At 40.9% G+C, this 71,941-nt stretch overlaps 6 protein-coding genes across 7 annotated transcripts in view; 1 reads left to right on the top strand and 5 right to left on the bottom strand.

Moving 5' to 3' along the window:
• The window catches only part of slc13a3 (solute carrier family 13 member 3), a 13,530-nt gene extending 3,453 nt beyond the window's left edge, over positions 1-10,077 (bottom strand). The window contains exons 1-9 of the mRNA XM_014136207.3: positions 9,902-10,077; positions 9,025-9,290; positions 8,665-8,828; positions 4,909-4,969; positions 4,618-4,797; positions 4,122-4,247; positions 3,831-3,923; positions 3,434-3,538; positions 3,213-3,310 (exon numbers count right to left, since the gene is read on the bottom strand). Coding sequence (XP_013991682.1) covers positions 3,213-3,310; positions 3,434-3,538; positions 3,831-3,923; positions 4,122-4,247; positions 4,618-4,797; positions 4,909-4,969; positions 8,665-8,828; positions 9,025-9,290; positions 9,902-10,018 — 1,210 coding nt within the window. The 5' untranslated portion in view covers positions 10,019-10,077. The remainder of the gene's footprint in view (positions 1-3,212; positions 3,311-3,433; positions 3,539-3,830; positions 3,924-4,121; positions 4,248-4,617; positions 4,798-4,908; positions 4,970-8,664; positions 8,829-9,024; positions 9,291-9,901) is intronic.
• A 9,061-nt stretch (positions 10,078-19,138) lies between these two features.
• Positions 19,139-20,756, top strand: mc3r (melanocortin 3 receptor). Its single transcript, XM_045693229.2, is given in 2 exon segments — positions 19,139-19,930; positions 19,933-20,756. Coding segments are annotated over 2 exon segments (939 nt in total). The 5' UTR covers positions 19,139-19,452; the 3' UTR covers positions 20,394-20,756.
• Positions 20,757-26,108: 5,352 nt separating this feature from the next.
• Positions 26,109-31,805, bottom strand: LOC106567195 (uncharacterized). 2 transcript variants are annotated; one of them, XM_014136209.3, is made up of 6 exons: positions 31,562-31,805; positions 31,161-31,285; positions 29,749-29,956; positions 29,336-29,499; positions 28,496-28,545; positions 26,109-28,134 (listed from the first exon to the last, which is right to left on the bottom strand). In XM_014136209.3, the coding sequence occupies exons 1-6, from the start codon at positions 31,596-31,598 to the stop codon at positions 28,080-28,082; spliced, it is 639 nt and encodes a 212-aa protein (XP_013991684.1). In that variant the 5' UTR covers positions 31,599-31,805; the 3' UTR covers positions 26,109-28,079. The 2 variants fall into 2 exon arrangements, with proteins under 2 accessions (XP_013991684.1, XP_013991683.1); XM_014136208.3 differs by having other exon boundaries at positions 31,161-31,288; positions 31,562-31,799.
• Positions 31,806-40,669: 8,864 nt separating this feature from the next.
• On the bottom strand, positions 40,670-42,637 carry tcf15 (transcription factor 15). The gene is made up of 2 exons (XM_014136211.3): positions 41,913-42,637; positions 40,670-41,019 (listed from the first exon to the last, which is right to left on the bottom strand). Exons 1-2 carry the CDS (start codon positions 42,399-42,401, stop codon positions 40,954-40,956), a joined length of 555 nt encoding a protein of 184 aa, XP_013991686.1. The 5' UTR covers positions 42,402-42,637; the 3' UTR covers positions 40,670-40,953.
• A 9,549-nt stretch (positions 42,638-52,186) lies between these two features.
• On the bottom strand, positions 52,187-54,426 carry srxn1 (sulfiredoxin 1 homolog (S. cerevisiae)). The gene is made up of 2 exons (XM_014136210.3): positions 54,037-54,426; positions 52,187-53,313 (listed from the first exon to the last, which is right to left on the bottom strand). Exons 1-2 carry the CDS (start codon positions 54,421-54,423, stop codon positions 53,104-53,106), a joined length of 597 nt encoding a protein of 198 aa, XP_013991685.3. The 5' UTR covers positions 54,424-54,426; the 3' UTR covers positions 52,187-53,103.
• A 15,205-nt stretch (positions 54,427-69,631) lies between these two features.
• scrt2 (scratch family zinc finger 2) overlaps positions 69,632-71,941 on the bottom strand; it is a 7,218-nt gene continuing 4,908 nt past the window's right edge. The window contains exon 2 of the mRNA XM_014136212.3: positions 69,632-71,941. This exon is cut by the window's right edge and continues 261 nt beyond it. Coding sequence (XP_013991687.3) covers positions 71,385-71,941 — 557 coding nt within the window. The 3' untranslated portion in view covers positions 69,632-71,384.

Raw genomic sequence — 71,941 nt, 5'->3', positions numbered from 1 at the left:
AAGAAAAAAATTAAGAAATAAAAGTAACAAATAATTAAAGAGCAGCAGTAAAATAACAGCAGCGAGGCTATATACAGGGGGTACCGGTACAGAGTCAATGTGCGGGGGCACCGGTTAGTTGAGGTAATTGAGGTAATATGTACATGTAGGTAGAGTTATTAAAGTGACTATGTGTAACCGATGTGAAATGGCTAGTTAGTTAGCGGTGGTGCCCGCTAATAGCATTTCAATCAGTGACGTCACTCGCTCTGAGACTTGAAGTAGGGTTTCCCTTTGCGTTGCAAGGGCCGCGGCGTTTGTGGCGCGTTGGGTAACGATGCTTCGTGGGGTGTCAGTTGTTGATGTGTGCAAGGGTCCCTGGTTTGAGCCCAGGTTTGGGCGAAGAGAGGGACGGAACCTACACAGTTACATATGCATAGATAATAACAGAGAGTAGCAGCAGCCTAAAAGAGGGAATGAGGGCAATGCAAATAGTCTGGGTAGCCATTTGATTAGATGTTCAGGAGTCTTATGGCTTGGGGGTAGAAGCTGTTTAGAAGCCTCTTGGACCTAGACTTGGCGCTCCGGTACCGCTTGCCGTGCGGTAGCAGAGAGAACACTCTATGACTAGAGTGGCTGGAGTCTTTGACAATTTTTAGGGCCTTCCTCTGACACAGCCTGGTATAGAGGTCCTGGATGACAGGAAGCTTTGCCCCAGTGATGTGCTGGGCCATACGCACTACCCTTTGCAGTGCCGTGCGGTCAGAGGCCGAGCAGTTGCCATACCAGGCAGTAAAGCAAACCATCAGGATGCTCTTGATGGTGCAGCTGTAGAACCTTTTGAGGATCTGAGGACTCATTTTGGTTACAAAAGAAGGCTGATTGGGGTTTTGTTTCTGTCTCGGGTACCGCTCTGCCGGACATTTTTCATTTGTCAATAAGTTAAATGTTTTGCCCGGCAGAACATAAAGTTATGAATATAACTACTGTTCCCTGAAGGGAGGGAACGAGGTACAACATCACTATGGGGAGTTGCGCTTTTGTTGTACAGAGTGAACTGACTGAAAGGGAACTATTATTTCACAGGCTAATTCTTAACATACCTACTCAAAATAGTTTTTAATAAAGAACATTAAAGAGCTCAATGCCAAACATATACATATTCTAATCTCGCTGGAAAAATATGAGGGTAGAAAATGAAAACACTGGTATTTCTGTTGCATATGAAGTTGTGTGCTATGTTAAAGCAGTGGGTGAACACAGAGCAAAGTACACAGAGCAAACCAACGTGGGGCAACACATTTTTGAGGGATTAATAATAAGGGGCGAAAGTCTTACCTCACAACGGGACTCTGCTCAGACTCACTAATCTACGTCATTAACATTCCTCAGGTTATTTACAGTACGTTACAACAGAGCCAATACAAGTTCTGCTTCAGAAATGGATTAATGAAATTACAAAAAAGGAGGAGTCAATGTTACTGTAATTTATGTCTGGTGAGGCATAACTGAATAATAATGTGACTTTAAAAACCCAGATCTACAGTGCATCTACAGTGCATTCGGAAAGTATTCAGACCCCTTCCCTTTTTCCACATTTTGTTACGTTACGGCCTTATTCTAAAATGGATTAATTAAAATACTCCTCAATCTACACACAATACCCCATAATGACAAAGAGAAAACAGGTTAGTATTAAAAATTAAAAACAGAAATACCTTATTTACATAAGTACTCAGAACCCTTTTGCTATAAGACTTGAAATTGAGCTCAGGTGCATCCTGTTTCCATTGATCATCCTTGAGATGTTTCTACAACTTGATTGGAGTCCACCTGTGGTAAATTGAATTGATTGGACATGATTTGGAAAGGCACACACCTGTTTATATAAGGTCCCACAGTTGACAGTGCATGTCAGAGCAAAAAACAAGCCATGAGGTCTAAGAAATTGTCCAAAGAGCTCCGAGACAGGATTGTGTCAAGGCACAGATCTGGGGAAGGGTACCAAAACATTTCTGCAGCATTGAAGGTCCCCAAGAACCCAGTGGACTCCATCATTCTTAAATGGTAGAAGTTTGGGACCACCAAGAACCAGATGGTCACTCTGACAGAGTTCCAGAGATCCTCTGCGGAGATGGGAGAACCTTCCAGAAGGACATCCATCTCTGCAGCACTCCACCAATCAAGCCATTTGTTCTACTTAATAGTAGAGTGGCCGGACGGAACCAACTCCTCAGTAAAAGGCACATGACAGCTGGGTTGGAGTTTGCCAAAAGGCACCTAAAGGAACTTCATACCATGAGAAACAAGATTCTCTGGTGTAATGAAACTAAGACTGAACTCTTTGGCATGAATGCCAAGCGTCACGTCTGGAGGAAACCTGGCACCATCCCTACGGTGAAGCATGGTGGTGGCAGCATCATGCTGAGAGGATGTTTTTCAGCGGCAGGGACTGGGTGACTAGTCAAGATCAAGGGAAAGATAAACGGAGAAAGGTACAGTGAGATCCTTGATGAAAACCTGCTCCAGAGCTCTCAGTACCTCAGGTTCACCATCCAACTTGACAACAACCCTAAGTACACAGACAAGACAACGTAGGAGTGGCTTCGGGGACAAGTCTCTGAAAGTCCTTGAGTGGCCCAGCCAGAGCCCGGACTTGAACCCGATTGAACATCTCTGGAAAGACCTGAAAATAGCTGTGCAGCGACGCTCCCCATCCAAACTGACAGAGCTTGAGAGGAAACAGAGAAGAATGGGAGAAACTCACCAAATACAGGTGTGCCAAGCTTGTAGCGTCATACCCAAGAAGGCTCAAGGCTGCAATCGCTGCCAAAGGTACTTCAACAAAGTACTGAGTAAAGGGTCTGAATACTTATGTAAATGTAAATATTTCCTTTTTTTATATATACATTTGCAAAAATGGCTAAAAACCTGTTTCTGTTTTGACATGATGGGATATTGTGTGTAGATTAATGAGGGGGAAAAACGATTTAATCAATTTTGGAATAAGACTGTAACCTAACAAAATGTGGAAAAAGGTCAAGGGGTCTGAATAATTTCCGAATGCAATGTATACAGCTGCTTCACTCCATCTAATCTTTTGATTTGAAAATATACAGTTTTCTCTATATCAGTACAGAAAGGCTATATGATTTGAGACGGTGGTATTTTCAATCTACATATTCTAAAAACGTATTTCTCATTATTTGGGACATATCCTTTCTGGTACTGACCTCTAGAATCAAACCACCAGCTAAGAGAGGGCTTTTGGGAAGGGAAGAAGAATAGGATTGACACAATGATCACTCCAGTGGTCGCATCTGACACATACCTGCAGGAGGAAGAGAATCAAAGAAGAGGAAGTCATGAAGCAGCTGGTTTCCTCAAGCCTCCAGTGAATTATACAGACATTTCCTAGTTAACGGGCAGTGGATTGTCAGCTTGTCTCTCTTACCCGTTGTTGAAAAACGTGGACCATCCAGTTACAAATTTAGGATCTCTTGTAAACAGGAGAACGGCAAACAAAATGAAAAAGAATGCGATGGCTCCTTCTGCAAAACTAAAACGGAAGATAGGAAATGATTGTCTAAGGAATTCTACATTACCACCGACATATAGTCCAGAGGGTCTAGAACAGGGGTAGGGTCTAGAACAAGGGTAGTCATCTTTAGTCCTGGAGGGCTGCAGCAGGTTTTTGTTCCATCCCAGCATTAACACACTGATTCAAATAAACAATCTAAAACATGTGAACAATGTGGCCCTCCTGAACTTGAATTAGTCACCCCTGGTGTAGGACATGATTTAAGAATGGAGCATGTTGCCTGTGATTTAGTCTAGAGATATGTCCTTACTTTATGGGGCCTAGTTTTCTGTAGTCTTCATCAATCACAGCCTCAGCCTTCGCCTCTGCTTGTGCTCTTTCGTCCTGTTTCTTCACACACAACCTGAACACAACAAATAGTATGAAAATAATGTGGAAATATCTGACAGGTAGGTGAATGTATTACTCCATACTGCTTCAAAAAGTGTGCAGTAAATAATCCTAGAACTCTACCACAGACTGCCACATGTCGTCATCTATGGTCACATTTTTATATTACACTGATGAGGTGCTGTGCTTAGATCTGATTTCACCATCATACCGTGTATTCAAGCCCCCGTAGAGGAAAGAAATCCATAGCCATCCCAAGATGAGGAAGAACACCATGAGAGGAAATGCGAATGCAAACCAAGAGCCAAAATTGATCAAGTCGCACTCTGGGAAGTAACTAGAACACAAAGAAGCATCTGTCAAAAACGGTACAGCAAACATGAAAAAAGTAGTATTTTATGGTCTAAATGTAACATGTTATTCGTACACAGCTATTTGCCAGTTAAATCCTAACAGGCCTTTAAGAGGGACGTCTGAAGTTCTACAATGTCTGAAACATTCCAGTACCTGTGTCACTTGTCTCATCTTTTTTCATAATGGTTAAAAGTTTGTACGTTGTACAAAACCCTGTACTAGACCTCCTCAGAGAGACATTCTCACCTTACAGATCATTATTGCTCTATCTGATGGGCCTGTGAGGTCTATGAGAGGGTATGTTCAGATGCAGTAGGAGAAAGTGAGATCAGCCAAGTCTTCAACTTGGGTACCTCTTAAGTTGTCCAATGAGGATGAGGTTTGGTGCAGTGCCTGTCAGGGTGGCAGTCCCTCCGATACTGGCAGCGTACGGGATACATATCAGGAAGCCTTTCCACACCTTCATCTGGTACTCTGACTCTATCCTGATCTCCTCTGCAGTACTCCCATCTGAACGCTCCATCCGATCAGGTCTTAAGATATAATTATACCAACATTAGTAAATAGCTACACGATAACCATGAATCCTATTCTAACAACATGAGAGCTTCAATTGTTCAGTTTGTTTATGTTTGCTTTCTTACCCGTCTATAGACAATATCTGTTTTTCAGAGGGCAGTGCATGCAGCTTTACTCGCGCTTGACCTGATGGATGTTGAAGTGAACAGGTTGTGTTAGAGTTATTCTCTCCATTGTTTATTCTGCAGTGACAAATTACTAAATATATATGTTTTTAAGGACGGGCTTAGACGTCATAACAATTCCATATTGAAGACCAATTTGAACGCGATTTAGGGGGTCATCTAAGTGTAAATAAAGGCTAAATAAAAAAATAAAAAAAGGCCTCTACTGAGAATCAACACGTTTCCCATGAACCAATTACTGTGATGCTACAGTATCCATAGCAATAGAATGAATGAGATAAGCTATAACAGATATTTAAACATTTCTTTCTCATCAAAGACTGTGAGTTCCAGTTTTCTTTAGGCCTTTGTCATATTTAATATATGACTTGAAAGGCGGCTAATATGTTTAATCAATTATCATTTGAATATTGACATGTCATGCACCGAAGGCAATGTGATGGAACAGGTAGTTGTAAAAGAGTTCACACCTTCAGTTACCTATTACAGTTTTAGTGTGGAAATATCACTCTTAGCTTTAGAAAGTTGAAGTATAATATGTTTGTTTTTGTAAGCACTACAAACAATTTGCATTATAGTGTCAACAGACCAAATTTGTCCTGGCTTGGCCACTTAATATTTTTGATCTTTTCACTCGATGTACACTACCGGTCAAAAGTTTTAGAACACCTACTCATTCAAGGGTTTTTCTTTATTTTACTATTTTCTACATTGTAGAATAATAGTGAAGACATCAAAACTATGAAATAACACATATGGAATCATGTAGTAACCAAAAAAGTGTTAACCTGTTATGGCTAGGGGGCAGTATTTTCACGGCTGGATAAAAAACGTACCTGATTTAATCTGGTTACCACTCCTACCCAGTAACTAGAATATGCATATACTTATTACATATGGATAGAAAACACCCTAAAGTTTCTAAAACTGTTTGAATGGTGTCTGTGAGTATAACAGAACTCATTTGGCAGGCAAAAACCTGACAAGGTTTCAGGCAGGAAGTGGCCTGTCTGACAAGGTGTCGTTCTTCTTGTCTCTGTTTATTGAAGAGTGAGGATCTTAGCTGTCCCGTGACACTTCCTACGGCTGCCATAGGGTCTCAGAAGGCGGTAAAAAGCTGAATCGTGGCTTTGCAGGCTCTGGCTGAAAAAAAGTAGCGCGTTTGGGTAGTGGCTGGTTACAGTACTGTGAGACTCAGGCTCGTGCCCGCGTCGACCGAAAGCTTTGTTTACTTTCCTCTGTTTAGCTAAAAGGAGATTCCCGGTCGGAATATTATCGCTTTTTTACGAGAAAAATTGTATAAAAATGGATTTTAAACAGCGGTTGACATGCTTCGAAGTACGGTAATGGAATATTTAGATTTTTTTTGTCACGAATTGCGCCATGCGCACGACCCTGATTTACCATTTCAGATAGTGTCTGGGACGCACGAACAAAACGCAGCTATTCGGATATAACGATGGATTATTTTGGACCAAACCAACATTTGTTATTGAAGTAGCAGTCCTGGGAGTGCATTCTGACGAAGACAACAAAAGGTAATCAAACTTTTATAATAGTAAACCTGATATTGGTGAGTGCTAAACTTGCCGGGTGTCTAAATAGCTAGCCCGTGATGCCTGGGCTATGTACTTAGAATATTGCAAAATGTGCTTTCACCAAAAAGCTATTTTAAAATCGGACATATCGAGTGCATAGAGGAGTTCTGTATCTATAATTCTTAAAATAATTGTTATGCTTTTTGTGAACGTTTATCGTGAGTAATTTAGTAAATTCTTAGTGAATTCGCAGGAAGTTTGCGGGGGGTATGCTAGTTCTGAACGTCACATGCTAATGTAAAAAGCTGGTTTTTGATATAAATATGAACTTGATTGAACAAAACATGCATGTATTGTATAACATAATGTCCTAGGGTTGTCATCTGATGAAGATCATCAAAGGTTAGTGCTGCATTTAGCTGTCTTCTGAGTTTTTGTGACATTATATGCTAGCTTGAAAAATGGGTGTCTGATTATTTCTGGCTTGGTACTCTGCTGACATAATGTGGTTAGATAAAGGAGAGATAATAGTGTGGTTAGATAAAGGAGAGTCTTGTCTTTAAAATGCTGTGAAATAGTCATATGTTTGAAAAATTGAAGTTTTTGTATTTTTGAGGAATTTGTAATTCGCGCCACGCCTATCATTGGATATTGGAGCAGGTGTTCCGCTAGCGGAACGTCTAGATGTAAGAGGTTAAACAAATCAAAATATGTTTTATATCTGAGATTCTTCAAAGTAGCCACCCTTTGCCTTGATGACAGCTTTGCAAACTCTTGGCATTCTCTCAACCAGCTTCACCTGGAATGCTTTTCCAACAGTCTTGAATGAGTTCCCACATATGCTGAGCACTTGTTGGCTGCTTTTGCTTCACTCTGCGGTTTGACTCAACCCAAACCATCTCAATTTGTTTGAGGTCGGGTGATTGTGGAGGCCAGGACATCTGATGCAGCACTCCATCACTTTCCTTCTTGGTCAAATAGCCCTTACACAGCCTGGAGGTGTGTTTGATCATTGTCCTGTTGAAAAACAAATGATAGTCCCACTAAGCCCAAACCAGATGGGATGGCGTATCGCTGCAGAATGCTGTGGTAGCCATGCTGGTTAAGTCTGCCTTGAATTCTAAATAAATCACAGACAGTGTCACCAGAAAAAAAAAAAACACACCATAACACCTCCTCCTCCATGCTTTATGGTGGGAAATACACATGCTGAGATCATCCGTTCACCCACACCGTGTCTCACAAAGACACGGCGGTTGGAACCAAAAATCTTCAATTTGGACTTCAGAACAAAGGACAAATTTCCACTGGTCTAATGTCCATTGCTCATGTTTCTTGGCCCAAGGGAGTCTCTTCTTCTTAATGGTGTTCTTTAGTACTGGTTTCTTTGTAGCAATTTGACCATGAAGGCCTGATTCACCCAGTCTCCTCTGAACAGTTGATGTTGAGATGTGTCTGTTACTTGAACTCTGTGAAGCATTTCTTCGGGATGCAATTTCTGAGGCTGGTAACTCCAATGAACATATTCTCTGCAGCAGAGGTAACATTGGGTCTTCCATTCCTATGGCAATCCTAATGAGAGCCAGTTTCATCAAAGTGCTTGATGGGTTTTGCGACTGCACTTGAAGAAACTTTCTTGAAATTTTCCGTATTGACTGACCTTTATGTCTTAAAGTAATGATGTACTGTCGTTTCTCTTTGCTTATTTTAGCTGTTCTTGCCATAATATGGACTTGGTCTTTTACCAAATTGGGCTATCTGTGTCACAACACAACTGATTGGCTCAAACACATTAAGAAGGAAAGAAATTCCACAAATTAACTTTTAACAATGCACACCTGTTAATTGAAATACATTCCAGGTGACTACCTCATGAAGCTGGTTGAGAAAATGCCAAGAGTGTTTAAAGTTGTCATTAAGGCAAAGGGTGTCTATTTGAAGAATCTCAAATATAAAATATATTTTGATTTGTTTAACACTTTTTTGGTTAATAGATAATTCCATATGTGTTATTTCATAGTTTTGATATCTTCACTGTTATTCTACAATGTAGAATAATAGTAAACATAAAGAAAAAACATTAAATGAGTAGGTGTTCTAAAACTTTTGACCGGTAATGTATATGGGACAGTTGGAGAAACCCTACACAGCAACTCACCCTCTGTCTCGTCTTTCACCTTACAGTTTTCCTTCAGAGTGGCCAGGTCTCCAAAGAGACTCTCTAGGATGGCGTTAGCAATGGGAAGCATCATGGCCGTTGTTGCTGTGTTACTGAGCCACATGGACAGGAAGGCGGAGGTGATCATCATTCCCAAAATCAACCTGCACAGAGAGATGTACACATGGGTCAGGAGTAAGTGGAGTGACACATCAATACATTTAATATTTCTGATAATATGATTATGTAGGCTATATTTTGCCATATGCAGGGCATTCATATTAGATAATGGAAAATAATCCCAAAATATAAATTGTGATTAATTTATTACTGTTGTATATGGCGATATAGTCTTCTCACCAGGCTGGTTTGACTCCAACAATCTTAAGAACTTTCAGAGCTATTCTGCGATGCAGACCCCATTCCTCAATAGCTGATGCCATAACAAGACCACTGAGAAAGAGAAAATTGGTATCGAGGAAGTACTGAGGGCAGACTTTTTTGGATGGAAGAATTCCCATGGTTGGAAAGAGGCAAACAGGTAGCATGGCAGTGACAGCTAAGGGAAGAGCCTCTGTGCACCAGAACACAGCCATTAGCAGCACCACGTACAGACATTTCCCCTCCTGCAAAACAGAACAGAAACATGTTGGTGAACACTCAAGAGGAAAAGCCAACTGTACCATTTACAAAGATGATCTATTTAATTCATGTTTGTATCATGCTGTGGAAAGACAAATGTACAAGGAACATACTTTTTTATGTGACTGGATTTGCAGAATTAGGGGAGAATTGTAAATAAAGAAGTCTTTGAAGTTATTAGTAATTGGGTTAGGGCTCAGATTGGGCTATGGTTATGATTAAGAGGGGGGAATGAAGTTAAGTCAAGTTATGGATGTAAGGATTGTGTTTTTAGATATATGATGGAGCAGGGCCATGTCCTATACACTGGAATAACATGATCAACCTAAAACAGATCAAAAGTATAGAATTGTAGGTTTTAATCTAATGGGACACTTCTTAGCATCCTGATTCCAATTTCAGTGAAGTCCAACGTTAAAGGGTGTTCGGGTTTAAAGGCAGGTGTGGATATTAATGATAATATCAATTTTAGGCTTGATATGGTTTAGCAATTTGGTTAAGGTATAACCTAAAAGTTGAATCTACTTATTCTTGTAAATTAGAGGAATAAATGGTTACAGTAAGAATATCTGTGCATCTTCCAATAACCACGTACCTTTTCCGGTAGCCCAAAAAGTAACGGGAGAAGAATAAGTGGAGTGAGGAAAAGAATAAGTTGTTTCTTGACACACCAAAGTTTCTTAGCGAATGTGGATATGGTTTCCATTTCCATGTCGAATATGAGCGTCAAAGCTCGTTATGTGACGCTTTAGTGCAGAACTTGACGCCTCTATCTCTTTTATTACCTTGACTTTGTTGTTTTTGCACTCTTGGAGAAGCTTAACTATTGGCTTACAGTTTAACTCCTAACGCGTTGTTCAAGTTATTATTGCTGTCAGCAAATTGATCCTGTTCTGTGGTTGTCCCATCGGGCAGATGATTTATTTTGTTTTACTGATAACAACCAAAATGCAAAGCATTCCAGCAGTCTGGTTGTCTGGTTCCTCCCTGCAAAACAGATGCCATGTCAACGTTAATCAAAAACTGTCAATCATCATGTGATCTTATAGCCTATAACCCATCCATGGAGGATCCCACAAGTAAAGGGGCCAAACAGGTAAGACATGTGAAACGGTATTTAAGGGGGTAGGGACTTGAACCAGTGACCTTGCTTGAAGTTAAAGGATAAGAGCAACATGCATCTGTGCCATAAATGTCAGTCCCTTTAAGCAGAATTCATACGTTTGGAAAAAAATGAAGACCGACTACATGGAAACTACTATTGTAATCAGTAACACTTGACCAAACACCGTTTACGTAGCCTAGTTGTTTTTTTGTAGATAATTGAAAGATAGGCCTATGTCCTATTGCATTTGCGGGTTAAAGAGGTGACTTCAGTTCATTTGTGATTTCGTTGGCGGCTCCCACAATTGCGCGCACAACAACGTAATATATAAGATGTTATTTTATTAGTCCATGGAGATGGACATTTGTCTTCTGCTTTTTTTTAATCCAAACCCTCCGACACACACACACATAGGCCTACACACTAGTGATGCGCGTTTGACTCATAACCCGCAGTCCTCGGGGTTATACCCGCACGGTGGGTGGTTTATGGTCATGCAACATTATGTGGATGAAGGGTGGGTGGTGTATAGGTTGGTGGGTGGCGTGTAGGTTAAATAAAGATAAGACACTACTTTTAAAAAATCTATGAATGTATAATTATTGTGCAATTTATATATTTAGGCTACAAAGCGGTTTTTATGTTAGGCTATATGGCATTAGTGCGTAAGCCTAAACTTTAGGGCCTAACTGTAGGCGCGCCAAATAGCCCACATGCCAATAGCCAAATACTTTTGTGAACGGGCTGAAAAAGTTAACGTAGATCCACTGAGGCAAAAAGGACAATGTCGGCGTTTAATTCAATAAGAGTAAAGCTGTGAAATGGAGAGTTGAAAATAAAGAGAAGGGAGTGACAGAAAATATATTTTTGGGAAAAGTAAAAGAGGATGATAGCATCGCCAGCTATGTCATGTGTGATGATTGTGAGGCACTATACAAATTCGACAGTCACAAGACGGGGACTTCAAATAGGCATGGTATGTCAAGGGAACTTTTAAGACTCCCGTTCAGATGGGTTAAATGGAAACTGAAATCTGGACACTGACTGTAGATCTATAACCTCTCACATAGCCTTAATATCAACTCCTGCAGAATTAAGCATTTCTTGCAGTAAAATTATATAGGCCTACTAAACGTCGGCAACATTTCGCAACAGGAGAGGAGAAATATGATTGAATTCGTTCAGCATCTTGAGAGAATGCAAATGGCATTTAAATACTGTCTGTAGAGGTGCTGTCTTTATCAGCATCATAAAAGCTGATCGTTTTTCAACCACATAAAATATGCATCCAAGCCGAACTGAAATCTTATCCGAAACATGTTGGGTCATTTACACATCTTTATATTTCTTTACAACCCGGCAAACTAATGACATTTGGACATTCTGCACAGAAATTCGTTCTTGTTTTTTGTTGTTGTTGTTAGTCCAATTGCATGTTCTCCCCGGTCCCTAAACGTTTGTTCTGCAAATGAAGCAGAGATGACAGAGAAAACTTGACCGATGTCAACTAGATTGACGCATTCATTCTATCGATTTATGACATTATTCTGCTGTGCAAGGGTTTATTTAGTCTTCTAGAGAAACTGCTATGTATCTAATTATAGACAATTTGACTAAGAAATAGCCTACCAAAATGTCAGAAATTATGAGCAGAAACATATCTAAATCATGCAAAATAAAATATTGTACCCCCTGTCAAAAAAATTCGTTCCTCCCCTGACTGTAGCCTACAGTGCATTTCTAATATTAGAGGTTAGGGTCGGGTACAGGCCTCAGATGTTGACTTTATCACATTGTAGGGCAAGTACAAATTGGTTATTAGCAATTGGGGGCGGATGCAGATGGGTTATTAGCAATTGCTGGCAGATGCAGATGGGGTGTTAGCAATTGCGGGTGGATGCAGATGGGTTATTAGCAATTGTGGGTACTGTGCCACTACTACACACAAGGTTTAAGAGGCTGCAGCAGAGGTCTCCAAATGTTCCTATAGGCCTAACCATAAATGATATATCTGCAGGGACAATGTGGTTTGATGTGGAGTGGGCCTACTTTTGTTACATCTGCTCCTGCCACGACCTCTACCGCTCATCCTGTGTCTCCTTGACTTGCCGCCACTCCCCCAGTGCTCTCTCCCTCTCTCTGTGTGTGATTGTATGGGCGGAGACAGGTGTGCTGGAGTCAGAGAAGATCCCCACCAGCTGCAACCTGTTCCATAATCAAGACCTCTACAAATACTCAGTCCTGTCACTTCCACACTGCCAGATCGTAATCTCTGCTCAGTCAGTCTACGGCTCTAGCCGTTTGTTACGATTTAGATCCTGTTGTGCCTGTTTTCCTTGCCTCACTCTGACTGTGTCTCCAGTCCCACGTCTCCTCATCCTGCTACTCTGCCCTGGATTCCCCGCTCTACTGCTCCTTTGGATTCCCCTCCGGACCTGCTTACCCTGTCCCACACCTCTCACTCCAGCCTCAGCCTCCGCACCTGGTTTCCTGCAACCCACCCGAGCTTCCCCTGACCTGCACTCCATCTTCCCGCTGTGTTTCAATAAATACCTTGGTTACTTCATTCCAGTCTACTCGTCTGAGTCTGCTCTTGGGTTTCGCTGTTCCACTCCGCATAAAGAATTTAAGCTACTAGCTCTCACAGTCGCATGTCAGAATTAGACATTCCTCCATGTTTCTCAAACATAAAATTGCGAAGTTGTTTCTAACTTCAAATTTCTAAGTGTTTAAGTTTACATTTAGGCATTATCTTTTAAGGTTAGGGTTAAATTCAGGCGTTAACTCCATAATCTTAAGGTTGAGCATTAACTCCTAATGGTTAAGGTTTGGATAGGCTTAAAACAAAAATGTCATTTTTTTTCTATTGCAGGATTTGAACTTGCAACCTTTGGAATCAGATGCTTACTGTTGCCCCTAGTAGCCAGTTTCCATGTCATCTCCTGACATCTTCACACATGGATGGACCTTGAATACTGACTTGTATCACGGGTGAGCTGGCTTGTTTTAAAAACAAAGTCATAATTATGACTAAACCCTGCCTACTTCTAAAATGTATATTCTTAAAATCTGATTTTAAACCTAACACTAACCTTAACCACACTGCTAACCTTATGCCTAACCCTTGCTAAAGCCCATTTTTACGATATAGTCCATTTTTACATTGTAGCTGTGGTAACTTGTTACAACTGACTGCCTGCTTTGGCACTTCTCAAAAGAAGGTAATGGCAGGCTCGCTTCTCTCCCACAGGAATAGCTCCCTCTCTCTTTGACTTTCTAAAGCCATTCATAACTACCCTGGCCTGGCAAGAAACGGTTTCTGCTGGCACCAGTCTGATGGCCTCATAGAGGTCAGAGCCAACCCTCTATTGCTCTTGATCACAGGAATAAGTAGCGCTTTCCACTGTTGAACTATTCTCTGCGATGCAGAGGTGCCATCTAGTGTCAACATGTGTCATACATAAAAACTGAAGAGAAAAAAAAACGGTTTGGTGGGTACACTCTTTTCCATATGTATTTGGATAGTGAAGCTAAATAGTTTTGTTTGGTTCAATAATCCAGCATTTTGGATTTGAGATCAAATGTTTCATATGAGATTACAGTAGTCTACAGAATGTCACATTTTACTTAAAGCAGCAATCAGCAGTAGAAACAATAACAAAGTGGCCTCCCCACCGCTGGTTGGGTGAAAAGCTGAGGGATGGGGCGGGAGAAATTGAATCACTCTCAAATTCATAGACAGAGTTATGATGCAAGGGTTGAACATCCGTGATATCAAAATGATAGTTTTAACCATGTTTTGTTTACATTTTCTTTGTTTACAAACATTGGAGTAAAATACGCTTATATTTTGGGTTCTGATGGGGTATGACAGTTGAACTCAGCTCATGATGCATTTCTAAGTTATATTCATCAAGAATGAAGAATCATGAATTTATAGTTAAAAAAATGGATGTACTGAAGTAACAGCTGATTGTACCTTTAAGGGTATTTTCATACCCGATTTACCGTTTATAAATGAAAGCACTTTATCTATTTAATCCCCCATGTGAAGAAATCATAAGTATTTTTGAAAATGTACTTATAGTGTAGGAAAATAGTCAAAAGTTTAGTATTTGGTCCCATATTCCTTCCACACAATGACTACATCAAGCTTGGGATCTCTAAAAACTAGTTGGATGCATTTGTGGTCTGTTTTGGTTGTGTTTTGGGTTATGTTTTGCCCAATAGTAATAGCTATAGAACAGATTCTTCCAGCTATAGAACATAATCAGAATGACAAGGTGCATGCAGGTTATTGTAAGTGAGGAGATAGTTAGAGACTCAGTCAGCCATAGGCACTGGCAGTGGACTAACCATAACCTCGTCCCCAGGCTGATTGTGTCTGATGAATCAGATTAGACCATGACATAGTCATAGTGGTTAACCCTTAGCAGATAGTGCAACTAAGCAACTCTACTCTAAGATTGAAAAAAGGTACAGTGTCATTACATATTTTACTTTAGATCATATTTTATCACAGATCAATTTGTTCCATTCAGTTATTCCAAATTAAATAGTGAGTATGAAGTACTCATATCAAAAACCTGGGTAGACTTTGGCGATTCCCAAAGGACAGGTTTCCCCCCTCTTTTTTGCTTTTTACCTGCCATCAAATCAAATCAATTAAAATTGTATTAGTCACATGTGCCGAATACAACAGGTGTGCCGAATACAACCTTACAGTGAAATGCTTACTTACGAGCCCCTAACCAACAATGCAGTAAAATAAAAAATAAAGAAAAAATACGAATAAGAAAAACAAATAAAAGTAACAAGTAATTAAAGAGCAGCAGTAAAATAACAATATCGAGACTATATACAGGTGGGTACTGGTACAGAGTCAATGTGCCGGGGCACCGGTTAGTCGAGGTAATTAAGGCGGTGTGTACATGTAGGTAGAGTTATTAAAGTAACTATGTATAGATAATTGTCACGTTGTGTGAAGGATTGGGAGACAGGCGCAGGAATGTGTAATAGGGTTTTTTATTGACCCAAATTACAGCGTGCATGTAAAGGTACAGGGACGAAGACCAAACAAACACGTATACAAAACACAGGGTTGAACCCAAACAAAAGAGCGAGGAGAACCTCAAATAAATACATGGGGCGAGACCCGTAATACATATGCGGGACAGGTAGATGTTCAGGAGTCTTATGGCTTGGGGGTAAAAGCTGTTTAGAAGCCTCTTGGACCTAGACTTGGTAGCTCCGGTACCGCTTGCCGTGCGGTAGCATAGAGAACAGTCTATGACTAGAGTGGCTGGAGTCTTTAACAATTTTTAGGGCCTTCCTCTGACACAGCCTGGTATAGAGGTCCTGGATGGCAGGAAGCTTTGCCCCAGTGATGCACTTGGTTGTACGCACTACCCTTTGTAGTGCCTTGCAGTTCGGAGACCAAGCATTTGCCATGCCAGGCAGTGATGCAACCAGTCAGGATGCTCTCGATGGTGCAGCTGTAGAACCTTTTGAGGATCTGAGGACCCATGCCAAATCTTTTCAGTCTCCTGGGGGGAATAGGTTTTGTCGTGCCCTCTTAACGACTGTCTTGGTGTGCTTGGACCATGTTAGTTTGTTGGTGATGTGGACACCAAGGAACTTGAAGCTCTCAACCTTCTCCACTACAGCCTCGTCGATGAGAATGGGGCGTGCTCGGTCCTCTTTTTCCTGTAGTCCACAATCATCTCCTATGTCTTGATGAAGTTGAGGGAGAGATTGTTGTCCTGGCACCACACGGCCAGGTCTCTGACCTCCTCCCTATAGGCTGTCTCGTCGTTGTCGGTGATCAGGCCTACCACTGTTGTGTCATCGGCAAACTTTATGATGGTGTTGGAGTCGTGCCTGGCCGTGCAGTCATGAGTGAACAGGGAGTACAGGAGGGGACTGAGCACGCAACCCTGAGGGGCCCCTGTGTTGAGGATCAGCGTGGCGGATGTGTTGTTACCTGCAGTTGAAGTTGGAAGTTTACATACACCTTAGCCATACTCCTTCCTGAGCGGTATGACAGCTGCGTGGTCCCATGGTGTTTATCCTCTTGGGGCTAGGGGGCAGTATTTTCACGGCCGGATGAAAAACGTACCCAATTTGAACAGGTTACTACTCTGACCCAGAAACTAGAATATGCATATAATTAGTAGATTTGGATAGAAAACACTCTGAAGTTTCTAAAACTGTTTGAATGGTGTCTGTGAGTATAACAGAACTCATATGGCAGGCAGAAACCTGAGAAAAAGTCAAGCAGGAAGTTGAAAATCTGAGGTTGTAGTTTTTTCAAGTGATTGCCTTGACTGTATACAGTGACTTAGGATTCATTTTGCATTCCTAAAGCTTCCACTAGATGTCAGCAGTCTTTAGAACGGTGTTTGAAGATTCTATGTTGAATTTGATGGGAATTACAGCACAAGGAAGTAGGTGTCCCATTTTAAGGCATGAGTTCAGTCACGCGCAATGACTTGGGAGCGAGCTGAGTTCATATTCACTCCTAAAGAGAACGTATAGGTCCGGTTGGAATTTTATTCAAGATATATGATAAAAGCAACCTAAAGATTGATTCTATACATCGTTTGACATGTTTCTACAAACTGTAGTTTAACTTTTTTGACTTTTGTCTGGACTAAGTAAGCATGCGCGTTGTGGATATGGATAGTGAACCTAACACGCGAACAAAATGGATTATTTGGACATATATATGAACTTTATCGAACATTTATTGTGGAGCTGTTGTTCCTGGGAGTGCCTTCTGATGAAGATAATCAAAGGTAAGTGAATATTTATAATGTCATTTCTTAGTTTTATTGACTCCAAGATGGCGGGTTTCTGTTTGCTTGTTATTGGTGTCTTCTGGGCTGTACTCAGATCATTGCAAATTGTACTTTCGCCGTGAACCTTTTTTGAAATCTGACAAAGCGATTACATTTAGGAGAAGTGTATCTATAATTCTGTGCATAACACTTCTATATTGATCAAACATTTTGATGAGTATTTCTGTAATATGTGTGCTCATTGTGCTGATTCACCGGGGGGTTTGGAGGGAAAACATTTCTCAACATTACGCGCCAATGTAAAATGCTGTTTTTGGATATAAATATGAACTTTATTGAGCAAAACATACATGTATTGTGTAACATAATGTCCTAGGAGTGTCATCTGATGAAGATCGTCAAAGGTTAGTGCATCATTTAGCTGTGTTTTGGGTTTTTGTGATGCATCTAGTGCTTGGAAAATGGCTGTGTGATTATTTTTGTCAATGTACTCTCCTAACATAATCTAATTTTATGCTTTCGCCGTAAAGCCTTTTTGAAATCGGACAATGTGGTTGGATTTATGAGAAGTTTATCTTTAAAATGGTGTAAAATAGTTGATTGTTTGAGAAAATTGAATTATGAGGTTTTAGCTGTTTTGAATTTGGCGCTCTGATTTTCCACTGGCTGTTGTCAAAATCAATCCCGTTAACGGGATAAGAACGGGAAGGGGTCCCCTAGAGGTTAAACTTGCGTACTATTGTTTGTACTATTGAACGTGGTACCTTCAGGCGTTTGGAAATTGCTCCCAAGGATGAACCAGACTTGTGGAGGTCTACAATTTTTTTTCTGAGGTCTTGGCTGATTTCTTTTCATTTCCCCATGATGTCAAGCAAAGAGGCCCTGAGTTTCAAGGTAGGCCTTGAAATATATCCACAGGTAAACCTCCAGTTGACTCAAATTATGTTAATTAGCCTATCAGAAGCTTCTAAAGCCATGACGTAATTTTTGGGAATTTTCCAAGCTGTTTAAAGGCACAGTCAACTTAGTGTATGTAAACTTCTGACCCACTGGAATTGTGATAAAGTAAATTATAAGTGAAATAATCTGTCTGTAAACAATTGTTGGAACAATTACTTGTGTCATGAACAAAGTAGATGTCCTGACTTGCTAAAACTATAGTTTGTTAACAAGAAATGTGTGGAGTGGTTGAAAAACGAGTTTTATGACTCCAGCCTAAGTGTATGTAAACTTCCGACTTCAACTGTACCCTTACCACCTGGGGGCGGCCTGTTAGGAAGTCCAGGATCCAGTTGCAGAAGCAGGTGTTTAGTCCCAGGGTCCTTAGCATATTGATGAGCTTTGAGGGCACTATGGTGTTGAACGCTGAGCTGTAGTCAATGAATAGCATTTTCACATAGGTGTTCCTTTTGTCCAGGTGGGAAAGGGCAGTGTGGAGTGCAATAGAGATTGCATCATCTGTGCATCTGTTAGGGCAGTATGCAAATTGGAGTGGGTCTATGGTTTCTGGAATAATGGTGTTGATGTGAACCATGTCCAGCCTTTCAAAGCACTTCATGGCTACAGACGTGAATGCTACGGGTCTATATTCATGTCACTGAATATTGGCATCTTCAGCTTGCCTACACGTCAACTGTCTTCCCATCTAATTTTTTAAAGATCAGAAAAAAGGAAAATCCAGTTGTGTAATGCTGTGTTGGATGAAATGCAAACAGACGGTTCCTGAGCCAAGAAAAGGTTAGACTCGTTGTTATGCCTATATGTTCGAAATGCAAAAAATGTCTTGAAACACCCTTTTTGCTTTGTGTGTGTGTGTGTGTGTGTGCGTGTGTGTGTGTGTGTGTGTGTGTGTGTGTGTGTGTGTGTGTGTGTGTGTGTGTGTGTGTGTGTGTGTGTGTGTGTGTGTGTGTGTGTGTGTGTGTGTGTGTGTGTGTTTGTGTGTGTGCACTTGAGTGAATGTGTGTGTCTATGTATGTCTGCATGAGCACCCAGGTTCAGGCTGTGTTCATTGAATTGGACCGGGGCGGCTGAAAGGGCTCTCAGGGCTCAGGAGAAACCAGACAACCACAGTTCTCTCTAGCTGTGATCTAAAAGGAGGAGCATCCAGCAGCAGGGCTCCAGAAGAGGTTCTTAGGGGGCAGGTGGCTCTCGCATTACCTTGTATTCCTGCATCACGGCATCTCCCTCTGTGAACTGTTGTCTAAATTACCAGACATCTGCTGCTGCCGGACCTTCGACTCAATGATAATAGGGAGTCTCTGGCCAGGGAAGACCAGCAGGGGAACCGGCACCGGCATTGAGCCTGGTCTGGGTGAGCTGGTCCACATCCAGGCTGAGGTGTTCCTGACACTAGGGATCGTCAGCCTTCTAGAGAACATCTTGGTGATATCGGCGATGGTGAAGAACAAGAACCTCCAGTCACCCATGTACGTCTTCTTGTGTAGTCTTGCTGCTGCTGACATGCTGGTGAGTGTCTCCAACTCACTAGAGACGGTGGTTATCGCTGCACTGAACGGTCGGTTAATAGTGGCGGACGACCACTTTATTCAACTCATGGACAACTTCTTTGACTCCACAATCTGTATCTCCCTGGTGGCCTCCATTTGTAACCTTGCCATTGACTGTTACGTGACCATCTTCTATGCCCTGCGCTACCACAGTATCGTGACAATGTGGCGGGCTCTCCTGGCCATCGGGGGGGGGGATCTGGCTGACGTGTGGTCTGTGGGATAGTCTTCATCGTCTACTCAGAGAGCAAGACAGTCATCGTGTGTCTGATCATCATGTTCTTCACCATGCTGGTGCTCATGGTCACTCTGTACGTTCACATGTTTCTGCTGGCGAGGCTGCACATCAAGCACATCGCTGCTCTGCCTGCGGAGGGCGTGGTGCCCCAGAGGACCTGCATGAAGGGAGCGGTCACCATCACCATTCTTCTGGGTGTGTTCATCTGCTGCTAGACACCTTTCTTCCTCCACCTCATCCTCCTTATCGCCTGTCCCAAGAACCCACTCTGTGTCTGCTACATGTCCCACTTTACTACCTACCTGGTGCTCATCATGTGTAACTCTGTCATAGACCCTGTCATCTACGCCTTCCGCAGCCTCGAGATGCGCAAACATTTCAAGGAGATCCTGTGTTGTTTCAGTGCAACTTGCAGTATTTTCCACTGTAAATACTGAAATGTTGTAGTTTTTCCTCATTTTAAAAATGGCACAGAAATGTGCTGTGTATTTGGACATTGTTTATGGACACTGTGTATTTGGGCATTGTTGTGACATGCAGGTTTGGCTTAGTGGCTTTGTTATTGGGCTGATGTTTTTACTTGTATATAGTGTTTGTGAAAATGTGAGAAGCAAACAGTAAAAAGTGAAGGATTTAACTCCAGTGTTATTTATTTATTTAAATATTGTAGTGACACTGTGTTTATAACCGCTGAGATCGACTCTGCCACACAAACTTTATTTTGTGGCACAGTTGATGCCACGCTGGGGTACGACCCAGAACGTTGGGGGTTTGAATACCACCGCGGACAAGCTCACTCTTCCTGCCTGTTTTATTACGATATACACTACCGGTCCAAAGTTTTAGAACACCTACTCATTCAGTAGTTTTTCTTTATTTGTACTATTTTCTACATTGTAGAATAACTATGAAAACTATGAAATAACACATATGGAATAATGTAGTAACCAAAAAAGTGTTAACCTGTTAGGGCTAGGGGGCAGTATTGACACGGCTGGATAAAAAACGTACCCGATTTAATCTGGTTACTACTCCTGCCCAGTAACTAGAATATGCATATAATTATTGGCTTTGGATAGAAAACACCCTAAAGTTTCTAAAACTGTTTGAATGGTGTCTGTGAGTATAACAGAACTCATATGGCAGGCAAAAACCTGAGAAGATTTCATGCAGGAAGTGGCCTGTCTGACAAGGTGTCGTTCTTCTTGCCTCTGTTTATTGAAGACTGAGGATCTCTGCTATAACATGACACTTCTTACGGCTCCCATAGGCTCTCAGAAGGCGGCAAAAAGCTGAATCGTGGCTTTGCAGGCTCTGGCTGAAAAAAAGTAGCGCGTTTGGGTAGTGGCTGGTTACAGTACTGTGAGACTCAGGCGCGTGCCCGCGTCGACCGAATGCTTTGTTCTTTCCTCTGTTTACCTAAACGCAGATTCCCGGTTGGAATATTAACGCTTTTTTACAAGAAAAATGGCATAAAAATGGATTTTAAACAGTGGTTGACATGCTTCGAAGTACGGTAATGGAATATTTAGAATTTTTTTATCACGAATTGCGCCATGCTCATGACCCTTATTTACACTTCGGATAGTGTCTAGAACGCACAAACAAAACGCCGCTGTTGGAACATAACTATGGATTATTTTGGACCAAACCAACATTTGTTATTGAAGTAGCAGTCCTGGGAGTGCATTCTGACGAAGAACATCAAAGGTAATCAAACCTTTGTAATAGTAAATCTGACTTTGGTCAGGGCTAAACTTGGTGGGTGTCTAAATAGCTAGCCGTGATGGCTGGGCTATCTACTGAGAATATTGCAAAATGTGCTTTCACCGAAAAGCTATTTTAAAATCAGACACCTCGATTGCACAAAGGAGTTCTGTATCTATAATTCTTAAAATAATTGTTATGTTTTTTGTGAAGGTTTATCGGGAGTAATTTAGTAAATTCACCGGAGGTTTGCGGGGGGTATGCTGGTTCTGAACGTCACATGCTAATGTAAAAAGCTGGTTTTTGATATAAATATGAACTTGATTGAACAAAACATGCATGTATTGTATAACATAATGTCCTAGGGTTGTCATCTGATGAAGATCATCAAAGGTTAGTGCTGCATTTAGCTGTCTTCTGGGTTTATGTGACATTATATGCTAGCTTGAAAAATGGGTGTCTGATTATTTCTGGCTGGGTACTCTGCTGACATAATCTAATGTTTTGCTTTCGTTGTAAAGCCTTTTTGAAATCGGACAGTGTGGTTAGATTAACCTCTATGGGCTAGGCGGGACGAATTCGTCCCACCTACGTAACAGCCACTTGAAGCCTGTGGCGCGATTTTCAAAACCTTAAAAATCCTATTACTTCAATTTCTCAAACATATGACTATTTTACAGCTATTTAAAGACAAGACTCTCGTTAATCTAACCACACTGTCCGATTTCAAAAAGGCTTTACAACGAAAGCAAAACATTAGATTATGTCAGCAGAGTACCAAGCCAGAAATAATCAGACACCCATTTTTCAAGCTAGTATATAATGTCACAAAAACCCAGAAGACAGCTAAATGCAACACTAACCTTTGATGATCTTCATCAGATGACAACCCTAGGACATTATGTTATACAATACATGCATGTTTTGTTCAATCAAGTTCATATTTATATCAAAAACCAGCTTTTTACATTAGCATGTGACGTTCAGAACTAGCATACCCCCCGCAAACTTCCGGGGAATTCGCTAACATTTTACTAAATTACTCACGATAAACGTTCACAAAAAGCATAACAATTATTTTAAGAATTATAGATACAGACCTCCTCTATGCACTCGATATGTCCGATTTTAAAATAGCTTTTTGGTGAAAGCACATTTTGCAATATTCTAAGTACATAGCCCAGGCATCACGGGCTAGCTATTTAGACACCCGGCAAGTTTAGCACTCACCATAATCATATTTACTATTATAAAAGTTTGATTACCTTTTGTTGTCTTCGTCAGAATGCACTCCCAGGACTGCTACTTCAATAACAAATGTTGGTTTGGTCCAAAATAATCCATCGTTATATCCGAATAGCGGCGTTTTGTTCGTGCGTTCCAGACACTATCCGAAATGGTAAAGAAGGGTCCGCGCGCATGGCGCAATTCATGACAAAAAAATTCTAAATATTCCATTACCGTACTTCGAAGCATGTCAACCGCTGTTTAAAATCAATTTTTATGCCATTTTTCTCGTAGAAAAGCGATAATATTCCGACCGGGAATCTCCTTTTAGCTAAACAGAGGAAAGAAACAAAGCTTTCGGTCGACGCGGGCACGAGCCTGAGTCTCACAGTACTGTAACCAGCCACTACCCAAACACGCTACTTTTTTTCAGCCAGAGCCTGCAAAGCCACGATTCAGCTTTTTGCCGCCTTCTGAGAACCTATGGCAGCCGTAGGAAGTGTCACGGGACAGCTAAGATCCTCACTCTTCAATAAACAGAGACAAGAAGAACGACACCTTGTCAGACAGGCCACTTCCTGCATGAAATCTTCTCAGGTTTTTGCCTGCCATATGAGTTCTGTTATACTCACAGACACCATTCAAACAGTTTTAGAAACTTTAGGGTGTTTTCTATCCAAAGCCAATAATTATATGCATATTCTAGTTACTGGGCAGGAGTAGTAACCAGATTAAATCGGGTACGTTTTTTATCCAGCCGTGAAAATACTGCCCCCTAGCCATAACAGGTTAAACAAATCAAAATATATTTTATACGTTAGATTCTTCAAAGTAACCACCCTTTGCCTTGATGACAGCTTTGCACACTCTTGGCATTCTCTCAAACAGCTTCATCTGGAATGCTTTTCCAACAGTCTTGAAGAAGTTCCCACATATGCTGAGCACTTGTTGGCTGCTTTTCCTTCACTCTGCGGTGTATCTCATCCCAAACCCTCTCAATTGGGTTGAGGTCGGGTGATTGTGGAGGCCAGGTCATCTGAGGCAGCACTCCATTACTCTCCTTCTTGGTCAAGACACGGCGGTTGAAACCAAAAATCTAAAATTTGGACTCATCAGACCAAAGGACAGATTTCCACCGGTCTAATGTCCATTGCTCGTGTTTCTTGGCCCAAGCAAGTCTCTTATTCTTTGCAGCAATTCGACCATGAAGACCGGATTCACGCAGTCTCCTCTGAACAGTTGATGTTGAAATGTGTCTGTTACTTGAACTCTGTGAAGCATTTATTTGGGCTGCAATTTTTAAGGCTGGTAACTCTACTGAACTTGTCCTCTGCAGCAGAGGTAACTCTGGGTCTTCCATTCCTTTGGCGGTCCTCATGAGAGCCAGTTTCATCATAGCACTTGATGGGTTTTGCGACTGCACTTGAAGAAACTTTCAAAGTTCTTGAAAATGTGCAGATTGACTGACCTTCTTGTCTTAAAGTAAGGATGGACTGTCGTTTCTCTTTGCTTGTTTGAGCTGTTCTTGCCATAATATGGACTTGGTCTTTTACCAAATAGGGCTATCTTATGTATGCCACCCCTACCTTGTCACAACACAACTGATTGGCTCAAACGCATTAAGGAGGAAAGACATTCTACAAATTCCCTTTTAACAAGGCACACATGCTAATTGAAATACATTCCAGATGACTACCTCATGAAGCTGGTTGAGAGAATGCCAAGAGTGTGCAAAGCTGTCATCAAGGCAAAGGGTGGCTACTTTGAAGTATCTCAAATATAAAATATATTTTTATTTGTTTAACACTTTTTTGGTTACTACATTATTCCACATGTGTTATTTCATAGTTTTGATGTCTTCACTATTATTCTACAATGTAGAAAATAGTACAAATAAAGAAAAACCCTTGAATGAGTAGGTGTGTCCAAACTTTTGACTGGTACTGTATATAAAAAATGTTTTAACTATAGGGTGACTTAAATTATCTTTAGATAACTTCAACGGCGTGAGAGGCAGAGAGAAGTACAGTGAGAGGATTTTTCGAAATAGCAGAGGCACGTAAAGATGAAGACAACTAGCTACTTGGACAATTACGATGTGTGGTGGACTTTCTGGTAGCAGCGGCTGCTGGGGCATCACCCAAGTGGGTGCTACACATTGCTAGTGTAGAGGAGTAGCTAGCCAGCTACCTATGGATTCCATAAGGAAAGGCTGAGGACGTCGGGGACAGCGAGGTGTGCTGATGGCTGCGAACCTGTCTCTGACTCTGATATGACTACCGAGCTCCCTGGCTGTGACTGTGACCAAGATGCTCCCTCCTCCCTCCACTGCTCAGTCCCTTCTACCTCCAAAATTGTTTTGATTTTGTTCAATTTGTTGCATCTCATCTTATTTAAAAAATGTAATTGTTTATTGTATGTGTTACTGTAATTCAGCTTTTAGCTGCCATAATACACATGAAATCAAATGAAATAAACCTAGTTAAGCTGCAGCTGGCCCAGATCAGAGTGTTCTTCATTGTTATCAGCGATCTGATATTAATACTATGCATGCCAGTCTCTCTTGGCTAACTGTTGAGGAGAGACTGACTGCATCAATTCTTATTTTTATAAGAAACAATGTGTTGAAAATTCAAAATTGTTTGCATAGTCAACTTACACACAGCTCTGACACACACACTTACCCCACCAGACATGCCACCTGAGGTCTTTTCACAGTCCACAAATCCAGAACAAATTCAAGAAAGCGTACAGTATTATATAGAGCCCTTATTGCATGGAACTCGCTTCCATCTCATATTGCTCAAATAAACAGCAAACCTGGTTTCAAGAAACAGATAAAGCAGCACCTCACGGCCCAACGCCACTCCCCTATTTGACCTAGATAGTTTGTGTGTATGTAATGATATGTTGGCTACATGAGCCATTTTTTTTATTGATGTAGTTTTGTCCTTGAGCTGTTCTTGTCTATTAATGTTCTGTTTTATGTCATGTTTCATGTTTTATGTGGATCCCAGGAAGAGTAGCTGCTGCTTCTGGTCCCCTGTCAGGCTGTATCAAACAGGAGTAATGAGTATGATTGCAATTATTTAAGAAGAAAAAAAAAGGAACCATAAAAGCTCAATGTGTACATGGTACGATTTGCCATGTATGCATGAGTAGTACTATGAACCTGAATTAATGTCCACATGATAAACTACAGTACAACATTTCAAATATATTTTTGTACAGTATTTTTATTTGACAAAAACAACTTTTACACTTTTTTATCCATGTGATATTATTTAAGTTGTTGTGTCACAATTCTGGTTGTATTTTCAAGAATCACCAACAGGTGGAGTTCTGTACTCATGTTTTCAAATTGTCTATTTCAATCGACCCTGAATGAGAAGACACATCTCTGTAAATTTCAAACCGATGCTTACGGGATCCATAAAACATGTTCCTTTGTTCTGATGCTACCAGCGTAATCCTCTGCAGTACATAGGTCAAGTCATTGGGGCGTCTGTGTTAGCCCCTCTGTGATCAGTAGATTCTGTCAAGCCAATGCACCCAGAACAACAGTATCCAAACCAGCTGGATTTCCCCCGCAGGATAAGGCCAATACAGGCTGGAGAACAGTAAGGGAAGAATGACATAGCTCTTTCACTTTCCCTAGTTAAGAAATCCAGAACAGGAACTGAAACAACATTGCATGGGCAGGAGGAGGATTATCGGTGATGAAACAAAGAATCATTTTCAACTTGTATTACTTGCTGTTTTAACAGACATGGTTTCCGTTTAAAAAAAAAGGAAAACATATCGCAGGCAGACATATACGACAGAGGTTTAAATGCAAGGTGTAAGTGTGTTGTGACATAGTGACAAAGTACCCTCATAGAAGCAGAGGAGGTGAGAGATTCTTATGGAGAAATGTCAGAGTCACCTCCCTCACTGTAACTTCTCCATGTTAGGGAGAAAGTGCAATACACTGAACAGGTTAATAGGCCATGGTGTTTCGTGTGCAAACAAAATTGCAAAATGCTAACCCCCCTCCCCCCCTCCATACACACTTCCTGGCAGAAGCATAGATACTTTTATGTGAAAAACCACAGACAGGTCTTTGGAAAGTGTTTTTTTTTCTGTAAGATACAGGGCACAATACAGTTGAATACAGAAAACAACACACCTGAGCCTTATAACATTTGTATATTCTGGCCTACATAGTTAATAACAACACAGTATCATAGGCAGAGAAACCCCCAAAGCCTGACGCTATGTCATCACAGCACCCTGCTGTTTGAACAGCGTGAGTTTACTCGATAGGGCACGACCAGCAGGGGCTAGCGGCAATCCTGGACATGATTCATACCTCATCAGCATCAAACATTTCACAAAGTGGATCTTGGATCTTCACCCATCAACTCCAGTATTGGCAGAATGAAATCAGTACAGTAGTCTATGATAAGTAGGGTGAACAATCAATATAGAATTGCATTTAGTGGATAACTGCTAGGGGTATCATTGCAAGATTTTTGCAACACAAAACAGAACTTGTAATATACTGTATATTTGAAGCAGATTTTTACGTTTCATTGTATTGTCAGGTTTTACTTGACATTATTGTGTCTGTCATACATTTGAAGTTCGTCCAGGTGACCTACAAGCAACTGCCAAAATAAAGGAAACACCAACATAAAAGTGTCTTGATTTTATAGACGGGTTGGATGTTTAGCAACAAAACCGATATGTGCCCAACTATAGGGCAAAACAGACACGGTTACTTAGATTGTTTACAACATTTGAACTATATTTAGTCTCCAAATGTGTATAAATTGATGTGCACAATGAGCACTTGTTGTCTCTCAAATACATTGTTAGCTAGCTAGAGAATTTTGGCCTTTTTCAAATTTGAGCCACCTATGATACCCACATGGTAGTTTCTTGTCATTGTTGCTAGCTATCTGACCATTCAGAATCATAACACCACACTGACTTCTGCCTCATTGATGTGCGTGCATCATTCTCGTGACGTTGTCAGCCAACCCGTCTATAGGGCATTGGTTCGCCACGAGCCGCCAGAACAGCTTCAATGCGCCTTGGCATGGATTCTACATCTGTCTGGAACTCTATTGGAGGGATGCGGCACCATTCTTCCACCAGAAATTTCATAATTAGATGTTTTGTTGATGGTGGTGGAAAACGCTGTCTCAGGCGCCACTCCAGAATCTCCCATAAGTGTTCCATTGGGTTGAGACCTGGTGACTGAGATGGACACACACACACACACACAAACACACACACACCCTTTCAACCCCCTATGCTCCTTTGAGACCCCTCTTTCAAAGTCACAGAGATCTCTTCTTCTAGCCATGGTAGCCAAAATAATGGGCAACTGGGCATTTTTATACGTGATCCTGATTGGATGTTATTTGCTTAATTAACTCAGGAACCACACTTGTGTGGAAGCACCTGCTTCTAATATACTTTGAATCCCTCATTTACTCAAGTGTTTCCTTTATTTTGACATCTACTTGTAGCTAACTCAGATGTTTTCATAGGCCTAACTTGTTTTTGAAATCACTGCACTCAGAACTGTTGACCAAGAAGCAACCATTTTCATTACCACTGCTGTTGTTTTCTCCTGCTATGTCTCCTCTTGATTTTTCGAACAACCTGATGAGAAAAATAAACATTAATATAATGTAAGTGTCTTTGAGGGGAAAATTATGCCCGCATCCAGTATATTTTCCACATTTGGAGAAGAGAAAAGAGGATGCGGGGGCAGCTGTTTAGTGATGGCTCCCGCTTTGAGAGGAAGTGTTACCTCGCAGAGTGAATAATCTTCCATCTATTAAACTTTTACTGCAGTGGGCGAAATCAAGGTCACAAAGAGCATTTTCTTGGTAGTCAAACAAATCTACTTTGAAACAAAAGTATTCACCTTACAGACATGGTTATGGGCTTAAAGAAAGAAGACATCTGGACCATGTCAGATATAGAGTTGAAATGTATTACATTTTGAGTTTACATCCCAATATTACACTTTATGTACATCACAGAAGACTGAAAAATAACAAAACTGTTTGATATAGAAACACCGGATTTCCTGCGTATTGTTTTATTTCTATGTTTATTCACTTTGAAATTGTGAGAAATATGAATAACATTCTAGCCATGAGGCCACTAGGTCATTTGACTGCAGGAAAGGGCAACGTCACCTCACATAGATTGTCAAAACCGCTGCAGTTATGGAGTTTGGATAGTTAAATGTCATGAAAAGAACTCATGAAAACAACATGATTACGGTAAGTACCCTCCACACTCACTAGTTTGTGTCATTGTACCTATGGTAAATCTGAGGAGGTGAAATTTGAGAAAATCCAGTAATGTAGCCTATCAATTACATATTCTGCTACCATGACACCACATAGGGTTAAAGGCTATATAAAATATATTGATTTACCTCCATAGAGATGTGACACAGAGCGATTTTGACAAGGCCAAGAATCAAGAATCCACATAAAGTCCATATGACAGAGACCTCCACCACATGCATGGTACGCTGTAGGGTACTGTGAGTCACGTTCTGCCATGCTGTCACTGCCACTGTAGTCTGGATAACACAATCTGTGGACATATGATAAAAGTTAATGAGATCAGGAAAGTTACAGAATGCTCACTTTCATGAGTTATTCTCTGGACCTGTACTGTACTATGAAACCTGGATTGTTGCCTGGCCCAGTGGCTTTTATGGTGGTTAAAGCAATGTATCCAAACAATCAATCAATCCATCATCCCTCGTCATACCTAGGTTATAATACTATTAATTTCCATAGCCTACTCTAAGTCAACCCACTATAGTGAGTAATAGTTTACCTGTAGATACATTGAGGGTGACAATTGACTCTCTGTTGGTCTGTCCTATGTTGGCCCTGATGAGACACAGGTAGGTCCCTGCATCCTCAGGTCTGACTCTGGGAAGGACCAGACTGTCCATCACTCCAAACCTGGCAAGTCGGGGATATTCATAGAACTGCGGCTTCTCGTCGTCACTTCTTCTGATAATACCAGTCCGGTTGTTCAGCTAAACACAGAGAAAAGAAGATTGTATTTATTGTATATTGATCTATTCTGTTATTTATCAGAGGTATTTTACCAGAAGAAGGTATTCAAATTAGATGTAATGTCTCTTACAAGAGGGAGTTATTGAAGCTTTCTCTCAGTTGAAAATGCTCTCATGTAATAATATTATAGAATATGTACACTGAACAAAAATATGAATGCAACATATAAAGTGTTGGTCCCATGTTTCATGAGCGGAAATAAAAAATCCCAGAAATGTTCCATACCCACAAAAAGCTTATTTCTCTCAAATTTTGTGAGGGGAAAAAAAAATGTTTTAGAGAATTTGGCAGTACGTCCATCCAGCCTCACAAACGCAGATGTTTTGTTGGTGAACGGTTTTCTGATGTCAGCGTTGTGAACAGAGGGCCACATGGTGGTGGTGTGGTTATGGTATGGGCAGGCATAAACTACAGACAACGAACACAATATAAATGTATCGATGGCAATTTGAATGCACAAAATGCACATTGTTAGGCCCATTTTATTTAAGGTTTTTGTGACCAACAGATACATATCTGTATTCACAGTAATGTGAAATCCATAGATTAGAGTGTAATGGAAAACTAACTTGTACGTATGTGACTAACCTTGTGAAACTGTCTCATTATAATCTCCTGTTCTGCTAATCCTATTGTGCAACATTGTTGCTGAGCGAAATGAGCATAATCAGCAACAATGAGCATAACAACAGGAACATCCCGCCCAAGGACAGGGACTATAACGACGTGCTTATTACCCATTGTTTTAGAATTCAGACTGTCTACACTGCGCTGTAAAACTCTGTTATTCTCTCTGAGCTCAGAAATAAAGAATCTTAGTTTGACTTGGACTCCAGCACATCCTCCTATTATATATCCACGACAAGGGCCTAAATAATTGATTTAAATTGATTGCTTTCCTCATATGAACTCTAACTCAGTAAAATCTTTGAAATTGTTGCATGTTGCGTTCATTTTTTTGTTCGGTGTAATATGTGACACTAGTTACATCAGATCAGAAAACAAAAATAATATTTGCCATTACAATACAATTATATAGTTTGATTTGAAAGATTACCTTGTCACCTACTCACATCATCAACAAATACCCAAATGTATTTGAAATAGACATTCACTGATGAAATAGGTTAAATACAGGACCAATGATGGCCTACTGTAGCCTACCTTATACCATGTAATGGATCGATAGCTCTTATCTTGGATAGCGTCACACTTCATAGAGATATCTTCATTGCAGTCTACTTGGATTATTAGACCCTCGGAAAGGACTAAACTGGCCATCATAAACACTACTGTAACAAACAAATACAAAATAAACACAAAGAAGACAACTTTTCAATTCTAATGTGTGCCTGATGAAGAAAGATGGTTTGGTTCAAATTGTAACATTTTTATTTCACAAATATGATTTATTAGGTACATTCTGACACACGTAACATTCTAACCTTCTAGGCCTGCATTTAAAGAGAGCGTTGTGAAAACCATCTTTATGATAATAATGTTACAAATGTATTAATTTGACAATAACTTTATGTTTATAATTGATTAAACAAATTCACACTTACCCCAACCCAAATCAACATGGAGGCATCTCTTATGCATCTTTTGCAGCAGTAATGACTAGAAGACCTGCTTTATAGTAGCAGATAACTGCACAGTTATCAACAGGATGTGTTAAAATGGGTAGGCTAGGGCTAGGTTGTAGCCTATTCTCAGTTCTTATTCCACAGAAGAGTTGTTGAAATCGGAAAAATAATATGCACGCATACACACACACACACACACACACACACACACACACACACACACACACACACACACACACACACACACACACACACACACACACACACACACACTCACACACACACACACACACCTCTTCCTATACACAGACTATGTGCAGCTGCTAGGGGGCCCCCAACCAAAAAAAGGTTGCAAGGGTTTTAGAAACTCAGTCAAGGTCTCAACTTACTGTTGAGAGTTAGAATAGTAGAATACACAAGGTGACATTTCGAATTTGGTTGTGCATCAACAGTTTTTCTCTTGTTATGTCACATACAGTCACTCACTCAAAATCCCCTGCCAATAGGGGAGGCACTAAAACGTTTTGCCCACACACACACACACACAGAGGACAGAGAGAGGTAAAAGTGACTATATCACGCCCTCATGTGGCAGTTATCTGTAAACGATTCAATGCTGTTTGACTGCCTGTGATTCAATGTTATTTCCAATACTTCAAAATACAGACTATGGCTTTATCATTTGCTTTGATATACCAGGAAGAAAGCAAGCTAAGCAACCCAACTCCCTCCACTCAGGAGTCATCATGATACAGAGCAGGCAATCATTTCACTTCAAGCACATACAGTAAGAGGCTGTCTCATCCTGTTGTTTTCATCCAGAGGACTTCCCCATTGTCTCTCCTGAACCATATTATTTGTATGTGTCGCTCTTGTTGACAAAAGAGGTAGTCAGAGATATGAGTTATTATTAGGAGACTGACTTTATGGAGTGAAGCCTCTGGATTCCTACCATCTGGATAAACAAGGCCTCCTCTTTCAGGAGATACTGACACAATGAGCGACAGGGAGGGAGGAATAGCAAGCTGCTGCTGAGGACCAAATAAGATCAATGGAAACTTGGCCACTTCCTATTAAATGTTGGTCGTTGCAGCTATGAGTGTATACACATTAGCAAGAGGTGGTGATCTTGGAGATGATGCTATAATGCTGGATAAGTTGATTCCATTTTTTTCCAGCATGATTCCATGAACCTTAGTAATTAAAGCAATTTCAGAACCCAGTCCCAAATCTCACGTGTGCTGGACTTTTATGTTATGTATGTGTAACAAGTGCGCTGAGAGTTGGGAAGCAAGTGTTTTAATAAATAAACACAACATAATACAAAAAAAGAAACACGAACAACGCACAGACATGAAACTGAAACAGAAACAATGACGCCTGGGGAAGGAACCAAAGGGACTGACATATATAGGGAAGGTAATCTGGGAGGTGATGGAGTCCAGGTGAGTCTGATGACGCGCAGGTGCGCGTAACGATGGTGACAGGTGTGCTCCATAACGAGCAGCCTGGTGACCTAGAGGCCGGAGAGGGAGCACACGTGACAGTACGTCACAAGAGACTAGAATTTAAGTAATGTAAAGGCCATAAAATTGTGTTAAAATTGCTTTCGTCTTGTTCTACAATGAACATAGAAAACTTACTGCAATAAAGTGGAATGGGATATTCCACACCACTTGATCTAACAAATATGTTCCCAATTATTTTGGTGGTGAGGCTTGCAACACTAATATTTTCCTCGTTAGACCATGCGAACGTCCAGGTGTTCCGATGTTAGGCTCAGTAAAACATCTTATTCAAATGCTGTGGAATGGGCTTCAACTGATACAACATGTCACGTTGTGCAAAACAGAGGACCAAAGACTACAGATATCAACAGAAATTGCATCCGCATATAGTCTAAAAACAGTCACTGCAATATCTCCCAACGGAGTAGGTGTGTCTGTGTTTTTGTAAGGTGGAGAGTATTCTGTTTTTTACTACGTCACACTACAGTAAATCCCTGAGGTTGTTAGCGTGCCCAGCTGCAAGTGTAGGGCTCCATTTTTCTGTCAACAAGGTTGTTCATTGCACACTCTCTGGCCCCTGATTAAGGATATCCTCTGAGTTTTTGCTCTCGTGCGAAATGTAATAAGCCAATGGTTCCGCTCTAGGTCTCCAGCAGGCCTAGCGTCTAACACAGCTGGGAGAATTTCCCATGTGACACACACACACACACACACACACACACACACACACACACACACACACACACACACACACACACACACACACACACACACACACACACACACACACACACACATCCCATCTTGATCTCACCAGACATGTAGATATTGTCTGACACACACTTCTTGCAACTCATCCCCCCCAAAAAATCTTAATTTTCACATTAGAAGATAGAAATTGCTTTATGAAATACTCCAGCCATGTTACTTGTGTTGCAGAAAGAATACTGTCCTCATCTTGGTCTAAGCCAAGGTCTAATTACAACTCACCCATGCATCCTTTCGCTGACATGGACAATAAACAGTCCCTATCGTAATAGTTCATAGATTGATTACGATTAAATTGCCTCATCTTTGGAATAGGATAGTGTGAGCACACACAGGCCTGTCTCACATTGCTCAATTGTTTTCCACAAGGAAGCATTTTCTTAGAGTGGCTGTTGCAGACTTCTCACCTCTGCCTCTGTACATGGACATAGATTCTGAAGGTGGGTCACAGCAGCCTGTGCCAGAGTAAAGCAATAGTAGGATAGCCTGCATAGTTCCGAGCAGACCTTCTCTGGGAATTCCTCTGCTTCCTGACTGACCATCCCCTCCAAACACACATAAACACGCTTTCAATCCCCCTGCCAAACTCAGCAGCACATAAAAGCAGTCATTCTCGTGTACATGTGCTCATGGGAGGGTACTGCTACAGTCATGACCTATTCAGGCGCACAACCTCATCTGCTTGGTCAGACGTCCTCCTCCTCGTGCCACCTACAACCCTTTAGCGAGGCCCTCTGGGCTACAAACGTCTGGAAGTAACCATACTGTACGCTAGAGAATTGAGACAGTGCTCCCTTATGGTCTTGACAACATTCTTTCCCTTTTCTTTTCTAGAACTGTTTCAGTTTTTCTTGTAGGGGAGAGTGGGGGAAGGAGATATTAGAGTGGTCCATGACAGATTAAATCAATAAATCAAATGTATTTAATAAAGCCCTTTTACGTCAGTAGTATACATAAATCCAGCCTAAAACCCCAAAGAGAAAGCAATGCAGATGCGCAGCGGCTAGTAAAAATTCCCTAGAGGGCAGGAACCTAGTAAAAACCTAGAGAGGAACCAGGCTCAGAGGGGAGGCCAGTTTTCTTCTGGCTGTGCCAGGTGGCAATTATAAGAGTACATGGCCATTAAAGCCAGATCATTCTTCAAAATGTTCAAACGTTCATGGATGACCAGCATAGATGACCAAATAATAATCACAGAGGTTTTAGAGGATGCAACAGGTCAGCACCTCAGGAGTAAATGTCAGTTGGCTTTTCATAGCCGAGCATTCAGAGATCGAGACAGCAGGTCTGGTATAGAGAGAAGAGAAGGAGCGAGCGAGAGAGAGAGAGAAAGAAAGAAAGAGAGAGAGACGGGGTAGCAGGTCCGAGGTAGCAGGTAGCAGGTAGCAGGTCCGGTGAACAGGTCTGGATCAGCAGCATGACAAGGTGGACTGGGGACAGGGACAGCCAGGAGTCGTCATGGTCCTAGGGCTCAGGTCCTCCAGGAGGGGAGACAGAGAGAGAGAGAGAGAGAGAGAGAGAGAGAGAGAGAGAGAGAGAGAGAGAGAGATGATATACTACTTGGTTCTGTCTTGTAGTCCTAGTTCACGTTAAATGCTGAGCAACCAAAAACTGTTCTTGAGTAGGCTATTATGTGAAAGCTCTCCTTTCTTGAGGTCCATGAGGTGTCCCACTGGGCAAAATCTGGTTCAATCAACTTTGTTTCCAAGTCATTTCAACAACAAACATTCTATGTGATGACGTTGAATCATCGCGGAAAACCATGACAGAGATACAAACATTTGAACCCATGCTCCAACTATGAGTTGACATTAACTCCAACCCAAATAAACTGAAAAATAATCACTCTACAGTTAGGGTCACTGAAAAAATGTTGCTCAAATGAAGAAAAATAAGTTGAAAAGTGACTCAGTATGATTTTCCTATTTTTGGTTGTTTCTTCCCTCCTCGTTCACTGACAATAGAACACACACAGTATGCAGGCTGTTTTTTTATCTCAGTGAGAGGGGGTGGAAGTGCTGTCTAGCTCCATTTCACCCCTGCTGAAAGTCTTCCTGTAGGATATATTCTGGGGGCAGTGGGGAAATACAAGCAGAAATGTAACTCCATCCATTGTGACCTTCCTTATTCTGCTACCTTTGCTTTTCTCCTTTTTTCCTCTTATGGGTTATCATCAATTTCTCTCTGTCATCCTTGGAAAAGCTTCCTGAATTTGTTTGTCTAAAAACACACTTTTTCGTTCACTCAGGTGAACCACAGGGAGCCGTACATCTGGGTCTCACCGCCGGATGATGTCAAGACTGGCGCTGACCCAAAGCCTGCCGCACAGAGAGTACCTCCGAGAGGTCGGCTCTGCGTGTTTTTCCTTCCTGTGTCTCTGTGACATCTTCATGCCGGAGGGAGCCTCGGGGAGCCATTTGGGGAGGCCTGGGCCCGGAGCATGAGGGCCTGAGCACAGAAAATTCTAATTAGGCTGAGTCTCTGACAGGGCAGGTGGGGAGAGGAGAGGAGGAGAATAGGAGAGGGGATGGACTTGGACCCGGACCCCAAGCCTGCGTGAACTGTTTACTGTCTGGAAATTGACTTTCCATATATCACAATCAACACCAGGGAGCCTTCCTCAGCCATACAGGGCTCTGCACTCTGATCCATCTGCAATCTCATTCAAAGTGATCCCAGACAGAAGCGAATGTGAGCCCTGAGCTTGTGTGTCTGTGTGTCTACTCTCTGCCTGCTGAAACCGTCAGCATGTTGAACAGGCTCAAACTTAGCCAAACTTTCCATGGCAACAAGATTAGGGCACAGTATCCTCCTGATATCATGCGAGGACCTGTATTACAATGTATATATTTGAATAACATTTTCCTGGACTGTGACCTCATGTCAACAGGGTCTTATTGCACTTCTTTAGCCCTGTCCCCTCTTGTTCCACAAAGACATCCAACTTCTTAAGCTCCCTCCTCCTCCATTGAGCCACTGCAGTGATTTATACCTCTGACATCCTAACAGCTGTGTCAGGGTCTCGGAGCAGAGTGCGGGTTACTATTTACCGTGACTAATCGATACCAGGCTTCAAATAAGGCAACCGTGAGACTTGCAAAAAATACACCAGTCAATGAATAACACAAGAAACTATGATCCTTAGCTATGCATCTACAAACTTCACCAAAAATGTATTGGCACAGCTATTGGAAACAATGGAATGGGAATTACATGTGTGTAAGAGATCACCAGCCACACCCCAACCAGTTAAGACCACCCCAAGCAAACCCTGGCCACACCCTATATAGGATCCCCCCATATCAAACCTATGCCCCTTCTGCCCACCCCATGCCCCCCACCCCTGCGGCAAGGACCTCAACATGACAGCAGGATATATGCCCAGGTCGTGAGCAGAGCAACAGGCCCAACCCCAACTATTACACCCGCCCAAGCCCCATCCTGTGACCTAAGAGGTATGTATCAGATGCTCAACATGCTCTGCTCACACCTACTGTGATGGTCCAGGCCTAAACCACACAAAAACAACACTAGACGCTATGGAACACAAAGCTTTTACTATCTCATCCTGGAATATACAATGCCTGAGGTCATCTGCCTTTGGTCTAAAGAGCAGGAACCCAGACTTCATCAAATAAATTGGAAATACAGACATTGTCATCCAACAAGGAACATGGTATAAAGGAGTAGGACCCACTGGTTGCCCTCTAGGTTACAAAGAGCTGGTAGTGCCATCCACCAAACTACCAGGTGTGAAACAGGGAAGAGACTCAGGGGGTATGCTAATTTGATATAGAGCAGACCTAACACCCTCTATTAAATTAGTCAAAACATTAACATTTTAAATCTGTCTAGAAATGAAGAAGGAAATTATCTCAACAGACAAAAATGTGTGCTACCTATATCCCCCCAATAGTGTCCCCATAGTTTAACGATGACAGCTTCTCCATCCTAGAGGGGGTGATCAACTATTTCCAGGCTCAGGGACATGTACTGGTCTGTGGCGACCTAAATGCCAGAACTGGACAAGAACCCGACACCTTTAGCACACAGGGGGACAAACACCTACCTGGAGGTGACAGCATTCCCTCCCCCATATGCCCCCCCTAGACACAACTATGACAACATAACCAACAAAAGCAGGTCACAACTCCTGCAGCTCTGTCGGAGGGTGGGTATGTACGTAGTCAATGGTAGCCTTCGAGGGGACTCCTATGGTAGGTATACATGTACATACTACCTCAATTGGGCCGACCAACCAGTGCTCCCGCACATTGGCTAACCGGGCTATCTGCATTGTGTCCCACCCACCACCTGCCAACCCCTCTTTTACACTACTGCTACTCTCTGTTCATCATATATGCATAGTCACTTTAACCATATCTACATGTACATACTACCTCAATCAGCCTGACTAACCGGTGTCTGTATGTAGCCTCGCTACTGTATATAGCCTGTCTTTTTTACTGTTGTTTTTATTTCTTTACTTACCTATTGTTCACCAAATCCCTTTATTGCAGTATTGGTTAGAGCCTGTAAGTAAGCATTTCACTGTAAGGTCTACTACACCTGTTGTATTCGGCACACGTGACAAATAAACTTTGATTTTGATTTGATTTGATTGCACACAGGTGGACTTTATTCAACTAATTATGTGACTTCTGACGGTAATTGGGGGGGTGAATACATATGCAGGCACAACTTTTCAATTTAAATTTTTTAGAATTTTTTGTTATTTTAAGTTATTTTTTAAATTTCACTTCACCAATTTGGACTATGTTGTGTATGTCCATTACATGAAATCCAAATAAAAATCCATTTAAAGTACAGGTTGTAATGCAACAAAATAGGAAAAATGACAAGGGGGCTGAATATTTTTGCAAGGCACTATATACATACCTCGGCCTAAACATCAGCGCCACAGGTAACTTCCACAAATCTGTGAACGATCTGAGAGACAAGGCAAGAAGGGCCTGCTATGCCATCAAAAGGAACTTAACATTTGACGTACCAATTAGGATCTGGCTAAAAAATAAATCAGTTATAGAACCAATTGCCTTTTATGCATGCAGAGCAGAATTATGCCGATACCCACTAATTATCAAAATCCAGAAAAGAGCTATTAAATTCTACAACCACCTAAAAGGAAGTGATTCCCAAACCTTCCATAACAAAGCCATTAGCTACAGAGAAATGAACCTGGAGAAGAGCCCCCTAAGCAAGCTGGTCCTGGGGCTCTGTTCACAAACACAAACAGACCCCACAGAGCCCAAGGACAGCAACACAATTAGACCCAACCAAATCATGAGAAAACAAAAAGATAATTGCTTGACATATTGGATAGAATTTACCAAAAAAAACAGAGCAAACTAGAATACTATTTGGCCCTAAACAGAGAGTACACAGTAGCAGAATACCTGACCACTGTGACTAACCCAAAATTAAAGAAATCTTTGGCTATGTACAGACTCAGTGAGCATAGCCTTGCTATTGAGAAAGACAGCTGAAGGCAGACCTGGCTCTCAAGAGAAGACAGGCTATGTGCACACTGCCCACAAAACGAGGTGGAAACTGAGCTGCACTTCCTAACCTCCTGCCAAATGTACGACAATAGCAGAGACACATATTTCCCTCAGATTACACAGACCCACAAAGAATTCTAAAACAATCACATTTTTATAAACTTTCATATATATTGGGTAAAAAAACACAGTGTGCAATTGCAGCAGCAAGATTTGTGACCTGTTGCCACAAGAAAAGGGCAACCAGTGAAGAACAAACACCATTGTAAATACAATCTATATGTATTTGTATTTATTTTCCCTTTTGTACTTTAACTATTTGCACACCATTACAACACTGAATATAGACATAATATGACATTTGAAATGTCTTTATTTTTTAGGAACTTTTGTGAGTGTAATGTTTACTGTTAATTTGTTATTGTTTATTTTACTTTTGTTTATTATCTATTTCACTTGCTTCGGCAATGTAAACATATGTTTCCCATGCCAATAAAGCCCCTTAAATTGAAATTGAATAGAGAGAGAGAGCGAGAGAGAGAGAAAAACGTTAAATTTAGCTCCTGATTGTTTGACTGAAACTGAAATAGATTTGAGTCTTATCAATGATATCTAGATAAGTGCTTAATGTAGAGGGCTCCTTTCTCCTTATCTTCCCTGTGTCACTGTTAAGACTAAATAAACCTGCCATTTGAGGTATTCATTGGCAAGGCTCTTGGACATACCACCCAGCAGATGATGGCGCTCAGCTTAATTCTCTTGAGGATGTTAACCTTATTTTCTACTCTTAAACTGTTGGACTCCTTTTCCCAGGGTTTTGTTTTGAATGCAGTAAGTGTCATGTTCTTGGACTATACAGCACACACACGGAAATGCATGTCATTTCAGAATATGGTTACTTGTACCACCTCCAAAGCTTTTATAGTTTTACAATGCATTAAAAAAAACATTTACAATCAATACCCGACCCTACATGCTTTAATTGTAAATGCTGTTTTAATCAATGTAACATTTCTCATGACATTATAAGATTGTGTCCTAACTGACCGCCTGCCATCTGCTCTGGCACAGGGTTGCCATCAGGAAATCCTTAGCAACATAAAGAATAAACAAGGAAAAGTCCTCAAATCTCAGTCTCAACGTTTTCCTGTTTTTCTGTGCCCTGGCATGAACTAGACAAGGAATCAAGTGAATAGGTCTGTCATATGTGTCTTTAAATTCATATTTTCTGCAACAATAGAGGAGGAATATACAGACGGGTTCAAAGGAAAGAAAACTACTAGGAAAAATTTCATTTAGATAAAACAATTATTTTATTTCAAAATGTAATACATGTACAACACAAATATCACACAAATGTACACATCTATAATTTCTCTATCTATAAATGCACTGCATTTGTTAAAGGCTTCACATTGGACATTGGTTTGTTCCTTAAGTATAAATAGTCTCTTGTTATATAATGTTCTCCAGCATGATGAGAATTGTTCTGTTATGGCCTGCTTTTAGTGTTCCCTGAGTTTGTGGATGAGGAGTTCTGGTTCTCGTTCTTGCTGTTGTGTTTCAAGGTCTTCTATCTGCGGTTCACCCTCAGAGAATCAACACCTCGAGTCTTCAGACAGTCTTTGCCATCCTTTATCTGGAAAAAAGGAAGCACATTTTGGGGGACAATTAATAAGTGAACAATTTCCAAATGGCACTGCATATCACCACAACCAGCAACAACAAAACATAAACAACAGTATACAGTATATGATAATGATGATGACGACAATGATAATAATGATGGCGATGATGATATAGTATTAGCGCCACTGATTTCAGGTTACTTAAAGTGTATTACATAAATGTAATACTATTCTGTTATAAATGTGTATTGAAAATTGCATTAGGCATAAATTCAAATCAATTAAAAAACTTATGCAAACAATGTATGCTTTTTTAAACAAAATAATAGGCTATCCTATATACTTTAAATAATTTGTTCTTCAAAATGCTAATACATGTAACACTGGCAGTGGAAGAAAGAGGCGTCATCTTGAGGGCACACCGATGAACAAATTCAATATCTTTGAATTAATTAAGTCACGTTGTAAAAGAAAAGTTAAAGAAATAGTCAAATAAACGTAAAATGAATTGTAAAAGAAACTATACTTTGTATATTATTATTCATCACATTTATCAAATTTAGGGGTCACATTGTCCCCTCAGTATGCGGATAATGGCGCCTCGTGCGAAGATGCGGGAAAATATTGTTTTACGCGCGAAGTTTTCGATACAGAATAGGACAAAAAAATATTTCCTTCCTTTGATTTGGAAATGTCAATCAGTGTAAAATGTAAGTCTTCCAAAAACAAATAATTCCAACGTAAGACCATATTACTTCACAACAAAGTGATAGGCAGGGCCTGTCTATAATTGAATTGCTATTTGACGTTCAGCCATGTTTTCAAGCTATTGTTTTCTTCACTGATCTAAAGCTTTTCCACTTGAATTGTGGCCAATAATATTTAATAGAACGCATTTAATTACCCCTTTTCTTTGGTTGCTCAAACAGAAGGTACAGATGGTGCGAGGCTGCTTTCCTCCGCTCTCTCCTTGCGCGTAAACCGCGCCAAGACAAGGTTGTCCATCTCCATTCCCGTCACGGAACAGCAGGGTGTTGGCGAGGTGGGAGATGTAGCTTGATGCTAGACGAAGCGTCTCAATCTTGGAGAGCTTTCTGTCCACTGGCTCAGTGGGTATTAGAGTCCGAAGTGCAGTAAATGCAGTGTTGACACTTTGGGTTCGGTCGCGCTCCCTGGCATTTGCTGCGTTCCGCTGTTTCACAATGACAACACTGCTGCCTCCCGACTTTAGAGAAATCCTCCGCCGTTTGTCAGAGGATGCGCAGCATCCATAGCTCTGATCCGAGCTGCCGTCGCTCTCGCTGCGGTTCTCCTCGTCCTCGGACATCATACTCAGGTCCGGGTAGCTGATCAGATGAGTCGCAATTGGCCGCAGCATGGCAAAGGTCATCATTGAAATGTTTTGGGTCTGGGTCTCTAAAACGATGCCCCAAGAAAAAATAAGAGGAGCAAACAAATCCCTAAACGAATGAATATTCTATGCATGCATCTTGGTGACCTAATGTAGACTTGGCCTATGTCTAAAATAGGCCAAATGGTAGTTCCAAAAAGTGTTTGAAATGTCTAGTTTTCCTCAGCCACGTGTTTTTTCAAAGTCTTGAGCATCTCATAGTCAGTGTACCGGCCCACATAGCTCTTATAGTTGGATGGGAGGAGTTGTTCAAGGCATGGAATGTTCAGCCTCCAATCGAGATGTAGGCCCTATAACCAGCCTATTGCACACTACTACAGTAAATACGATCTATTTTTCATAATCTATTTTTCAGTTGCTTGTATTGTCTATTTAATTCGATTTAATTGGATTTTAAAGTGTTTAATAATAATATAATTAATAGCCCTGTAATGATAATAATACGATTGATTTTTGTCTATAATAAGTAGCCTGGCAATTAATATTTTAATACAATAAGGCTGTTATAGTGATGCATGTTAAATTTATTATTATTATGCATATCACAGTTTAAAAGTTACATTTCTAAAACTTTTGGTAACACTTTACATTAAGGTACAATTTAAAGGTGGCTATAACAGTTTATATGTTGTTCACAGTAAAAAAAATATATGTATTTGATAGATCAGTAATGAACCCTTATAGGCCTAATTAATTGTTTCAAATAAGGACAATAAAGATGGCGCCGACCGAGAAGGTCGACATCTTATGAGTTCCAACCCAACTTTGCCATATAGTGACTTTTATCATGTGTATCTTTACTTTTTTTGTACAGAAAGTTCATACGATTATAATATATGACCGCCAAGCACTTCTGGACATCAGATCGCCAGTTTAACCTCAATTTCGAATTCAAATACGACTTCAACTCCAACTCAGCTGTTCCACTGTTCATTCTGGATCCTATTATTTTGTTCCGTGGGCTACCAAAACGCTGCAGGTGTAGACGCGGGAGATGAGGTGGAGTCCTAGTGAAATTTAGGCAAAGAGAAAACTGAACGGCGCTCCTCTCTGTTCTATTGGCAAATGTTCAGTCACTCGAGAATAAGATGGATGAGCTTTGTTCGAGTCTCCTATCAGAGAGACTTGAAAAGCAGCAATATTATATGTCTTACTGAAACGTGGCTGAATGATGACGCTATGCATGTAGTACTCAGTGGATTCTCCATGCAGCGGCAGGATCAGACGCCGGCTTCGGGGTAGTCAGAAAGAGGTGGAGTGTGTTTGTTCATAAATAACAACTGGTGTTCTGCTTCAAGTGTGAAGGAAATCTCTAGCTTTTGCTCACCTGATGTAGAATACCTCATGGTAAGCTGCAGAGCGTTTTATCTACCAAGAGAGTTCGCATTCGTAATTATCACGTCTGTCTACATCCCTCCACAAGTCAACAGCACTCTGACACTCAACAAACTGTATGGGACCATAAAAAACAAGAAACCGTTCACCGAGAGGCAGCGTTTCTGGTGGGTTAAGACTTTAACACGGGGAGACTTAAAACCGTCCTACCTCACTTTTACCAACACGTCTCCTGCGCCACTAGGACCGCTAAAACTTTAGACCACTTTAATTCTACCCACAGAAACGCAAACAAGGCCCTCCCTCATCCTCCCTTTGGCAAATCTGACCTTGACTCCATTCTTCTGCTTCCTGTTTACAAACAAAAGTTCAAACATTAAGTACCTGTGATGTGCTCAATACAGAAGTGGTCGGAAGAAGCAGAAGCAAGGCTACAAGACTGCTTTGCTAGTTCAGACTGTGATATGTTCTGGGATTCATCCGATAGCATTGGGGAGTTTACCATAACAGTCACAAGCTTCATCAATACGTGCATAGACAATGTTGTTCCCACACTGACTATAAGAGCGTATCCAAATCAAAACCATGGATTACAGGCAATATCCGCACTGGGCTAAAGGCTAGAGTTACCGCTTACAATGAACGAGAGACAGACATGGATACATACAAGAAAGCCCGCTACGACCTCTGACGAGACATCAAACATGCAAAAGGACAATATAGGAGGAAGGTGGAATCCTATTACACCGGCTCCGACGCTCATCGTATGTGGCAGGGCTTGTAGACGATAACGGATTACAAAGGGAAACCCAGCCGTGAGTGGTCCAGCGATGCAGAACTCCCAAACGAGCTAAATGCCTTTTATGCTCTCTTCAGGGAATATAACACTGTGCCTTGCATGAAAGCCCATGTTTTTATGGATGACTGTGTGATCTCGCTCTCCCTGGCCGATGTGAGCAAAACGTTTAAACAGGTTAACAATCACAAGGCCACCGGGTTCAGATGGAATACCAGGGCACGTTCTCAAAGCAGACCAGCTGGCAGGTGTCTTCACAGACATTATCAATCTGTCCTTGTCCCAGTCTGTAATCCCAACATGTTTCAACGTGACCACCATTGTCCATGTTCCCAAGAGCGCCAAGGTAACCTGCTTAAATTACTATCGCCCTGTAGCACTCGCATCTAAAATACTATGAAGTGGGCATAGAAAAGGCTGGTCATAACACACATAAACACCATCATCCCAGACACCCTAGACCCACACCAATTTGCAGACCGCCCCAACAGATCCACAGATGACGCAATCTGAATTGCACCTCACACTGCCCTTTCTCAACTGGATAAGAGGGGTAATAACTATGTAACGATGCTCGTAGACAACAGCTCAGTGTTCAACACCATAGTCCCCTCCAAGCTCATCACCAAGCTAGGGACCCTGGGACTGAACCCCTCTCTCTGGAACTGGATCTTGGACTTCCTAACAGGCACTCAATAAGGGGGCCCCTCAGGGGTGTGTGCTTAGTCCCCTCCTGTACTCCCTGTTCACCCATGACTGTGTGGCCACGCACGACTCCAACACCATCATCAAGTTTGCTGACGACATGACAGTGGTATGCCTGATCACCGACGGCGATGAGTCAGTCTACAGGGAGGAGGTCAGAGACTTAGCAATGTGTTGCCAGGACAACAACCTCTCCCTCAACTTCAGAAAGACTACAGAGTAGATGATGGATTATAGGAGAAAGAGGGGAGAGCATGTCCCCATCCACATTGACGGGGCTGTTGTGGAGTGGGTCGAGAGCTTCAAGTTCCTTGGCGTGCACATCACTAAAGACTTAACATGGTCCACACACACCCGCACAGTCATGAAGAGGGCACGGCAGGACCTTTTCCCCCTCAGGAAGCTGAAAATATTTGGTTTTGGCCCTCGGATCCTCAAAAAGTTCTACAGTTTTGGATGGTGTATCAATACAGCCAGTCACTACAAAGATACAGGCATTCTTCCTAAGTCAGTTGCCAGAGAGAAAGGAAACCGCTCAGGGATTTCACCATGAGGCCAATGGTGACTTTAAAACAGTTACAGAGTTTAATGGCTGTGCTAGAAGAAAACTGAGGATGGATCAACAACATTGTAGTTACTCCACAATACTAACCTAAATGCCAGAGTGAAAAGAAGGAAGCCTGTATAGAATAAAAATAATCCAAAACATGCTTCCTGTTTGCAATAAGACACTAAAGTAAAACTGCAAAAAATGTATCAAAGAAATTAACTTAATGCCCTGAATACAAAGTGTTATGTTTGGGGAAAATCGAACACAACACCGAGTACCACTCTTCATATTTTCAAGCATGGTGGAGGCTGCATTATGTTATAGGTATGCAGCTAAGCACAGCTAAGCATAAGAAAAATCCTAGAGGAAAACCTGGTTCTGTCTGCTTTCCAACAGATACTGGGAGATAAATTATCCTTCAGCAGGACAACCTAAAACACAAGGACAAATATACACTGGAGTTGGTTACCGAGCAAACATTGAATGTTCTTGAGTGGCCTAGTTACAGTTTTTGACTTAAATCGTCTCGAATATCTATGGCAATACTTGAAAATGGCTGTCTAGCAATGATCAACAACCAAATTGACAGAGCTTGAAGAATTTAAAAAATAATAAATTACAAATATTGTAGACTCCTGGTGTGCAAAGCTCTTAGAGACATACCCAGAAAGACTCACAGCTGTACTCGATGCCAAAGGTGATTCTAACACTCAGGGTTGTGAATACTTAGGTAAATGAGACATTTTGGTATTTCATATTGAATACATTTGCTAACATTTCTAAAAACATGATTTCACTTTATGGGGTATTGTGTGTAGATGGTTAAGAGAAAAACAATACATTTAATCTATTTTGATTTCAGGCTGTAACACAACAAAGCAGAATAGCCTAAGTCAAGGGGTAATACTTTCTGACGGCACTGTACCTCCATTCTTGTGTACTTTATTTTATTCCTCGTGTTACTATTTTATTTGAATTTGTATTAATATTTTTAAACTGCCTGGTTGGGAAAGGCTTGTAAGCAAGCATTTCACGGTAAAGTCTACACCAGTTGTATTCAGCGCATGTGACAAATTAAATTTGATTTGATTTATTGTGTGACCTTTCACTTCGGTGCTTCCCAAAATGTGCAGCACTAAACCCATTATTTAGCTATCATCTAAATGATAATCACACAATTTAATCTAGGCTATTTATATTTATTGAATACTTCATTTTCTCCATCGATTATTTTGAGCTGAGATAGTTTAGAGAGGTTTACACATTTTTGAAGAGAGAAGAGAGAGGGAACGTGGTCCTGCGTGACTGGCATGTTTGTCTGAAGTTTATGGCCCTGTCATCCGCTGAGGTTCGTTTTCTCACTGTCACAAACAGCTCCTGTAGGCCCAGTGGAAGGAGCTGTAGTCAGTGAGGTAGAGAGGTCTGTCTTATGTCGAAGAGAACCCCCGCCCAAACCCTTCAAATTTGAGCCTCAAAATGTGCTAACATTGCTGACATAATATAAATAATCTGTCATGAACAAACAATTAATACAAAAAAACATGTAAACAGTTAATTAAAAAATGATTCATACAAATAGGTATAGTCTGTATCAAGGACAAAATTCTATTCTTTCTTGGTGAACTTAAAAAAAGTGATTTCTTTCCTAAAGCCCATCTCCCTCAGTAGCTAACCTACCCTCACCCCATGCTGAGAGGGTTTTCTTGGGCGATGGGAGAAAGTGAAGTGTTGAGTAAATAAACGTTGAGCAGATGTCCGACTGACTGACCAGGGGTGAACCAGGGACACCCGTCCACTTTCTGGGGCCAGCTTTGACAAAACAAAGTGAGGACTGAGGCAAATGGGTGCTAGCCTAGAAACCCTGCCTTTAAAACAGCCACCAGTCACCAGGGCAGCTTTCACAAACATGTCCCCACCACCTCCTGCCTGCCAACCAACACATCAAACCACTGCTATGTGCCTCAGCTGCATCAACAATGCTAACCCACCAGACATCCAAGCCCACTATAAAGAAGCACTGACTGAGACCATTTTAAGCGTTATTATAAGGACAGGGCATGACAAGTACAATGACCCGAAATACATTCTTACTTTACTATGGCCTCATCACGCCAACTGGCACGTAATGCCTCTACAAAGTCCCTCCATTGACCCAAAATAAGTTTGTAAAAAAATTAGAATATGCTGTATACCATTCTGTAAATACATTCTTCTTCCTAAAGAGAATTGCAGCAGGGAATTGTACAGGGAGCACTAATTAATAGAGTAATTTATTATGCATGGAAATAATCTGGGGTAATAGCCAAAAATAGTGAGGTGTTTGAAATATGCCTTAATTGTCAGCATGTGGGTTGGTTAAGAGATGCTTATGAACAACACTCATTTTTCATAGGATTTCTCAAGGCTCTTAATGTCCATCCGGAGGAAGTGTTCCCGTTTATCCATGGTGGTGAGGTGACAGCTCATTGGTTTCACCACCTGCAGATGCCCCTGTTATTCAGCCGGGGAATAACATGGGAACTGAGAAGCAGCATAGAGTCAGAGAGGAGGAAACCTCAAACTGTCAAAAATATATATTTCAGAGAGCATCCCTCACTAAGTCTCACTGAACCCTATAAAAAGGGTCAGGCGTAGGAACCAACTAAAGATGGACAAAAAGCCCATTCATGTGTAGTGTAGGATCTCAACATTGTTGTTGTTTTTGGAGATAAAGCAATACTATGGAGTGGGCATATAAATGTAAGTATTGATTACAGAAGAGACCAACTACTTACTATATGTTTTAAGATAGAGATGTGACTTATCTTAAACTGTAAATACCCTACAACCACAGTTCAAAATCAGTTGACATTTGTAGAGTTTAAAATCAGTCTAAGGTTCTAGCCAAGGCAGAATTATACATGAGTTTGCAATGCGGTCAAGAAGGCATTGGAAACACTGGTCTGGCATGAATTACACGCCTGTGGTGGCCAGCAGTCGGAAGGAATTCCTGATAGGGAGCCCTGGAGAGGCATAACCCCTCAGCCGAACAAACAGGGCTATGTCCAAACGGCACCCTATTCCCTATATAGTGCACTCCTTTTGACCACAACCCTATGGGCCCTGGTCAAAAGGAGTGCACTGTAGGCATATAGGAAATAGGGTGCCATTTAGGACACAGCTCAGGCCTCAAAAGGACTTGGACGTAATCCCTCCCTAAGTGGAACAAATGGGTGAGCTGGTTTACCGTCCGGAGGTCACTGCTCACCTGTTTTATTGAGACTCACTCTGCAAGGCAATAAGGATCAAGAAGAGCAATTAAAGACTCCTGTTTGGAGTTGGTACAGGGAGGAAAGGAGAAATTACACGGTTCTTAGAGGAACTTTTTTTATTTCACAACTGGAATGGATCATGTTGCAGACCCACCAGTGATCAAGAAGCTAACATAGAACACATGAACCACTGCATTACTAGAGGTTACTAATTCAAAATGTATTGTTGGCTATTTAGAAGAAACAACAGAAAGAGCAAGAATGAGAAAGAATGGGAGCACATTGTGTCTAAATAAACACTTCCTTCAACTTTCCACCTGATCCCCATATGGTTTATAAAACCTCAAAGATAAAGCATCTAGCACCCATGGAATGAACCCCCTAAAGTAACAGGTGCAATCTCTAAAGGCCATGGACGTTAAGAAAAAAAAAGCTGAACAAGGGTTTTGCGTGTCAAGAACCCTGTGAGGATATGGTTACTTCCAGACAGTGAGGGAGCAACAGGAAATCGTCTCACACGCGACGATTCTTTGGAGAAATTTACAGTCCTTTAGGTCTATTCAGCAAAAGCTGCCCCCAGTCTCCCTTCACTTCCTCCACGGCTGCAGAGGGAGTGAAGAGGCAAGTCTGAGTTTGCAAAGACTAGAGATATGGATGGATGGAGACCCTTATCTTGGTGTAGTGATCTGCAATGGACTGAACTTTAATCACCTTCTGCTTTTCTGTTTGGCTACCTTTATATCAAAGGCTTTACATGAGAACCTACTGTATAGACGAGAGCCATAATAATCAGAGCCTTTTGTCTGTGTGACCCTGAGTGCTCTAATGACACAACTTATCAAGCAAGGGCACATTCAAAGCAAGGTCTTTCTTTATGACCACATTTACGAATACCTGTGAACTTACAGTTGAAGTCAGAAGTTTACATACACTTAGGTTGGAGTCATTAAAACTCGTTTTTCAACCACTTCACAAATGTCTTGTGAACAAACTATAGTTTTAGCAAGTGGGTTAGGACAACTACTTTGTGCATGACACAATACATTTTTCCAACAATTGTTTACAGACAGATTATTTAACTTATAATTCACTGTATCACAATTCCAGTGGGTCAGAAGTTTACATACACTAAGTTGACTGTACCTTTAAACAGCTTGGAAAATCCCAGAAAATTATGTCATGGCTTTAGAAGCTTCTGATAGGCTAATTGGCATCATTTGAGTCAATTGGAAGTGTACCTGTGGATGTATTTCAAAGCCTACCTTCAAACTCAGTGCCTCTTTGCTTAACATCATGGGAAAATCTAAAGAAATCAGCCAAGACCTCAGAAAAAAAATGGTAAACCTTCACAAGTCTGGTTCATAATTGTGAGCAATTTCCAAACACCTGAAGGTACCATGTTTATCTGTACAAACAATAGTACGCAAGAATAAACACCATGGGACCACGCAGCCGTCATACCGCTCAGGAAGGAGACGCTTTCTGTCTCAGAGATGAACGTACTTTGGTGGGAAAAGTGCAAATCAATCCCAGAACAACAGCAAAGGACCTTGTGAAGATGCTGGAGGAAACAGGTACAAAAATATCTATCCACAGTAAAACGAGTCCTATATCGACATAACCTGAAAGGCCGCTCAGCAAGGAAGAAGCCACTGCTCCAAAACCGCCATAAAAAAGACAGACTACGGTTTGCAACTGCACATGGGGACAAAGATCGTACTTTTTGGAGAAATGTTCTCTGGTCTGATGAAACAAAAATAGAACTGTTTGGCCATAATGACCATCGTTATGTTTGGAGGAAAAAGGGGGAGGCTTGCAAGCCGAAGAACACCATCCCAACCGTGAAGCACGGGGGTGGCAGCATCATGTTGTGGGGGTGCTTTGCTGCAGGAGGGACTGGTGCACTTCACAAAATAGATGGCATCATGAGGATGGAAAATTATGTGGATATATTGAAGCAACATCTCAAGACATCAGTCAGGAAGATAAAGCTTGGTTGCAAATGGGTCTTCCAAATGGCCCTTGACCCCAAGCATACTTCCAAAGTTGTGGCAAAATGGCTTAAGGACAACAAAGTCAAGGTATTGGAGTGGCCATCACAAAGCCCTGACTTCAATTCTATAGAAAATTTGTGGGCACAACTGAAAAAGCGTGTGCGAGCAAGGAGGCCTAAAAAACTGACTCAGTTACACCAGCTCTCTCAGGAGGAATGGGCCAAAATTCATCCAACTTATTGTGGGAAGCTTGTGGAAGGCTACCCGAAACGTTTGACCCAAGTTAAACAATTTAAAGGCAATGCTACCAAATACTAATTGAGTGTATGTAAACTTCTGACCCACTGGGAATGTGATGAAAGAAATAAAAGGTGAAATAAATCATTCTCTCTACTATTATTCTGACATTTCACATTCTTAAAATAAAGTGGTGATCCTAACTGACCTAAAACAGGGAATGTTTACTGGGATTAAATGTCAGGAATTGTGAAAACTGAGTTTAAATGTATTTGTCTAAGGTAAACTTCCGACTTCAACTGTACATAAACGATGCACTCTTTGTCCTTGAAGAGACTATACAGAACTATTGCCCCTAAATGGACATAAATAACATCCAGAAATGACCCCATTAGACAGAAATATGTCAAGACATATTTAGAAATCAAAGAGCAAAAGGAAAATGGGGCCTTGTTGTGAAGGTTTTCTTCCTTATGAATTCACCTTCGGCCACGCATCCCCTGAGAAAGCTAAAAAAAATCCTAATCCCTCGCCCACTATGGCAAACACAACCTAGAGGAGGTTACGAGATTAACAAAAGGTGTCCTTTTTACAGACTTTGGTTGGCTGGGTAAGACCAATGGCCAGCCACAGAGAGGAAGGGGGCACACATGCCTCAAAATAGCGTCCTGTTGTGTGGAGCGAGTTAACCCTGTTTAAAAAAAAATATATATATATATACTATTTTTCCAGTAAGTCTGGTCTGGAGCTTGGAGGCACTCTGTTCTTATGGAATCTGACCCTTGACCTCTTCCCGTCATCCTGCCCATCAGCTCATATCACGGAGTAATGGAGATGCAGGGCCATATTCTGACTTTGGTTAACTCAAGTTTTCGTTCAAATCTTCCATTGACTTCAATAAATTATTTAGGTCTTGTTGTTGTTGACTTTCACACTGTCTTTAATTGCATCATAATCATTTAACTTACACATTTACATTGCAGATAGAATACAAGCAAGTTTACAACTTCAAATTAAGTTAATCTCTTAATTCATTTTTTAAAATTCTATATATTATATATATATATATAATTGGGGCTATAGGTATATGGAAATATAATGTTCCAGCTTCCGGGTCAAAGGTGATACATGAGGGAAATTCATATAATGGCATGATATAAAACAGTCACATCTCCACCTGCTGGCCAGTACTTACACTGCACTACATACAATTATGACTGAAACCCCTGATTAGCATACACAGTGTACAAAACATTAGGAACACCTCCCTAATATTGACTCCCCTTTTCCACTCAGAACAGCCTTAATTCGTCTGGACATGGACTCTACAAGGTGTCAAAAACATTCCACAGGGATGTTGGCCCATATTAACTCCAATGCTTCCCACAGTTGTGTTAAGTTAGCTGGATGTCTTTTGGGAGGTGGACCATTCTTGATACACACAGGAAACTGTCGAGCATGAAAAAAACAGAAGCGTTGCAGTTCTTGACACACTCAAGTTGGTGCACCAGGCATCTATTACCACTTAAATATTTTGTCTTGCCCATTCACGCTCTAAATGGCACACATACACAACCCATGTCTCAATTGTCTCAAGGCTTAAAAATACTTCTTTAATCTGTCTCCTCTTCATCTGCACTGATTGAAGTGGATTTAACAGGTGACATCAATAAGGGATCATAGCTTTCACCTGGTCAGTCTATGTCATGGAAAGAGCAGGTGTTCCTAATGTTTTGTACACTCAGTGTAGAGTATACCCACATCTACAGTCCTCATACTGACTGTGACTCAAAAACAGGCCTCAGTTAATTCAACTTCACTGTAGGTCTGGGGTTGAAGAGCCCAAGTAAGTGCGTAGGTCTGCAACATTTGATTTGAAGATCTTTGCTGGAATGGTGTTCATTTTCAACCGTTTGTATGCCTCAAACCGGTGACAGCCTCCAAAGGAGTAGTAGTAATTCCCTCCTTCCCTGCCCTTGATCCAGAGTATATCAATAGGAGGAACAATGCTGATGTCTGTAGATTCCTAAGGAAAAATATATTTGTTTTTCTATTCCATTTCAGAGGTTCTTTATCACACAGAACAGCGTTTGATACGCAGGTTGACGTTTGTCATGAGTCTTGTAATAATGGTCTATATTGTAAAAATTAATGAAAATAAAAATTGAGGTTAGGGTTAAGGTTAGGTTTTAAATATGATTTTAAGACTGTGGCCATACCAGAGTGCCCACTCTGCAGACCTAATGTTGAATTGCATTGAATTCTGTATTGAATTCTGTGTCGGGCAGAAATTAGCATTTGGCTCAGGAAAGTACCAGCGCTTTGAAAAGTTGCTGGAATTATACTTTCCTGTGGATATATTGTCTCACATTCCTACCTGCAATAAGACCAACCACACAGGCAACCAGTAAAGTAAGTTAAAATACCATTTTATTCTGGTGAAAATTTCCAAACAAATGAATGGCATTAAACTCAGACTGTGAACCAGAGGTATCAGTCTGATTGTCAGGCAATCTGCAGAGCTGCCTCCAGAACAAGATTCATGACGAAAAACGCTAACCTGCTTTTGATACATTAAACATGGAAAAAATGTCATTCCCCTAGAGGGATTTAGGTCTAATACAGTACTAGTCTGTCAGATGTTTCCCAAACAACAAGAGAATCTTCACAATTTTCTTGCTGCAATCTGTTTTAACCACTTATCTGAACTCTATGGTTTGATCTTGGCAGAACTAGGAAACATGTTTACCTGTATTGTACCCATAAGGCTCTGAACTTTGCACTCATCTAGTAGAGGCGGGATTGGTCGTATGATAACTTCCATTGGCACGTTATGAACTTCCTCGACGTTGTCCGAGTGAATAGACCTATTTTCAATGTTCTTCTTACTGTCCATTCTATTACGAGAGATGTTCAACTGTCTGATAGGTAAACATGTGTGGTTTCCACTGCACCCACAACTTAACAATCGAAATGTGTAATTTGGTTGGAGTCGTACGGCTTTGTAAACGAGGAAGTAGTGTAAACTCATGCGTAATGGCGCATGCAGCTTTCCATTCGCCAACGGCATTGTCGTAACCCAGGATATATCACTGCCTGTCGTTTCCAATGGGAACAGATTAGTCATAGTGAACATAACAAACGTGGAGGGGCAGAGTCAAGCACGAGCTAGCGATATTCTATTGGCGCGTTGTAGCATATTTTCATGTTTCCGTTAGGTAACGCCTACTCTGAAGTGCTCGTGCTCAATAACTAAATTCGCCCTGGCAAAGAGTAAAATCTACACAATTTAGTCCACTCTGTTCGTAACAGATTGTAATTTTGGGACAGAAAACTGTATTGAGATTTAACGTTTCATCGATGAGAAAATTAGAATTAATGTCTGCCACTGGGCTTCCTCTCATCACCATATTTGGTAGTGAGTGGAAACGCCAACCGGATGCTTCACACTTATACATCTGGTGAAATATCTGGATCATTGTTCTATCTATGTCGCCAGTTCGTAGCACAATGAGCCAGATATTTTACAGGCTGTGTAAATGTGAATCATCCAGTTGGCGTTTCCACTCATTACCAAATATGGCGAATGGAAAGCTGCATGCGCCATTACGAATGAGTTTACACCACTTCCTCGTTTACAAAGCCGTACGACTCCAACTAAATTCCAAATGTCGATTGTTAAGGAGTGGGTGCAGTGGAAACCACACATGTCTACCTATCAGACAGTTGAACACCTCTCGTAATAGAAGCCCAGTGTCCGGCATGCGAGAATATGGATTTTGCACTTTTGTCATTGAAGAAACATTTGATCTCCATACAATTTTGTTTCCAAAATTACAATTTGTAGTAAACAGAGTGGACTGCGTTTTGTAGACTTTACACTTTTCCAAAGTTGAAAAAAAGTTGCGTTTAGGAGTGTGAGGGAGAATTGAGTTTTTGCACACGCGCAAATAAATGCTAGATCACACCAATAGGATCTCACTAGCTCGTGCTTGACTCTTCCAACCTCCTTGCTTGTTCCGGCCACTATGATTCATTTGCTGCCATTAAGACCAGGGCCTGTCGTTTATCTTGTGTTAGTTCTAAAAAATATTTGCTTGTAGTCCTAAAACCCGGAAATTAGTTACTTCTGGTTCGTTCATCCATCCCTATAGGAAAAAATGAATGGGAAAGAATAGGGTTTCGGAATAAATGCCGAAAATATGAGATTGCATACGTTGTTCTATGAGGCAACAGCAGTCAGTTAACATAACCATTATGAAGCCTATATGGGATTTATGTTTTTTTTATTATTACATAAATTCTTCAAAATTCACAAAAAGTGATGTTAGCTGATGAAGATTGTCTCATAGAACAAAACATATAAGATCTCCTAAACCTGTGTTTAACACATACCTTATTTTCAGCGTTTATCTAAAAACCCTACCAAAAAGCCATTCATTTCCCTCGTAGGCTTTGTCCAACGAACCATGGCGGAGTTAGTGCCTACAAAAAGACGCCATTTTTGCATGCTGATCGTGCCAGTAGGCACAGGTTTCTATTAACCCGGGTTTATTCAACAAAAGCAATGTCGCAAAAAAAAATGTATTGCAACATGTGTAATAGAAACGGCAGATATAGGAGACATTTTCCAAAGATCAACATATTTATTTGTTCAACAGGGTAGGATTTTTCTTTCTAACTTTTTTTATTATGAGAAATTATGGTCGAAATTGTGTTTTTCAAATAAATTATGATTGCTGAATACTTTTGAAGGTATGTGGGGAATGTAATCAATCAAATGTATTTTTAAAGCCCTTTTTACAGCAGCCGATTTCACAAAGTGCTATACAGAAACTCATACTAAAACCCCAAACAGCAAGCAATGCAGATGTAGAAGCACGGTGGCTTGTTAAAACTCCCTAGAAAGGCAGGAACCTAGGAAGAAACCTAGAGAGGAACCAGGCTCTGAGGGGTGGCTAGTCCTCTTCTGGCTGTGCCGGGTTGAGATTATAACAGTATATGGCCAAGATGTTCAAACGTTCATAGATGACAAGCAGGGTCAAATAATAATAATCACAGTGGTTGTAGAGGGTGCAACAGGTCAGCACCTCAGGAGTAAATGTCAGCCGAGCATTCAGTGAGAGTCAAAACAGCAGGTCCGGGACAAGGTAGCACGTCCGGTGAAAAGGTAATGGTTCCATAGCCGCAGGCAGAACAATTGAAACTGGAGCAACAGCATGACCAGGTGGACTGAGGACAGCAAGGAGACATTAGGCCAGGTATTCCTGATGCAATGTCCCAGGGGTCAGGTCCTCCAAGAGGGAGAGAGAGAGAATTAGAGCGAGCGTACTTAAATTCACACAGGACACCGGAAAAGACAGGAGAAATACTCCAAATATAACAGACTGATCTTAGCCCCGCGACAGATAAACTATTGCAGCATAAATATTGGAGGCTGAGACAGGAGGGGTCGGGAGACACTGTGGCCCCGTCTGACAATACCCCCGGACAAGGCCAACCAGGCAGGCTCTAACCTACCCACTTTGCCAAAGCACAGCCCCCACACCACTAGAGGGATATCTTCAAACCACCAACTTACTGCCCTGAGACAAGGCTGAGTATAGCCCACAAAGATCTCCCCCACGGCACGAACCCGAGACGGGCCCCAGCCCGGACAGGAAGATCACGTCAGTGATTCAACCCACTCAAGAGACGCACCCCTCCTAGGGATGTCATGGAAGAGCACCAGTAAACTAGTGACTCATCCCCCGTAATAGGGTTTGAGGCATCACGTAACTATAAACTCCACAATAATGTTTTTTTGCAGGACAAGGATTGTCCTGAATTGGTTGACCTTAAAATGAATTAATAATCACATTAAATAAATAATAATCTTCAGAAATGAATTTGTCAAAGCAACAAAATAACTAAGGCTTTACAATAATGGTGAAAACTTGGGGAAATGTTTGTCACGTTCTGACCTGTAAAGGTGTTATTTGTTAGTGTTTAGTTTGGTCAGGACGTGGCACGGGGTATTTGTTTTATGTGGTTCAGGGTGGTTGTGTGTATGTGTCCATGTAGAGAGGGGTATTTGATTTATTAGTCCAGGGTTTTGGTTATTGTTCTATGTTAGTTTATTTCTATGTTCTGTCTAGTCATTTATATTTCTATGTTTAGTTAATTGGTGTTGGGGCCTTCAGTTGGAGGCAGCTGTTTATCGTTGCCTCTGATTGAAGGTCCTATAATTAGGGGTGTGTTTGTATTGTGGATAGTTTTATTCTGTTTTGTGCTTGTCACATGACAGAACTGTTAGTGTCTGTTAATTGTAGCCGTGTTTATTTTGTTTCTCCTTATATATTATTAAGAGAAGATGAGTATACACTTCCCTGTTGCGTCTTGGTCTCTACCCTACAACACCCGTTACAATGTTGGGGTTATGTGGGTTAAAATCTTCCTGGAAGTTACAGAGGGGTGCATGGATGGACAAAATAGTTTATTGAATTCTCCATGTGGTCTATATTAAAACGCACTTCATTGAATATAACCGGCCATTCATTCAATATTGTTACACAATTTCTATTTAAAATATCAAAGGGACACAAAAGGTACTCATTTCGTGGAACGACCCTGATACCAAGCGGTCTCAGTTATCAGCCATAACATTATTTCTCTGATTTGTTAAGTGGCAAAGGAAAAACTACACTGCGTGCACAATTATTAGTCAAGTGAGTATTCTGATCTTATCATTGTTTCTATTCACATTTTCCAACTCCAAACCATATAAACTAGAATGCTTATTGGATTTAATCATTTTCAGGTGATATGTATTTGTGTAATGAGGGAGGGTGTGGTGAAAGTGAATAACACCTTATATCAAGGTGTGCATAATTATTAGGCAGCCTCATCACCTCAGGTAAAATGGGCCAAAAAACTAATTTAACTGACACTGAAAAGCCAAAAATGTAAAATGCCTTTCAGACGGGTGCAACACTCTTTAAATAGCTAAACTATTGAGGTGTGACCACCCGACATTCAAATGTTTTGTTGCGAATAGTCAACTGGGGCGCAAAAAACGCATGGGGAAGAAAAGGCGCAAATTAACTGCAAAAGACTTGAGAAGAATTAAACGTCAAACTACCAGCAACCCATTATCCTCCAGTGCCACCGTATTCCAGAACTGCAACCTACCTGGAGTGTTCAGAAGTACAAGGTGTCAAGTGCTCAGAGACATGGCCAAGGTCAAGAAGACTGAAACAAGACCACCACTGAATAAGATTCACAAGTTGAAGTGTCAAGATTGGGCAAAGAAATACCTGGAGACAGATTTTTCAAAGGATTTATGGACAGATGAAATGAAAGTGACTCTTGATGGACCAAATGGATGGGCCTGTAGCTGGATCAGTAATGGACACAGGGCACCACTTTGAGTCAGGTGCCAGCAAGGTGAAGGAGGGGTACTGGTATGGGCTGCTATCATTGAGGATGAGGTAGTTGGACCTTTTCGGGTTGAAGATGGACTGAAACTCAACTCCCAAACCTACTGCCAGTTTCTGGAAGATTCTTTCGTCAAACAGTGGTACAGGAAGAAGTCCTCAGCATTCTAGAAGGCCATGATCTTTATGCAGGACAATGCTCCATCACATGCATCCAAGTACTCCACTGCTTGGCTAGCCAGCAAGGGCCTCAAAGATGCCTGAATAATGACCTGGCCCCCTTCCTCACCTGACTTAAATCCTATTGAGAACTTGTGGGCCCTTCTCAAACGTGAGATTTACAGTGAGGGAAGACAATACACCTCTTTGAACAGCATTTGGGAGGCTGTGGTTGCTGCTTCAGCGAAAATTGATCGTGACCAGATCAAGAAACTGACAGACTCCATGGATGGAAGGCTCATGGCAGTTGTTGAAAATAAGGGTGGCTATATTCGTCACTGAATATTTTTGAAAGGCCAAAAATGTTATATAATTGTATTTTTGTGTTACTTATCTGTTACACTTACTCTAAAAATTGAGAATAAACAAGTGAGTTGAGAGAAATTATTTTTGTAATTTAGTTGCCTAATAATTCTGCACACTAATTGTTGCCTAATAATTGTGCACACTTATATATTTCCCTGAGAAAGACAAAACTCACTTTTCCTTTGTTAAACAATCAGGTTTGAGGTTCAATAACATTTTGGATTGACTGAGAGCATTGTGTTTGTTCAACAATAAAATTAATCCCGAGGAATAGAATTTGCCTAATAATTGTGCACGCCGTGTATGGAGTTGGATTATTATGCATTACTATACAAATCATAAAAAAATACATTTGCTGTGAATGAAAATAATAAGTTATTTCCCCAAAGTTAATTGTGTTGCTTCTCAACATGGAGAAAAATTTCAAAGGAAGATTTAAATGCACTGATATATCTATGTGTATTTTTGTAGGGATTTCATAGAGCCAGCTAGGTTGCTGTGGTAACTAAAAGGACGTCTGGGCTCAGTGCTTTACCTATGCAGGTATTACTGGGAAGCTTCAAAGTAGTGAAGAGGATAGAACAATTGTTGGTTTTTCCAACCCACAGTCAGGTTCTAACACAAATGAGACAATTAAAAATTATTTATTGGAAAGATGAGCATGTCACTGCATTAAATCATCATAAATACTTTGAACTATAATATGATAGTGCATTAAGTATGTTAGTTGTATGTTGGGGCGGCAGGTAGCCTAGTGGTTAGAGCGTTGGACTAGTAACCAAAAGGTTGCAAGTTTGAATCCCTGAGCTGACAAGGTAGAAATCTGTTGTTCTGCCCCTGAACAAGGCAGTTAACCCACTGTTCCCCGGTAGGCTGTCATTGAAAATAAGAATTTGTTCTTAACTGACATGCCTAGTAAAATAAATGAAATTCATTAATTGATCACAAGGGTGATCAGCTGCAATATATGGCCCACTTGTGTAGTATGTTGAAAAACAAAAAAGCTTATCAACAATGTAATAGAGCAAAGCAAATTACATATATAGTTTTAAGGATATGCTCAGTGCTCAAAGCATTGGCCTACTATTCTGTGGAATATAATGACACAGATGTACAGGTAACTGCCAAAATAGAGGAAACATCAACATAAGGTGTCTTAATAGGGCATTTTGGGCCGCCAGAACAGCTTCAATACGCCTTGGCATAGATTCTACAAGTGTCTGGAACTCTATTGGTCAACTCACTCTATTGGAGGGATGCAACACCATTCTTCCAAGAGAAAATTCATGTGGTGTTTTGTGGATTGATGGTGGTTAAAAAAACGCTGTCTCATGCACCGCTCCAGAATCTCCAGTAAGTGTTAAATTGGAATGAGATCTGATGACTGAGACACACACACACACACACACACACACACACACACACACACACACACACACACACACACACACACACACACACACACACACACACACACACACACACACACACACACACACACACACACACACACACACACCCTTTCAACCCCCTACGCCCCATTGAGACCTCTTTTAAACTCACTGAGATCTCTTCTTCTAGACATGGTAGCCAAAATAATGGGCAACTGGGCATTTTTATACATGAACCTAAGCATGATGGGATGTTAATTTCTTAATTAACTCAGGAACCACATCTGTGTGCAAGCACCTGCTTTCAATATACAAAACATTACCAAAAGTATGTGGACACCTCCTTATCGAACATCTCATTCTAAAATCATGGGCATTAATATGGAGTTCGTCCCCTCTTTGCTGCTCTTGGCATCCACCAAACCCATCCGCTAGATGGTGAAGTGTGATTCATCACTCCAAAGAAAGCGTTTCCACTGCTCCAGAGTTCAATGACGGCGAGCTTTACACCACTCCAGCCGACGCATGGCATTGTGCATGGTGATCTTAGGCTTGCTCGGCCATGGAAACTAATTTCATGAAGCTCCCAACGAACAGTTCTTGTGCTGACGTTGCTTCCAAAGGCAGTTTGGAACTCAGAAGTGAGTGTTGCAACCGAGGACAGATGGTATTTACTCGCTATGTGCTTCAGCACTTGGCGGTCCCGTTCTGTGAGCTTGTGTGGCCTACCACTTCGCGGCTGGGCCGTTGTTGCTCTTAGACATTTCCACTTCACAATTGCAGCACTTACAGTTAACCGGGGCAGCTCTAGCAGGGCAGAAATTTGACGTACTGACTTATTGGAAAGGTGGCATCGTATGACAGTGCCAGGTTGAAAGTTACTGAGCTCTTCAATAAGGCCATTCTACTGCTGTTTGTCTATGGAGATTGCATGGTGGTGTGCTCAATTTTATACACCTGTCAGCAACACGTGTGGCTGAAATAGCCAAATCCACTAATTTAAAGGGGTGTCCACATACTTTTGTATATATAGTGTACTTTGTATCCCTCATTCCTTATTTTGGCAATTAACTGTATATGTTCTTGAATTAAAACAAAACTGTACTTTCCTTTTCATAGGCAAAGCAATTATTTGATGTAAATATTTGCATGACGTGTGTAGGTTTTGAATATCTGAGCTGAAAATATGAATATTATTTGAGGTTACAAATCTAACCAACACATCTCTCCACTGTCAGCACATCAGCTTCTTTCTACATGAAACGCCACAATCAAGTCACTGCTTTGCTGTCAATCACACAAACCCTGACTTCACCATGGTGCCCCATTAGATCATCACAGGAGAGGAAGAAACCTTGTCACTCACATCCGGCAGACACGTAAATGACTCCTGCACTATGTATTTCCAGAAGTCCCAATGCACTCTCTATAACCCTTAACTGTCACAGCAGCACTCCATCCCAGTACAGTAGCGAACATATCTCTATTACCAAGATTGAGTTAGTCATACAGGTACAGCATCAGGTCACGGAAGAGCAGTTCTCACATAATGATTTGCTGTTAATATTAGATTTCAGCCCCCATGGGACTGTCACGCTGGAGCTCTTCAAGAAAATTATCTGCCAACTCTCTGACAGCAGGGCTATGAGCTATTTTTATTTATAACACAATGGCATGCTTTTAAAGAGATAATTATTCTGACGGTGATGTTCAGTCTTTTAAATGAACTCTTTGAGAGATGAAGTCTCTTTTAATTGTGACTGGCTTTATTATCGTCATTGCTGCATGTAGCTCTTTTTACAGAGAAGCTAGACTGATCTGTTGTGTTCATACACTGTGTTGAACATGCATGAATGCAAAAACGAACACATACTCTATGTGGACTGTTCAGCCAAAACAGGAAAATAAAGTTGCTCTCCTCAAAAACAATGGGAAAAAATAAAACAATTGTTTGGCGAGATGTTGGGCTTGTACCTTATTCAAGCAGTGCCCTTTTTAACTTTTGCCTGAATGTTGATTTTTTTTTTTAAAGTGACGCTCAGATGCTTTAAATGCATGAAAATCTGATTTTGACATGACTTCAAAAGAGAAGCAGAAGGAAGAGGTGGCCCCTCTGCCAAGAGCGAGAGGAGCTAACAGATGGGTTTTACATAAACAGCACAAACATCAAGAACACTGAGCTAAAGAGCTTGGCAGTCTCAGCTGATGAAACAGACCAGGGAGGAATCGAGATGCTTTAATGAGCTTCTCTGTCATGTGACGCACATATGGAATGTGCAAAGACAAATGGTTAGCTCTTAAAGAGGTAGTTACAGTTATGGTTAGGGTGGCCTTGATTGCCTAAGAACCAACGGGTGAGGAAAACACCTTTCCCTCTGGGCACAGACGTCAATTCAACGTATATTCCACGTTGGTTCAAAGTAATTTCATTGAAATGACATGGAAACAATGTTGATTCAACCAGTGTTTTGTTGACAGTAAAGACCCATGAATACGATTTTGAGCAGAGGGATAAGGTAATATTCTACAAGATCTTTACATTTGGATGAAGAAGTTAATTAGTCATTTGGACAAATTAAACATTTTTGTGTTTGTTACATTTAAAGGATCGTATTGATTTCCAGCGTATTTACTTGTCAAGAGACGGGGACCTTTACATGTGAGTCAATCATCCAACAGATGGCGCCAGTTGCATATGGATGCTAAGAAACCGCACATGAGACCAACACTAAACCCCAGTGGTTAGAGTAATACTCTCTGTAAGATACCCACTGTTCTTTGAGGGTCTAATATAATAATGAATTACAAGCTCATCACATCCTAATCAAAACAACATGGAGGTAATGCAATGTCTTCTCTGACAACCCTGAACATGTAACACAGCTCTTCCGCTGTCCATGGTGCTGAATTACAGGATCCATGTTGAAGTTGTTTTCTCTGCGTAGCTCCTCTTCTCTCTATAGGGGATTGAGACAGATTTTCTCTCTGACAGTTACTTAAAAGACATAGACTATCTGAGGTCAATCTCTTTGAAGAGTAAGTGTAGCTAGCATGCTCAATATTGCAGGTACTATTCAATAATTCAGTTTATGTGCTCCTAATGAAGGGTCGGTTGGTAGAGGAAGGAGATGGCAGCAGCCTGTTAGGCACCAGAGAGACATGATTGTGTGTCCCAAATGGCACCCTATTCCCTATAGTGCGCTACTTTTGACAAGGGCCCATAGTGAACTATATAAGGAATAGGGTGCCATTTTGATAGAGCCATGACAGTCATTTCTCTCAGGGTTCACAGTCTGATCATTTACAGCTCATCCTATTACACCCAGCCAGTACTACCGAGGGACGTTATGGTGATGTAATTGGATTCCATGTGTAACAGTATTGCTTCATTCCCTCTCCTTGCTCCAACCAGGGACCCTCTGAACACATCGACAACAGTCACCCATGAAGCATCGTTACCTATCGCTCCACAGAAGCTGTGGTCCTTGCAGAACTACTTCAAGGTCTCAGAGCGAATGACGCCACCGATTGAAAAGCTACTAGCACGCACCGCTAACTAGCTAGCTATTTCACACTGGTTACACTCACCCCCCTTTGACCTCCTCCTTCTCCGCAGCAACCGGGCAGAGCCCAACTGAGTGGTCCGGGTCCACAGCAGCAATGCAACGTTATTGCTTCTATCCCTCTCCTTGCCCCAATTTGGGCTCGAACCAGGGACCTTCTAAACACATCAACAACTGCCTCCTACAAAGCATTGCTCATATTGTAGGTAACGATGCTTCATGGTAGGCAGTTGTTGATGTGATCAGAGGGTCCCTGTTTCGAGCACAGGTTTGGGAAAGGTGACGGACGGAAGCAATACTCTTACACATAAGTCCCCACTTAATGTAATTACCTATTTATTGTTATCGTTAAATATGACCAGGGACAATATCTGCTTCGAGAAACTTTAATTACTTTAGAAATCATGGCTTGTATCTGTTTTTTTTTTATGTATCGATGTTTTCTTTGAAATATAATATATAAGAATACGTCACTGGGGAATGAATTGAGCTATAATATATACTAGGTAAATAGAGGTTGAATTTAGAAACACTTGTTGTAAAGCTTGGTTTTGGTAAACGCACATAAATATTACATATTTACATGTTTTATTTTCTGGAATATCACTAATGAGGGGCTAGTTTACTGCTGTCGCAGCATACACTTTTACATATGATCCGTTGTCCCGGTTGTCCCTTGAGTGTAAAAAGCTTCCCGTTTCGTAGCCCACTGTTCTGTCTGTCTCATTATACTGTTTCACTGCTGCTGTAGGACACTGAAGGACACCACCACCGCCACCATTTCAATTCAAGTCTTGTATATTCCCTGGAAACCAATCAAGAAAAGACCAGAATAATAATCCCCATCCGCTGCCATGATTCATTTTAATTTTGTTCCACATTTTTCTCTCTGGCTTTTGAGTCACTGGTGAAAGAGGAGCTCCGGCATAAAATCAATGTTCCATTAAAATGTAATGATCAAGAATGGCTTAATAGCGCTCGAACAGATGGCTCTGCTTTTAATATGACTCTATGTTTCAGTAACTCTTACACAGAATATATCGCCATCACCTATATCGGGCCTATTTTATCTGTCAGTTGATATGGGGACTAGGAAGAATAATGCTCATATTTCTGAGAATTTGATAGATATAGTTGTAGCATTTCAGGCCAGTTGGCCTCTAGATTAGTGGCATAGAAACTATGTCTAACAACAGTAATTTGATGTGGATGCCACTGGACAAAAACTGGTCGAATCAACGTTTTCATGTCATTTAAACAATTCGATTCAATGTGATGACGTTGAATCAACGTGGAAAACTGATTGAATTTGCAAATAGTAGTCAATGTATGAGAATATGGTATTTTTTTCCACCCATTTTAAATCCAATAACATGGTGACATTTGGCACACGTTGAATTCACTTTAGTTGACAACACAACCAAATGTAAATCAAAATTACACGTTGAACTGACGTCTGTGCTCAGTGGGATCAGTCTGAAGTAATTCATTGAAAGCAAGGAATCTGTTATATTGATAGTGTAGCATAATGCACATGATGACGTTCTTAATTCCGCTCCAGTTGAATCAGTGAGGCTGCAGCATCCAATATATTGTAACAACTTGTTATGTAGGAAGTGAATAGGTTGTCTGATTGCTCAGAGGCCTTATCAAGTGAAATAAAAACGGACCTGTAGTTTACTTGTGCTATTGTTTTTATTATAGTTATCACCATTATTAATTGTAGCAGAATCAAATAAACCAAAACACCCCACAGCAATCATGGCTTAAATTTAGTCACACTTGGTTGAAAATATTAAAGACAGAAAAAGAGATGGAAAGAAAGATAGAGAGAAAAGAAAGTGGAAAATCTGAATCTGTGTTTTGAGGACCATATGGAAGGTTCAAGGAGACCACCATATGTTGAAGGCTTTTGTTATGGTAATCATTTTTGGCACTTTTCATCATTGCGCAGCCAAGCTTGGCAAATAAATAAAAGGGAAAAAAGAAAAGAGAAAAAGAACATGGACCAATCTCCCAGTCAGAATACACAGAGTAGTGGAGTGTTGTTGGTAACCTATGATACAAGTCAGTATTCGACGTCAATCTATGTCTGAGGACATCAGGAGATTAAGTGGAAACCGGCCACTAGGGGTAACAGTGAGCACTGTTACCTTCAAGTAGGTTTCAGTTTTGCTAGGGTGTTGTGGATGGGGATGGTAGATGGGCGTTACCTTAGTGTCAAAGGTTGCGTCTTCGATTCCAGCGCTAAAAAATATATTTTTCAGATTTTGCTTTAAGCCTATCCCAGAGCTTAACCCCTACCTTAACCATTCGGAGTTATTGCCTAAAGGTAATAATTCGGAGTTCATGCCTAAGCTTAAACCTAACCTTAAAAATGTGGAGTTAATGCCTAACATAACCTTAAACACGTTGAAATTTGATGTTTGGAACAACTTCGAAATTTGACGTTTGAGAAACATCGTCTAATTCCGACATGAGATTGTGAGAGCTTGTTACAGCTATGATGGATTTTAATTAAGACTTTCCCAGATTCACATTCCCACCCACACTGCAGTTGATACCTGTATTTGTCTTCTTTACAAAAGACAACATAAACAAAGAGAGCAAACAAGTAAATGTACACATGCATTGTCATTATTATTGCTAGGATATATATACAGTACCAGTCAAAAGTTTGGACATATATATACACAGTACCAGTCAAAAGTTTAGACACACCTACTCATTCAAGGGTTTTTCATTATTTTTTTAACTATTTTCTACATTGTAGAACAATAGTGAAGACATCAAAACTAAGAAATAACACATATGGAATCATGTAGTAACCAAAAAAGTGTTGAATCCAAATTTGAGATTTTTGGTTCCAACCTCCATGTCTTTGTGAGACGCAGAGTAGGTGAAGGGATGATCTCTGCATGTGTGGTTCCCACCGTGAAGCATGGAGGAGGAGGTGTGGGGGTGCTTGGCTGGTGACACCGTCTGAGATTTATTTAGAATTCAAGACATACTTAACCAGCATGACTACCACAGCATTCTGCAGCAATATGCCATCTCATGTGGTTTGCACTTAGTCCCACTATTATTTATTTTTCAACAGGACAATGACCCAACATACCTCCAGGCTGTGTAAGGGCTATTTGACCAAGAAGTAGAGTGATGGAGTGCTGCATCAGATGACCTGTCCTCCACAATCAGGGAAAGGAAAAGCAGCCAACAAGTGCTCAGCATATGTGGGAACTCCTTAAAGACTGTTGGAAAAGCATTCCAGGTGAAGCTGGTTGAGAGAATGCCAAGAGTGTGCAAAGCTGTCATCAAGGCAAAGGGTGGCTACTTTGAAGAATCTGAAATATAAAATATATTTTGATTTGTTTAACACGTTTTTGGTTACTACATGATTCCATATGTGTTATTTCATAGTTTTGATGTCTTCACTATTATTCCTCAATGTAGAAAATAGTAAAATAAAGAAAACCCTTGAATGAGTAGGTGTGTCTGGTACTGTATATATATATATATATATATATATATATATATATATATATATATATATATATATATATATATATATATATATATATATATACAAATATATTTACAAAATCGTCAAAGAGGAGCAATGTTTTCCTTTCTCAAACTCTGAAAAAAACGTTTCAAAACAAATTATTGCTTACTTTTCTGCATTTAGGGTTTCTATTCATTTTTGGGACAATATAAATTAGATTTTACAACCTAAACAAGATCAGTATTGGAAATACAGTGCAGTTTGGTTGTGATATTGCTCAGAACAAACATGGATCCCTCCATCAAGTAGGAGAATGAGCTTCAAAATAATTTTGAGCTTCAGTAACCAGAAAAACAACAATTTCCTTTTTAACTCAGAATACTCTACAAATGAAGTACCTGTAAACAGAAATTCCACAAGTTGCTGTGGAAACAGGTGGTTTTTCCACAACATGTACAATATGGTCACCAAGCCTATCATGAGCCAAAACTACATCTTGAGGATGAAAATCAAAGGTTAATATAGAGGTCAGGGTCATTATATGAGTTGAGTGGTAGTGGTAAAATAGAGTGAAGGATGAAGCGATAGGAGAGAGACTCAGTTTATTCTCTGCAGGTTTTTAAAGGAGCACTCACCATTACTGTGACTGTGTCATCCATTTAGAATATGCAAATAGCTGACAGTGCATTTGCCTGCTGGTGCGCGACCTTCCCCTTGGAGGTCGCTCACCAACTCAATTACTCTCCCTATCTGCAGTCTGTCTGCAAACACCTGTTATCCTCCCACACGACATGGTCCTCTACCAATCCCAGACTAGCACATCTCACACACCACTAAACCACACGTCTCATGAAAACCAGTTAGAGGGGGAGAGGGGTTATGATGTGAGGTGGGAGGGATGGAGTGTATTATTATCTTATTACAATAACAGAGTCTTTGTCATTAAGAGATTTAGGTGGCTATCAGACATGAACAGACATGAAGAAAGGAATTTGTATAAAACCTTCATTGTCAATTGATGGATGAACATCCATTTTGTTGTTACATTAATCATAATGATACATTTTACATTTATATAATTATCTTGCTTCTAGTCACCGCTAATTCCAAAAAGAAACATATGGATTCAATATAGAGTGATCTGCCAAACAGCTTAATTTTGGAAGCGCCCGTGATTGTGAAAAATGCCTATCATAACAAATGTGTATCACCTTGATGCCTTACACCATTATTTTCAGCCTTCCAACCAAGTGACAATTTTGGGAAGTGCTGTTTTTATTTTCTTGTGTTGTAATTTAAATGTCTATTAAACTTCTAAGGCTTTTCAAGGCATATTCACGTTACACTGCTAGACCAGGCTGATGATGAAGAAACCTACCCAGTCTTCATCATAAGGAGTGAAACAACTGTTTTACAGCCAATCTCTCGATTCCTGACTTTTCCCTTTTCCAGGGCATTAGTGGCGTGCAGCAATGCTCTGGCATGGTAATCTTGAGAGCAATTGGGGTCGACACTGTTTTATAATTACTGCATTGCTATTATTATCGCCTGGCTAATCCACCTGGGAAAAAAAGCCTTCCCATTGCCATTATCTCCTCTGGCATGATAATTGGGGCTCCTCAGTCCTCCTTCCAACTAACTCAACCTGTCAGGATTCTGGAATACAGCGATGTGAGCTGTGGAAGACAAGCCAGCTGGTAGTATAGAATGTGTCTCAGAATAACCTGATTCCCCCTATCCTATTCAGAGGGTTGAATAAGGAAGACTTTGATGTTATATATGTGGAAAATGTTAGATTTCATGGGATTTCTTATAAAACACAATAGTAATGTTTGCTACAGTTTTGCATGACATGATTAAGGGTCAATCTTCGGCCAATACACGGAGGGAGGCAGTTGAGTGGACTCTATTTCAGGTAACAACAAGATGGAGGATATCTTAACACTTCTTGTTCATCTGTTTCATTTTATTGCCCTAAATTGACTGCAAACAGGACAGCTTTGATTATTATTAATATACATGTAAATTGCCGTACCAGTGAAGTTATTATTGCCGTGAAACAAATATAATCTGCATTCATCATTTGTTTGAAGTTACCGCTGATACTAGACATTGTTCCTCTTTAAAAAACAAAGTCCAATGGACTCTCTACAGTTTCATGCATATAAACATTTTCTTTAAAGATCAGCAGCATCTTACAAGGTCAATGGAAAGTCAGGTTTCAACACGTGAATAGACTAATATTGTAATGGCATAAATAAATAGATGAATAAATTAACAATCATGTAAATGAATAAATAAAATACATAGATAAATTGACAAATAAATAAATAGTTACATAAATAGAGAAATACATTATGTACAAGGTAGTAGGATGATTTACATCTAATGGCAGAAAGAGCTTTCAGCAACATATAAATACAAAAAATGATTCCTTTGTAACTGAGGGTGCATGTCATGAGATCATACCTTTTCCTTTTTGAGGTAATAGAAAAAGAGGGGGGGCACGTCAGAGAGTGTATAATGAACATTGCTTATTACGTAAGACTGAGGGAAACACCACAGAGTGGCAAAGTTCATGCAAGCCACTGCGGTGGAGGAAGAACAGGGATGGTTTTCATTGCTATAAACAGGTCACTGCACAATGCACATGGCACTTATAACAACAGATCGGTAGATTTGGTTTGGCTCCCAGTGTTATTATTGTTCTAGTTACCAGTACGATGAAGAGCGTATACTTTGATTGCTGCCGGAATCTTGTGATAACACAACCTGTTCAACAGGTTTCCATAACAACTCAGAACAACTGCTCTGATGGAACTAACAATGACCCCTGGTTCATGATCCTAATTGTTCTCAGCTGATGTAGTTTGCCATTAGGTTTTGTTCAATAGGTTTGGCTGGAAGCTTTTGGAATACCCACAGTTACAAAGATGCTTTGCTTTTAAAAAATCAAGGAAGAATTGGCACAAAAAATAAACAACAAATTCAGTCGGACAATAGAAAAATAACACCTATTGAATTAAAAACATATGTGTGACAAAAAGGGTATGTTTTTAACTTTTAAATGATCTCCCATTTTTTGAAAATACTGTCATAATTCACATTTTCATAAAAAGTTCATGTTGGCAGTTGCAAAAGAATTCAATTCTTAGCAAATAAAAAGCAGCATAAAAATACAAGAGGTCATTTTTGTCTCTAAAAAACAAAAGAACACTGTTACTGTCCTTTTTTTATGTTTTTTTTTCCTGTACTATTTTCTATAAAATATCAGGAGTCTAAATATTATTACTATTGATATCAATATCATTATAGTCATTGATAAAAATTCACATGCCAGGCCTCATATATAATTGTGTGTGTGTGCGTATGTGGGTGTGTGTGTGTTTGTGTGTGCGTATGCTTGTGTTTGTGTGTGTGAGCTAAAAACAAGTCTTTATTTGGGGGATGGGTGTTTTGATTGTATGTATCTGTGGACGATTAGCTACTGTGCGGGGGGGGGGGGGGGGGGGGGGGGGATCCAGCATATTTTGAAATTGTCTTTGCCATAATCAGAACAGTTTTCTTCACGTAATTTCAGTGAAAATATTGCTTTCTATAAAAGGGAAGAAAAAAGGGATGTAGGGCAGAGTGAAGGGGGTTATTGGTTGTAGAACCTAGGGTTCCAAATTCTGCTTCCGTCCTTCTGGTTCCGTCAGCTAGTTCTCAGAGCAGGACTCGTCGTCATCTTCATCCCCAGATCCCTTGAAGCAGGCTGACTCATAGTGCTTGTTCAGGTAGGATTTCAGGGCGAAGGTCTTATTGCAGCGCTTGCATCGGTAGTGCTTGAAGGCAGAGTGTGTTTGCATGTGGGCGCGGAGGTTTGAGCGGTCAGCAAAGGCTTTGCCGCAGTGGGCGCAGGCGAACGGTTTCTCCCCGGTGTGCGAGCGCATGTGGCCCTGCAGGAGCCAGGGCCGGCTGAAGGCCTTGCTGCACACATCGCACTTGTGCTTGAGGTCATGGGTGAGGATGTGCATGGCCAGCGCCGGCATGGACACATACACTTTGTCGCAGGTGGGACACTTGCGCGCCATCTTGCTATCCAGGCTACGGTGCGTCTGCTTGTGCCTGCTGAGGTTGGATGAAGTGGCGTACGTCTTGCCGCACTCGTTGCAGGAGTGGCGGGCCGTGCCGGCGGCCCCTGCCTCCCTCTCCTCCGTGGCATCGGCATTGGACGTGGCAGAACTACCTCCCTTACGGCCGTCACCATCTCCCT

Source organism: Salmo salar, chromosome 13, assembly GCF_965601325.2.
Source record: "Salmo salar chromosome 13, fSalSal1, whole genome shotgun sequence".
NCBI classification, from domain to species: Eukaryota; Metazoa; Chordata; class Actinopteri; order Salmoniformes; family Salmonidae; genus Salmo; species Salmo salar.
Note: the sequence above shows the minus strand (reverse complement) of the source record. Positions and strands in the feature narration are given on the sequence as shown.

Coding starts and splice junctions, on each gene's coding strand:
- LOC106567195 (XM_014136208.3), bottom strand. CDS start 31,598: ATGCATAAGAGATGCCTCCATGTTGATTTGGGTTGGG. Junction 31,289..31,561: donor CCATGTTGATTTGGGTTGGG/GTAAGTGTGAAT, acceptor TGTTTGTTACAG/TAGTGTTTATGATGGCCAGT. Junction 28,135..28,495: donor AGGAGAAAACAACAGCAGTG/GTAATGAAAATG, acceptor TGTCCATCTCAG/TCACCAGGTCTCAACCCAAT.
- tcf15 (XM_014136211.3), bottom strand. CDS start 42,401: ATGATGACCTTTGCCATGCTGCGGCCAATTGCGACTCATCTGATCAGC. Junction 41,020..41,912: donor TGAGCAACCAAAGAAAAGGG/GTAATTAAATGC, acceptor CCTTTTTTCCAG/ATAAAGGATGGCAAAGACTG.
- srxn1 (XM_014136210.3), bottom strand. CDS start 54,423: ATGTTCACTATGACTAATCTGTTCCCATTGGAAACGACAGGCAGTGAT. Junction 53,314..54,036: donor GCCTTATGGGTACAATACAG/GTAAACATGTTT, acceptor ATTTTTCCTTAG/GAATCTACAGACATCAGCAT.